Below are 61375 nucleotides of genomic sequence, written 5' to 3'. Positions count from 1 at the left end.
CTGTGCCCAAAAGACAGCTCTGACTAATCTATAGTCAGCTCATTATCTGTGCCTCCACCTTCATCTGTTCCTTTCTTGTCTCCCTCTTTTCACTTAAGGTTTTTCTAGAGGATCCATTTTACTTTAGTGGCACAATGGGTAGAATGCTGGACTCAAAGTCAAGAAGTTTTGTTGTTCAGTCATGTCCAACTCTGCATGATTCTATTTGGAGGTTTTCTTGGCAAAGATACTAGAGTGGCTGGCCATTTCCTTCTCCAGCTCATTTTATAGATGAGGAAACTGAGGCAAACAGGACAAAGTGACTTGCCCAGGGTCATACATAGCTAAGATATTGGAGTAGTCTGCCATTTCCCTCTCCAGCTCATTTTACAGATGAGGAAACTGAGGCAAACAGGGTTAAGTGATTATCCATAGTCACACAAATCTGAACTCAGGAAGATGAGGGGTTGTTGTTGTTGTTGTTGTTGTTGTTGTTGAACCCTTACCTTCCATCTCGGAATCAAGATTATGTATAGAAGAGCAATAAGAGGTAGGCAAATAGGGGTTAAGTGACTTTCCCAGGATCACTCAGCTAAGAAGTCTCTGAGACCAAATTTGAACCTAAAACCTCTCCTCTCTAAGCCTGGCTCTTGATCCACTGAGCTACCCAGCTGCCCCCAGGAAGAAGAGTTTTTTACTTCAGCCCTAGCATTCCATCCATTGCTCCATCTAGCTGCCTGGAGTCCAAGTAACCCGAGTTCAATTCCTGCCCAAGATACTTACCGGGCTGTGTGACCTTGGGCAAATCATTTAACCTCTCAGCCTCAGTCCCCTCAACTATAGAATGAGGGAAATGGACTCCTTGTCCTCTAAGGCTCCTTCCATCTCTAAATCTATGATCCTAGTAATATATAGCCTTCCCTTTCCTTGGTGTTGCCACTTTAGTATCCTAGAGTCTTTTCTACTTCTCTGAGGTTGATTGACTGACTGACTGACTGAACCCTGCTGTCCCATTAAATAAGTGCCTCACTCTCCAAGAACTTCACAGCCCATAAGGTCTGACCCAGAGGTCCCTCTCCAGGACCAACCTTTCCACAGTGTTGCCACCATATAGGCTTCTCCTTGATCCATTTGTACATGAGCAGGTTACACACATCCCAAACAATCCTAGCATTATCTCCCCCTGACTTAAGCCCTTCCCCCTGCTTCCTCTACGGAGTCCCCATCCAAACTCAAATTCTGACTCCCAATCATTTCATAATGGTGATTTTTACTGCAGGAAGTGGCTCTGGGGCAAGAGTTAGCTGTGGTACAAACACTCGCCAGGAACTTGAGAGCTTCACCAAGGTTTCCAAGACTCTCTACGTAAGCCTCATGCTAAGCACTGCCCACTCCCAGGGTCCACAAGCTCCCCTACTCACCCTGCCCACAGAGGGAAGGGCTGAGACCCTGCACCCTGAGCCGTCCCGTCAGCCCCAAGGTGAACAAAGCCCCCTGGTTCTGGATTGATTCATCCCCCTTCGGTTCCCCAGCTCCACCCTTGGCATGCCAAATGACACCCTGTGAGTCAAGGCATCTCTCTTGGTCTCAGTGTCTTAATCCATACAATGGGGAGACTCTTCCCAATTATTTCTCTGGTCCTTCAGGATTGTTGGGAGAATACATGAGATCACCCTTTGGGTTACTGGGAAGGGTTGAGCAATGAAAACTTAAGACTGGTTCTTTAGATTGGGAAATTTGCCTCCCACCCCCAGCTGACAAAGGAGAATGCTTTAGAATCAGCTGCAAAGATCCTCTCCTACCAGAGAACATTCTCTCCCTCTTCCTCCCTTGTTTCTGCCCCCAGGGAAGTCATCATAGTCTGAAAAACGACCTACTACCAAAAAAAAAAAACATCACATACATACACACACACACATATATATATTTGTCCCTTTTCCCACTCCCTCATTCTGTCCTAAATCCTCTTCCCCTTTCAGGTCAGTAATCTGAGCCTTCAAGGGTCCTCTCTTCTACCTCCTCTTTGGAGGGGAAAACTTTTTATATAGAGTCACTGCCCCAGTTATTCTCAGCCATCCCAGGAACCTCTAGGGCTTATAAGGGTTAGATACTTTGTCCATGGAGCTTCCAAAATTTAAAAGGCACAGAAATGTAACATTAATTCATTTAACTGAGTTTGTTCTAATTACAGCTTAGGCTATTTATATACCGTATTAGCCTGAATATAATACTACACCAGAGCCCAAGTATTTTGAAGGGTAACTCAGAAAGAGGGAACATCCATTTTATTTTCTCCTTTTAAATTATAACTTTCTCTTAACTCCTGAATAATTCAGGATCTTTATATTTGAAGTTTTTTCAAGGTCCTGAAAACAAGTTAAAGAAGTTTTAATGCCAACACTTTTATTAAATATGTGTTACTTTCATAGATACTTGTGAGAAACTACCTTCCAATATTCAATCATGTTCTCCTTCCTCTTCTATTTCCTCATCTCCCGAAGTGGAAACATTAGAGTCATTGCCGTCATCATCTTCTTTCCACAAAATACCATCTTCACTACCATCCATACTGTTTGATATACAACATTTTTTAAATCCAAGCACAATGGACTAGGTGGAGAGTTTGTCCCAAGCAGTTTTGATCCAGTTCCCTAGTTCAGTAATTGATGGTTTCTTTATTTTTCCCGATGCAGTAAATTCATGTTTTCTGGCCAACATCCACTCATTATATTCTTTCCTCAAATGATCACACTGAGATATTTCCATTCCCACTTCCCTTATTCAAAATGGTGGGTTGAGAGACTGAAGGAGGTCCAGATGGGACCAACCCATTCTTCCAAATACTCTATTTCTTCTGTGACCACTGACCTCAGTGCCCCCATCTTGTATTCTACTATTCTTTTCTTTGACTAATTTTTAAAGCTGTCTTGTTTCTTGTAAATAAAAGGGGAAGTGAAAGGAAAGGTAAAGGGGGAACAAATTGTTCTTCTCCAACAGGAAGGGAGAGGAAAGATTCTTGGCTCCAACAGAGTCAGGGAGAAGCTGGCAGCAGCAGATATCAGGAGTTAACTGAGTCTGGAGAAAGATGTGTGGAGAAAGTCTGGAAAGTTAAAGTTAGAGAAAATGGCTGGGATTGAGTCCAGGGATTTGGTGGTTTATGGTCTTTTTGCTACCCTGAGAGGCTTTCTTGATGTTCACAGTGAACCTGATCCCAGTTGTTTGGGCATCAGAGATGCTCTCTCTAGAGTCACCATGTCTCCATCTTTCAACATTCCTCCTCATTTTAACTGGTTATCATTTCCCTCTTGGTGAATTAGAGTGAACACTGATCCTGGAGCTGGAGGACCTGGCTTCTTATCCCACCTCTGATATTTATTTACCCCCTGGGTGTCCTTGGACAAGAACTGGGAATATGGTAGGGAGAGGAGGTTTGAACTAGATTCAACTATCACTGAGGTCCCTTCTAATTCTAGATCTATGATTAGAAGGCGCTAAGATTTCTTCTAGCTCTCTATCCTGTGATCCTCAGATTTCACTGGAAGCAAGTAGAGGCCACATGGCACCTTTCTCCCTCTCCCACCAGCCCCATCACCTTATCTGTGAGTCTGGTTTGAGGGAAAGGTTCCTGCCAACAATCACAGTCACCACCCAAGAGAAGTATTTTCCTAAAAAGAAAATAGATCTGTCTGTGTCTGCTCCCAGCCTCTCCTCCCTAAGCGGTGGGGCAAACCACTTCCGTCTCCACCCTCCTTCTCTTCCCTGGGGCAGGAGAGGGAGGAGATTAAGACTTCCAGTCAAAGGAGTCTCCTGGAATCTCCCCACATACCATTCCCCCTAGGAGACAGTGCTCCCAACACCCTACCCCAAAGCTCAGGACCCTTCCTGCTCTGGGTCTATTATGCCAAGATGACAGTGCTTATTTCAAAAGTTAAATTGATCCTTTTCACAAAGCCAACCTGTGTGTTCCCCCAGAATGCCAGGTGTCCAGGCACATACCACCATTGTTCCCTACCTACAAATAAATAATATTGTCTCCATCCCCACCCTGGGCTATTGTGGAGTTCTTGCTCTCGGCCTTTGCTAACAAGGGGGGGGGGGGGGGAGCAAAGGGAGCTTAACTTAAATTCATGCCTTGGGCTCTGAGGCTGGGAGACTAGAAATTTGCAGAATATGGGGGGGGGGGGCCTTCCTCCCCACTGCCAACAGTCTGTGAAGATGATGCCAGGGCACTTGGCAGAGGTAATGTGGCAAAGATGGTCATCTGTAACCTTCACTGCTTTGAAGTCCCAAACTCTGGTCAGAGTTCCTTCCTTGTTTTAGAATTTTCTCTAGAGCCTGAGTCAACCTCCCCACCCCCTTCCTTAGCACTTTTCCTAGTGTCTGGAAACTTCTCTCAGAGTCCAAGCCTAGGATTGAGAGCTAAGATTTGTCCAGAGCTTTCATTTTTACAAATGAATAAAGTGAGACCCTGAAGGTTCAACTGAATCGCCCAAAGTCAGCTGATACATAAGGGACAGAAGAAAAAGAGAAGGAATAACAAAGAAACCTAAATAATATCACTCTAGGTCCCTAGCCAATGGATAATGGCTTGTAGGAGCATAGACATAGAACTGAGGGAGGGAGGAACACCTCAGAAGTCATCTGACCCAACCTCTTCATTTTACAAATGAGGAAACTGAGGCTTAGAGAGTTCATCCTATGTGAAAAGCCTGAAGACACTCTGATAGAATTTATCTTTGTGTAGAATTGCAGTCTTGGGGTGTCCCTCTCTCCTAAGGCTGGGCTCCATGTTTCTAAGATGAAAGTACATCAGACAGAAAGCTGGGTCTCAGGGTCCCTCTGTTCCTTCCCCCATGGTCCCAGGCAAACAAGAGAGGTTCTTCTCTCCTGGACCCACTCTTGGCAGAGTCCACCTTCTGGGTCAACCAAGAACTAAGACAAGTAATTGTTCTAAGTCAACAAGCTTTATTAGTTGGAAAGGTAGGAATCTGAAAATCAGAGGCATGAGCTGGGGGAGGGAGAAAGGCTACATCAGGAAGCTGAAGGAGGGTCCCAAGCGAGGTCACTGAAAAGTGACTTTCCTGTTGTTTCTCCCTTGGGCCAATGAGGTTCCCTCAGGTTACTAGGTCTTAGCGGGTGGATTGGTGGACCTGCTCCCGGGAAGAGATGACCTTGCCATCCTGCACCTCCTCCACAATGGTGCGCACCTGGCGAGTGGTCACAGCTGCAGAAGAAGCCAAGAGATTAGACATTTGGTGGCATTGCCAAAACTGGGTCAGAATCCACCTTCTAGCTAGAGCAGAGGTCAGCCAGCCCAAGCTCCCATTTAGACTAGGAGCTCTTGGATGTGGCTCGTGTGTTGTTCTACTGTATGTACGTATATCATCGTCTGTACATCGTCTCCCCCATTAAAATGAGAGCTTTTCTTTGCCTTTGTTTGTTTTCCAGCTAGCTTTGTTCCTGGCACATAGCAAGCACTTAATGGGTGTTTGTTAGACTGTTAACTGTCTGACCCTTCCCACTCTGTTCCCAAGCCTATGACATCAGCTCCTCAGCTTGACATTCAAGATTCTTGTACCAACTGGCCCCAGGCTCATCGCTGCCTTCCACTCACATATGGGAGTGAGAAGTCCGGAAGGGCCAGACTGAGATCTCCCTGCTGCCTTTCCTTTAATCCCTGCACCGCATCTCTTGCAGGACTCTGACTAAGGCCTGGATGAGTGGCAGGAACTAATGAGTGACTAATGATTCCCCTGCCTTCTTGCCACACCACTGTGGTTTTGTCATGGTTTCTCGTGCCACCTGGACATAACTGAACAAGCCCTTGAACCTCTACAGAAGTGCCCAGTGCCCAAAGAGTTTCCCTGCCCTCATTTCCGCCTGTTACTCTACTTACGTTCTTTGGGCTTGTACTGAGACAGGCTGTGGGAGAAGAAAAAAGAAAGTATTAGATGTCAGGTACCTGGGATTGAGACTCCTCAGAAACAAAGGAGCCCACCTCCCTTCATACATACATATTCCACTATTCCCATAGGGGTCCCAGGCAGAGTGCCTAAAAGGGCAGCTATTACAGAGACCAGTGGATGGAGAGGACCTGCTTTTCAATATTATTTTTGACAAATGCATGATTTTTTTAATGCTTACATTCTATTTTAGTACAAGTTCTAAGATAGAAGAGTGGCAGGGGCTAAGTGATCAAGGTAAAGTGACTTGCCCAGGGTCACACAGTTAGGAAGTATCTGAGGTTAGATTTTAACCCAAGACCTTCCAACTCCAGATCTGGTGTTCTTTCTGTTGTGTCACCTAGGTGTCCCTAAATGTACATGTTTTTAACACCAGAAAATTCTGCTCTCCCTGCTACAGAGGGCATTTTTTTAACCCACACCTTCCCTCTTAGAAATAATACTAAGTATTGATTCCAAGGCAGAAGAGCAATATGGTCTAAATTATGCATGGTTAAATGACTTGCCCAGGGTCACACAGCTAAGAAACATCTGAGATCAGACTTGGACCCAGGACCTCTTATCTCAGGATCTGGTTTTCAATACCCCCACCATGCACAGAAGAGTTTATTTTTCTCCATGTCAAGTCTCAAAATCTCTGATGGATGCTGATGCCCAGGGGGTTGCTCTCATCCCTAGTCATGGATCTCACCATCAGACTCTTAGCCACCACCCTACCCCCTCTCAGGCCACCTCACTGCTGGGCCACTCACTGGGCATCCTCCCCCTCCAGCAGGCGGCGGTAGGTGGCGATCTCCTGCTCCAGGCGGGTCTTCACATCCAGGAGGATCTTGTACTCTTGGTTCTGCTGTTCCATCTCACAGCGGAGCTGAGCCAGCTGCTCCTCAACGCTGCCGATGAGCCCCTGGATCTGGGACAGCTGGACACAGTAGCGGCTTTCTGTCTCAGCCAGGCTACCCTCCAGGGAGGCTTTCTGTGAGAGGAGAGAGGAACAGGGAGTCACTGATTTGTTCTCCATCCAACTCAGAAGATCATAGGCTTAGAACTGGAGTAGGCATCAAATCCAATCTCCTCATTTAATAGGTGAGGAAACTGAGTCCTGGAGCAATCACACAGCTACTATCTAGGATGGAACTGGAACCCAGATCTATATTTAAATGCCTCTTTTTTTCACTGGAAACCACATCTAGTAAATATCTAAGGTAGGATTTGCATTCATATCTTCCTGACTCCAAGTCAATCCTTCTATCCACTACACCACCTAGGTCTAGCCTCCAATGAGGGGCTGGGGGCACCTACCATGAGGCAACAAGCATGGGATACTTACCATGCTGAGTTGGGACTGCAGCTCAATCTCCAGGGCCTGGACACTGCGACGGAGCTCAGAGATCTCACTCTTGCCACTCTGTAGGAGCTCACTGTTGGTAGCGACTTCTCGGTTCAGCTCTTCAGTCTAGAAAGGAGTAGGAGAGTTAGTTTTGGCCCACCCCCTACAATATGACTTCAGAGCCCCTGATCCATTTATCTATACCCATTCAAGGTTGGCACCCCTCCATCAAATGACCAGATTAAATCCCACAATGCCAGGCCACCACCAAGCCACCAACAAGACACCAGATGTCAGAGCTCTGATAAGAAAAACAAACAAGAGAGATCCCCCCCCTTCCTTAACTCACAAAGACCCCTGGCACCAGCTCCATTCTGGTACCCACCTTGCTGAAGAACCAGTCCTCAGCATCCTTGCGGTTCTTCTCTGCTATCTTCTCATACTGGTCTCGCATCTCAGACAGGGTTCGGCTCAGGTCCACACCAGGTGCTGCATCCATCTCCACGTTAATCTCACCACCCACCTGGCCTCTTAGGGCATTCATCTCCTGTGGACAATCATAGGGGATATCTCGAGAGAACTCTTCAAAGACCATATTGCCCAACCCCTCATTTTACAGATTAGGAAACTAAGGCCTAAAAGAAGCTATGTTATTTGCCCAGTGTCACACAAGTCATATTTAGAAGATTGGAGATTTGAACTTAAGTTCTTGGATTCTAATTCCATCATCATCATCATCATAGCATTGGGCCATCTAAGTAGCTCAGTAGACAGAGAGCCAGGCCTGGAGACAAGAGGTCCTGGTTCAAATCTGGCCAAAGATATTTCTTAACTATGTGATCTTGGGCAAAACTAATCCCAGTTATTTAGCCCTTAACAGTCTTCTGCCTTGGAACCAATACTGAGTATCAATTCTAAGACATAAGGGAGGAGTTTTTAATAATAATAATAACAATATTTATATTGCACTCAAAGGTTTGCAAATCACTTTACATATTTTCTCTCCACTGATTTTTACAATAACTCTATATGGTAAATACTATTATTATCCTCATTTAATAGCTGAGGAAATTAAGGTCAGAGGTTTAGTAATTTATACAGCTATTAAGTTTCTGAAGTTGGATTTGAACTTGGGTCTTCCTGGATCCAAGTTCAGCATTTAGCATCTAGCTGTCTTAGATTGGAAGTTGGAAAGGTCATTTTATAAATAGGATACTGAGGAAAATAGGATTAAGTGACTTGGCTAGGGTCACATAGCTAGTAAGTGTTTAAGGTCAGATTTGAAGTCAGGTCTTGCCTCTAAGTCCATCACTTTATAGTATTTCAAGTGGCCTCTTTTATCATTGTATCCTGCTGGGACTTTCAGCTCTGGGGCATGTCTGATTAATGACTCCCCAAGTCGGCCACCTCCTAGATGACCTTTATTTCTCAGGTTAGCTTTCATCCAAAGGCCTCCTGAGGTTAAATATTTTCTAGTTTCCTTAGAAAATTCAGACTCTCTGAGGCTTCATTCAACCTTCTTCTGGCCATCCATCCTTCAGTTTTTTGAAGCTCAGTTTGTACTTTATTTTCCTTACTCCTCTCTCTCTCTCCCCTGTGGCATGTCCAATCTCCCCCATCAAATTGGGATGGGGGAGGCTCTCTAGGGTCAAGCACTTTATCTCCATCCCTCAGAATGGAAGCTCTCCAAGGACTCAATTTCTCTCCCTAACCTTTATGGGGGATAGCACCACTTGGCCATCAATCTTTGCCATCAACTGGCAATCCTTAACCCTGACTTTCCCAGCTTTCTAGTCAGTCTCCTCTTGTATCCCTAAACCTGAAGAATGTGTAATTCACATTGTCTCTATTTTAACCTGTCTTGGGTTCACACTGCTCCTTCTTTGGACTCACTTCATCATGGTTCTTCTTCAGGTATGCCAGCTCCTCCTTCAGATTTTCAATCTGCATTTCTAGGTCAGCCCTGGCCAAGGTCAACTCATCCAGCACCCTTCGCAGGCCATTGATATCAGCCTCCACACTGGTACGCAGGGCCAGCTCTGTCTCATACCTACAACAGGAACCAGACTGGTCAGGAAGAAAGGCATAGCAATTCTAGAAACTGACCCTTAGACCTTCCCAGGAAACAAGGGTCCCAGTAGAAATGATTAGTCCTGGAAGATGACTAGAAGAACTGAGACTGGAGAGATGTCACCAATGGACTCAAAGTAACTGAAGCAAAGCCTTACCCCTTTACCCACTCTTTTCTCTCTCTGTCTCTCTCATACTCTCTTTCTGGATAATAGGATTTAGAGGTAGAAGGACCATTAAAGATTATTGAGTCAAGACCCAGAGTGGTTAAACAATTTGCCCAAGGTTACATAATTAATAAATAACAAAGTAAGGATTCAAACCCAGATCTTCTGATTCCAAAACCAATCATCTTTCCCCTCTGCAACCTCTCTCTCTCTCTCTCTGTCTCTCTCTCTCTCTCTCTCTGTCTCTCTCTCTCTCTCTGTCTCTCTCTCTCTCTCTCTTCTCCTCTTTCCCCTCTCTGAGATCTTCCAGAAAGTTCCAGGGACCCCACTGGCATAAAAGATGCTGTTCTAGTGACTAAGAGATGGAAAAACATTAAATCTTCCACCCTTTAGGGTCCCCTTCCTTGGCCCAACAATCCTGCCAGGAACTCAGGAAAAGGACTAACTTGAGAATAGCTCAGCTGCCCCAACCCCTCTGAATAAATATGCTTAATTGTGAGATATGAGGGAGATCCCAAACCACCCAATCCAACATGCACATAGTGGAGAGAGAGAGATAAGATGGCAACCCACAAATGGCAGGATGCTCCCAAATCCAGCCCACAACTCACTTGGTCCTGAAGTCATCAGCAGCCAGACGGGCATTGTCAATCTGCAGAAGGATGTTGGCATTGTCCACAGTAGCTGTGAGGATCTGAGGGAGGCAGACAGAGGGGATAGGTGAGGATCTGAGGGAGGCAGACAGAGGGGATGAGTGGAGGAAAGAGATGGTAGGGATAGTCTGGATCCCAGATGACTAGATTCCTCACTCTGCACTGTCCCTCTCAGCATCAGAAAAAACAGGACCCCCCCTATGCCCACCCTCTCTAGCCTTAACTGTCATATTCATAGTTTTCAGAGGCACAGGATATTGGCATCTCTTCCACTCACACCCTCCCTCCCTAACTGCTCCTCTTTCTAACCCACCAAGATAATTGCTCTGAGGCTGCTTCAGGGGAGCTGACAGGAGCTGAGGAGTTGAATGAGCTGAAACTTGCCCCCCTTCTCCCAACACTGGCCCCTGTCTCCACCCACCCACCTATGCCCTGACTTCTGTAAAGATGAAGCTTCAGGCTAAGTGGAAGGAAACCTAAGGATCTGAACCAGGGATGGCAGACCCCAAACTTGGTTTGAGGCATAGAATGAATTAGGAATTTTGGAGTAGAAGGAGAACTTAGAGCTCAGGTCTCTTAGAAATCACAAGAGTGGGGACAGCTAGGTAGCATTGTGGAAAAAGTATCAGATTTGAAGTCAGGAACACTAAGGTTCAAATCTGGCCTCCCATACTTTCTAGTTGTGTGACCCTGGGCAAGTCATTTAAATCCACTTGCCTAGCTCTTGCCCTTCTGTCTTAGGGCTATTAATAAGATAGAAAATAAAGAAAGAGAGAAAAAAGAGAAAGAAAGAAAGAAAGAAAGAAAGAAAGAAAGAAAGAAAGAAAGAAAGAAAGAAAGAAAGAAAGAAAGAAAGAAAGAAAGAAAGAAAGAAAGAAAGAAAGAAAGAAAGAAAGAAAGAAAGAAAGAAAGAAAGAAAGAGAGAAAGAGAGAAAAAAGAGAAAGAAAAAAGAGAAAGAGAGAGAGAGAAAAAAGAAAGAAAGAAAGAAAGAAAGAAAAGAGAAAGAAAGAAAGAGAGAAAAGAGAAGGAAAGAAAGAAGGAAAGAGAGGAAGGACAGAAGGAAGAGACATCACAAGAACATAGATCATCTAATCTCATTTTACAGAAAAGGAAACTGAGTCTCAGTTGAATTGGTACCCAGATAGTAAACTGTTGAAGCTACAATTTGAACCCAAGTCCTCAGACTCCAAATCCAGGGTGCTTTCCATGACTTCATTCTGCCACTCTGGCCCAACCCCATCAGGGAAAGCCCTGGGAAGAAGTCACTGAGGCAGACATCAAATTCAGACCCAGAGGAGCTTACTGAATAAGAAGTCAGCATCCCAGGGATGCTTCAACCTGCAGATGCTCTCACTGGGACTTCCTCTTTTTCAGGAGTGCTCTGAAAACCAGCTTTGGGAGGAGGAAAGAATAGAGGGAATCCCTGAATTCTCCATACAAGGTATTGAAGATACCTACAGGGCACTCACTAAAGTCTTTCCCATCTTTGGAGTCCTTCCCTAATCTGAACACTTCCTTAGATGGCAACATCCACCACCTGGTATAACAGATACCTTTATACTCTTGGCCCTCTACCAAGCCACATTAGCCACCAACTTCCCCATCTTTCTTCCCTAGTATCAAGAGATTTGGGATGAGAACAGGCCCAGAGTATGGGGAGAGCCTGAGTGTTGACTTTACCCTTGACAAGGAGAGGAAGTCATTTGTCTCTCACTGCAGAGAGAGAGATGGGAGTGGAAGACACTGTAGGACACAGTTGTTCCAGCCCTCCCAAAGGGCCAATCATGACTCGTCAAGAGAATCAGGTGTGCTGAGGATTATAGATTTAGACACTGAAGAAAGACTTTAGATATCATCTCTCCAACCCCCTTATTTAACAGATGAAGAGATGAAGACATGGCGATGTTAAACCCAAGGCCGCAGAGATGGTTAAATGGCCCACATTGGAATCCAAACCCAGGAGTTCCATCTCCAAATCTAGCTCTCTTTCCCTGGACACTGCCTCTTTTTCCCTCTCCTCTAGGAAGCCCTGAATGTCTCACTTGAACCATTCTCTGAGCTCTGGCAGTGTGTAATAGAAAGAACCTCAAATTCAGAGACAGGGTCTTTGCCATTTACTAAACTGTAGGACTTTGGACTAGGAGCCTTGGATTTTCACTCTATAAAAGACGGGGGTCAGAGTAGGTGTTCCTTCTAGCTCCTAGGTTTTTATAAAGCAAATCTGAGTGTGTGTGTGTGTGTGTGTGTGTGTGTGTGTGTGTGTGTGTGTGTGGTCTGGGGGTGGCAGAATGGTACCTTATTCTTCAAGTCCTCGATGGTCTGATGGTAGGCGCTGTAGTCCCGGGCTGGCCCAGGTGCCTGCTTCTGGTACCAGTCCCGGATCTTCAGTTCCAGGTCGGTGTTGGCCTCCTCCAGGGCACGCACCTTGTTCAGGTAGCTAGCCAAACGGTCATTGAGATTCTGCATGGTGGCCTTCTCCCCACCAGCCAGGAGGCCGTCCACACTCCCGAAGCTGCCTCCATAGCTGCCCCCCATCCCGCTGCTGAAGCTGTACCCACTAGAGTAGCTGCTGCCTCCATAGCCTCCCCCCAGGCTCCCTCCGGACACCAGCCTAGAGGAGGAGGCAGAACCAAAGCTGCCTGGGGCCCGGCAGGAGGCTCGGGAGGAGCTGCCGCCCAGGCCGGAAGAGCCCTTGATGGAGCTGGAGGTGGTGTACTGGCGGATGGTGGTGGTGGCCATGATGAGGCAGAGAGAGGAGGTCTACTGTGTTTTCAGGCACGCGAGGAGGAGCTGGCCCTGGGAGGTGTGTGTGAGCGTGGCTCTTCTCCCCCAGCCTTTATAGCCCGGCTAGTGGGCGTAGCGATTACAAAAGCCCTCGTTTTTTTGTTTCCATTCTCTGGGGCTTTCATCACCGCTTGGCCTCCTGCCAGCTCCCAGGTGGCTCTCTTTCCCCCCATTCGCATCCGGGGGGTTTGCCTCCGTCTTCGGATCCTCACACTGGGCGTTTGTGCGTGTGTGTAAGCGTGAGCGCTGTGCGTGAGTATGTGTGCTTCTCGGTACTCAGGCACCGTCACCTGTGATTCAGGCTGGACCGGGCCCCGGGGCTATGCTTTCCCATGACCTAATGAGGAAAAAAGAGGAGCAGCAGAGAAGGCATGAGCAGTAAGTGGCCTCCCAGGCTGCGGCAGCGGCAGCGGCAGCAGGAGGGGGAGGAGGAAGGGAAGGAGGGAGCAAGGCCTGACTGTATCACTCCACGAATTGGATCTCAGGTGACCTAGATTCGCCGGGGAGCTCCCCTAGGCTGGATTTGCCTTATAGGGAAGGAAGAATAAACATGCAGCTACAAAAAGCAGCAAAGGGCAGGGAGGCTCATCCCTGAGCTAATGCAATTGCTCCCCAGCTATCTCCCAACTCCAACTGTGGCTGGGGATCCCAGAGCCTCCCAATGGTGGAATGGCTCTCATCTGAAGCCTTTCCCTCACCACCACCACCCCCCCCATTCAATCAGTCAACATTGAAGAGCCTCACCGGGTGATGGCTCAAAGAAGGATCTACCTTTCAAAATCCACCTGGGGGAAGCTCAGTGGCCCAGTAGATGGAAAGCCAACCCTAGAGGAGGGAAGTCCTGAGTTCAAATTTCACTTCAGACACTTCCTAGCTGTGTGACCCTGGGCAAGTCACTTTACCCCCATAACCTAGCCCTTATCGTTCTTTTGCTTTGGGACCAATACACAGTATTGATTCTAAGATGGAAAGTAAGGATTAAAAAAAAAGAATATGGCAGGGGCACAGAACATGACACAATCACCCAAAGAGGGGGGTGGACCAACCCTCATCATGAAGGAGGAAGGAAAGGCAGGGCCCAGCCTGAACTAGAGAAAGACCACAAGGAAAGTTCCTGGACAGGGAGGAAGCAGCCCCTTCAATCAGCCCTCTGGAACAACATTCTATTCAGCCCACCAAGTGAGAATTCTGATGCCACCTCTTCTGGGGCAAATATCTGGGGACCGTATCCCCAGTTTTTCCTGCCAGTTTTTCATCCCCAGGTCCCAAGTCCCTCCATCACTAGTATGACTTTTAATTCTTGAATTTTCAGAGAAGGCACCAAATCAATCAACATTAATCCATCGACCAACACCAATTAAGCACCTATTCTGTACCACTGTATGCTCTATGCTATAGGCACTGGGGACCCAAAGGCAGAAACAAAATAGCGCTTGTCCTGTCCCAGTCCTTAGCCATGAGTCTTCTAAGTCCTCCTCCTACCCTCTCCCAACATCTTGGCTGCTAAATTATATGTAGGAGGGAGAAGAGATGGAGAGAAGGCAAGGAGCCAGGACCAAAGGAAAGGGATGGACAGAGAGAAGGTGACAGAAGGGATAAAAGGAAAAGGATGGTAGGGAAAAAGTTATTCTTTCATCTGCCCTGGCCTGACAAGGACCAGGTAAATTCTAGAAGGCCTGGTATGAGTCGGGAAGTCCCCGGCACTTAACCGTGAACTTGGGAATGCTTCAAAGGACTGGGGAGGTGGGGCCTGGCCTTGACCCTGAAGACACTGAAGCAACTATAAACCAAAGGAACATTTCAGGGAGGCCCCACCCTCTGTGAGATGAGAAGGTTCTGAGCTCATCTCCCCCAAAGTTTCGCCATCAGCCATCCTACCAGTGCCAAGAGATCAGTCGACGCTTCCTATAAATCTGTTAGTCTTAATCTGAAGTCTGTGAACTTGCCGTTTTTTAATAGTTTGATACCTGTGTTTCAATAGAATGGATTTCCTTTGTGAGCTTTTATATTCTGTTTTTGTTCATTTGAAAACTTTATTCTGAAAAGGGGTCCATAGAATTCCCCAACCTGCCAAAGGGGTCCATAGCCCAAAGAACATTAAAAAAAAAGAACCCCTGCTCCAACCCTCAAAAGGGAGGTGAGAAACATCAATTTTAGTAGAAAACTATAAATGGAGCATGTTTATTCTACAGTGGTATAACATTTTCAATTGTTTACTTGCTAAAATTAGAAGAATCTTTGTAGTTAAAACTATTTCTGTGGTTAATTCAGGGAAAAAAAGTCACCTAGGGTACTAGTAATAATGGCTACATTTCTTTTCCCTCTTTGAAAAAATAAAATAAATAAAAGTCACTATAGAATTTTTTTTTAAAAGGGAGGTGAGTAGGGCCCCGGGGTCTCCCTCTGTCCCCACCCCCTTCAGTAGATTCCCAGGCTCAGCCCTGGGTCCCAGGGTCCAGGGCAGGCAGGCTAGACGACGGAATGTGGTCCTGTCTGGGGCTGCCAGCTGCTCTCCCATCTCTCCAGGCAGGTCCAGACAGTCCCTTATTCTCCGTCAGCAGAGATTCCACAGTGGCCCAGGGACTGCCAGAGAGGAAGAACAAACAGGCTGCCCCCACGCAGGTACCTGCACTCACACCCAGTCAGGGAGGAGGGGAAGCCAGGCAGGCCTTGATGTCAGGGCTCTCCTCTGAAATGCCCCCCAGCGCCTTCCTCCAGCAGAATCGGGCACGCTTGGGAAAGAGGAGTTGAGAATGCGGCTCTCATGGTGGGGGTGGTACCTGCGAGAAGCACCCCTCATCCGCAGCGAGAGCCTCGGCCTCCACCTTTTCGTGGGTGCCATGGGGTTAAAGGGTCAGTGCTCCGGGGGTGCCTGGGCACCCCAGAGAGGGCACAGTTTGCAGGGAGGGAGGCAGGGCTCCTCCCACCGCAGGCTCTGGTGGGGACTCATGCTGGCAGGTAAACAAGAGGCAGAGTCTCAGTGGGGTGTGTGGGTGACAAGCCGATACCCGAGGCAGGCACCTATGACAAGAGATACCAACGTCCCCACCTTCCACCCACCCACCCCCCACCTTTGCCTCTGATCTCATCTCCCTCCGCCTTGCAATGGGGTCCTGAGAGAATAACCAAATCAGACAATAACCAGGATGGAGCTGCAGAAAAGCTTTAATGGAGTATGAACCCAGGGGGGTGCCAGGGGAACAGGGCAGTGGGAAGCCAACATAGGAAAACGCTAGCTCAGAGACCAAGATCCAGGCAGGGATGGAGGGATACCCCCTTCCTCCCTCCACGGTGCCCATCAAAGCTGCAGGCTTAGTGAGTGGAGCGGTGGAGCTGCTCCCTGGAAGAGACGACTTTCCCATCCTGGACCTCCTCCACGATGGTGCGCACTTGGCGGCTGGTCACCATGGCTGTAGGCAAGGTAGGGGAGCAAGGGTGGGGGAAGGAGGGGAGGAGGGAAGGAAGGAAAGAAAATGAGGAAAGCCCTGGCAGGGAAACCCTGTCTCTGCCCAAGCCTGCCCCAGGAGCCAGCCTCACCCCCTCTTCCCTTGGAATCACTGTCTCCCCACCAACTCCCCCCAAAACCCCAAGACCACCCCAGCAGAGGGGGCTCCAGGCTTCATACCACCCCAACTCTAACCACCTCTCCAACCAGAGCCATTCCCAGTCTTCACAGAGTCACTCCTTCTCCTCTAACTGCAACCAGCCATCCAGAGATGCCAGGGGTCATGCTTACCCTCTCGGCCGGACCCAGAGCTCAGAGTAGAGGAATACTGAGATGCCAGGCTGCAAGGAGGAGAGGAGGGGACCAGTGAAGGCCATGATTCCAGGTGGGAGCCCAGAAAAGTCTTCCTGGGTACCACACTCAGATACAAAGCCCCCATCCTTGCCTGCTGTCCCTCCCAGCTCCCTGTTCTGTAGCACATGGAAGGTGAAGAGAAGAATCAGAAAAATCCATTCCCAAGTTGAGGAAATGAAGACGACCTAGTGCCAAGCACTACAAGATAGTTATCTGGATGGCACAGTGGGTAGAGCTCTGAACCTGGAGTCAGAAACACCTGAGTTCAAATCCAACTTCAGACACTTACCAGCTATGTGACCCTGGGCAGGTCACTTAACCTGAGAGCCTCAGTTTCCTCATCTTTTAAATTGGGAAAATAAAAGCATCTACTTCACAGGTGAGGACCAAATGAGATCATCTTTGCAAAGCATTTTACAAACCTTAAAATTCTACATAAGTATTAGTTATTGCTTTTTTTTTAAACCCTTACCTTCCATCTTGGAGTCAATACTGTGTATTGGTTCCAAGGTAGTAGAGTGGTAAGGGGTAGGCAATGGGGGTTAAGTGACTTGCCTAGGGTCACACAGCAAGACAGAGAAAGAGAAAGAAACCAGAAAGGACAAACCAGGATGAGGGAAGGCAAGCCCCAAGTCCATGAAAGTTTTTATGAGGAAAGAATTAAGCAAATTGTTCTCCATGTCCTTGGAGAGACCAAACACAACAAAATGGGCTGCTTTAAAGCAGGAGAGATTACGATTGGATAGCAGAAAGCACTTCTTCTCTAACATGAGGGAAAGAAAGTACAGGGACAGGTGCTGAAAGTATTTCCTGGAGCCCCCATTCCTGGAAACAGTAAGAACCAAAAAATGGGCCATCAGACTTGGATATTTCAAATGATACCTCCTGGGAATCTGGAGCCTGAGCCAAAAGACTCTCAAGACTTCTCCAATACAAAAGATTTTTACAATCATAGATTTAGAGGCGAAAAGTCTTTTAGACCTCAAAGATCACTGAATCCAACCTTCTAACATTCATATCTAGCCTGTGACCTTATAATAGAGTAGACACAAGACATAACTCCCGGGCCTCATTTTCCTCATCTGTAAAATGATTCATTAATGGTCCTTGACATTTTGATATTTTGTGGTCCTATTGGCTAATGGGAAACATGTCATTATAGGTAGAGGACCATCCTTGGGGTCAGATCTGGGTTCAAGTCATTCCCTTGAAACTTACTAGCCATGAAATCCTAGACAAATAACTTCCTAGTGCTCTTGGGAATCTCCTGAAGACTATTCATCAGAGACATGTTGTCAGTTTGCATTGGTGGAGAGAGTTTCCACACCAGGAATTCCTCACAGGCTGAAACCTACCAATGACCTTTTAACTTGCAGATGGCCCAACCAGACAAGGATCAAGCTGTGGGAAAGCTTTCCTAGAGAATGAACCCAGTAGGGTCTCAAAAGAATTGGGGAATAGGAAGCCAATGTAGGAAAGTGTTAGTGGAGAGCCCAAGCCCTGGCAGGGACCCTTCCTATGGTGATGGAGAAAAAATGTCTCCTTCGGAAAGCCTTCCCAGGTTCCCCTCCCTCTCAGACTTCACATAATACTTTGTTCTGTACATTTCTAGTGGATTTATATAGTTTTCTTTTTCTTTAAATCCTTACCTTCTGTCTAATGCAGAAGGGTAGCAAGGGCTAGCAAATTGGATTAAGTGACTTGCCCAGGGTCACACAGCTAGGAAGTGACTGAGGCCAAATTGGAACCCAGGTCCTCCTGATTCCAGGGTTGATGCTCTATCCACTGAGCAACCCAGCTGCCCCTGTATTTTCCTTACAATTCATTTTTGTTCAGTTGTTCAGTCATGTCCAACTTTTAGTGACTCCTTGGACCAAAAGTTTTCTTGGAAAGGATACTAGAGTGATTTGTCATTTCCTTCTCCAGTTCACTTTACAGCTAAGGACACTGAGGCAAACAGTTAAGTGGCTTGCCGGGAATCACACAGCTAGGAAGCATCTAAGGCTGGATTTGAGCCTTCCTGACTCCAGGCCCAGCACTCTATCCACGGCACCACCTAGCTGCCCCTTTGTTTACAGACGGACAAATAAAGGAGGAACAACTAAATTATAGCCCAATAATATGCATTTTAATCACACACAAGCACACAAGAACTCACATACCCAATTCTACCATGCCTAACAGTAGGGACCACTGTTCCTGAACTAAGAATTTTCTGGGTCACTTGAACAACAACCAAGGAGCCAATGTCAGCCAGAGGTCTCCTTCCACTTGGAGCCACTTCTCCAGTTCTTCAGTCACACCAAGCCAGGACACATACGGCCACCCATCCGCCTCTCCACCATCAATGACTGGACTGCCTTCCCTCTGGTCTGGCCCAGACAGCCAGCCCAACTCTCCCACTCTCTTACAGGGACCCCCGTCCTCCCCACTGCGAGCAGAGCGACCACTCACTGGGCATCCTCTCCCTCGAGCAGGCGGCGGTAGGTAGCGATCTCCTGCTCCAGGCGGGTCTTGACGTCCAACAGGATCTTATACTCCTGGTTCTGACGCTCCATGTCACAGCGGAGCTCACACAGCTGCTGTTCAATGCTGCTTATCAAGCCTTGGAGCTGGGCCAGTTGGGCCCCATAGCGAGCCTCTGTCTCTGCCAGGGTGCCCTCCAGGGAAGCTTTCTATAAAAAGGAGAGTGGAAACTGGGTGGATGATGAACCCTAGGACATTCCACCCTAGGCCCAGCACCTGGCCCGTTCTCAAACAAGAACAAAAGCCTGAGAGTTGGAAGGAGCCTTGAAGGCCAACCTAGTCCAACTATCTAATTTACAGATGAGGAAACTGAGTCCCAAAAAGAGAAGTGATTGCCCGAGATTATGAAGTTAGCAAACAGCAGAGCCTGCATTTCCATCCCAGGCCCCTGACTCTAGGATGACACTCACCATGCTGAGCTGGGACTGCAGCTCAATCTCCAGGTTCTGGACAGTGCGTCTCAGTTCGGTGATCTCAGTCTTGCTGCTCTGCAGGGCTTCCGTGTTGGTGGCCACTTCTCGGTTCAGCTCCTCTGTCTAAAATGCATGTCCCCTTGGCTTGAGAGGCTATCCCCAGGGGGACAGCCTGCAGGGAGAGGAGCGTGGGGCAAGCCTTTGACCTCCCCCCCAACCCCCGCCACTGACCACCCTAGAAAACTCCCCACCTCCGGGTTCTCCTGCCCCCTCACTGTACATCCACATACAATAACTAGCCTTCTATTACTGTACTATTTTCTGGGGGGACACAAAGTTTAGCTAAATCTCTACTTTAATGGAACGTAAAGGAGAGAGTAGACCAGTAGACACCATCATCGCCATGGCTAACTCTTATACCAGGCACTATGGTACGTGATTTACAATTATAATTATCTCATTTGATCCAAGAGATAGGGGCTTATGTTATCCTCATTTCACAGATGAGGAGACTGAGGCAAACAAATTAAGTGACTTATCCAGGGTCACACAACAAGTGTCTAAGGTAGACTTGAACCCAGGGCTGATTCCAGGGCTGACACTATCAACTGAGCCACCTAAACATAACCACAATATACAAACAAAAATACATAAGCATGCCAGAAATGTATGGAATAAAGAACTAGGTGAGGTCCGAGAGGAAGATCTCTACCAATTGAAGGGATCAGGGAAGACTTCCTGAAGGAGGCCTTTGAATTGAGTTTTTGAAGACGAGTGGATAGTCAGCATTCATGATACTTTGCTCACCATTACCTTTTCCTCCTGACTATTCTGGCTTGTATTGTTATTTGTGGGTACAACATCCCATTTATTCGAAGGTAAACTATTTTAGGGCTGGGATGGGGACTTGCTCATCTTTGTGTCTCTCTCAGCCTTTTGCACGTGGTAGGTATTCAACAACTATTTCTCAACTAAAAGAACGAGTAAGTGAATAACACACCTTGGTGAAAAACCAGTCCTCTGCATCCTTGCGGTTCTTCTCAGCCATCTTCTCATACTGGTCTCTCATCTCAGATAAGATACGGCTCAGGTCCACCCCAGGGGCTGCATCCATCTCCACGCTGACATCTCCACCAACCTGGCCACGAAGGGCATTCATTTCCTGGCAGAGACAGGAATAAGAGTTGACCAGAGCCAAACAAGGACTTCAATCCCTCCACTAGAGACAGATCAGAGGGATATTGCTTCTGGAACAGCTGGGTACTGATTCTAAAATGGAAGATGGGGGGCAGCTGGGTGCCTCAGTGGAATACCCAATATTGGCTCCAAGGCAGAAGATAAGGGTTTAAAAAAAAATAAAATGGAAGATGAGGATTTGTTTTTGTTTTGTTTTTGTTTTTTTAAGTGGAGTGCATGAGGGAGCAGCTGGGTAGCTCAGTGAATTGAGAACCAGACTAGAGACGGGAGGTTCACATGTGACCTCAGACACTTCCCAGCTGGGTGACCCTGAGCAAGTCACTTAACCCCCTTTGCCTAGTCCTTGCCATTCTTCTGCCTTGGAACGAATACACAGTATTAATTCTGAGACAGAAGGTAAGGGTTTAAAAAAAAGTGGGGCACATGGGAGGATATTTCTTCCTCAGCACTATCCAGGGACGGTCACATCTACTGGCAATACCCTCGTAGCCCATCCCCAGGCCTTAGTTTCAAGACTGACTCCTTCCTCATCCTATTTCAGTGCTATTCTCCAGGAAAACAAACACCATCAAGCACATTAAGCTGCCCAAGGGGCGGGGGTGCTGGGGAAGGCACATCATGAACTTCCAAGCCAAAGTGGAAATGCTTTGGGGATTAGCTGCTATTAATGCTTAACCATTACCAAATGGCTAAATGTGTCCGTTTAGTTTTTCACCTGGCAGAGGGCAAGGTCTTAAGAGAAGTGAACACCCGACATCAGGTATAGTCTCACCTAGAGGGGAGGTGGTGACCTTGGACAGAGATGATAGAAGATTAGGAAAGGTTAGAGGTTGGCCTGCTGCCCAATGAAAAAAAAGCCTGCCTTGGGGTTCTTGGCACAGGGAGGACACCAATCACAGCCGCAGTGATTTTTCCAAGGTCAAGTCTTACCCATTTTTCATGTGAACCTTCCTAGCTAGGCCAAAGAAATCCATGCCCTGGGGCTCTAAGGGACAGACTTAGGGGAGGAACAGAAGCATCTATCTCCCTTTTGGAGAGTGGGGATGGAAAGGTGTTGAGGAGGATCTTTTGCTATCACCAATGGTTAGGTAGTTGTAGATGAGGCTGGCATCCAAACTAGAATACCTAGGGAGGCAAGGGTATAGGATGAAGAATCCAGATCCAGAGTTCCTTCTCTGGTTGAATTATGCATAAGGAACAAAGAATGGCAAGACTGAAAAGGCCCTGGAGGATTATTTCCCCTTCTCTCACTTCAAGGAGCCATCCCATCCCATCCCTTCAGCTCTTCCAAGATCCTCCTCCCTTCCACAGGCCATAATTTGGGCATCCCCCATGTAGTTTCTCCACAGCCCTCTCCATATCACCTCCTCATGGTTCTTCTTGAGGTAGGCCAGCTCTTCCTTCAGGTTCTCAATCTGCATCTCCAGGTCAGCCCTGGCCAGGGTCAACTCATCCAGCACTCTACGAAGGCCATTGATGTCGGCCTCCACACTCAGACGCAGGTTCAGTTCAGTCTCGTACCTGAGAGAGTTGGAGGAGGTAAGCCATCCAACAATATAGACTCAAAACATCACAGAATCCAGAGCAGGGAGACTTGGAGATAATCTACCCTATTCCCTTCATTTTACAGATGACAGCAAGGTCCATAGATTTCTGTGAATTCTCCCCTAGGAAAGAGATTTCCCTCTCCTTTTACTACCTGTCAAGAGGATCCTAACTCACTTGGTACGGAAGTCATCCGCAGCCAGACGGGCATTGTCAATCTGCAGGACCAAGCTGGCATTGTCAATGGTGGCAGCCAGGATCTGGGGAGGAGAAAGGCATGGAAATGGGTGATTGGCAGGCAGATTTGGTCAACTCTTTTGCAATTCTTCAGTCCATTTTGTTGATCAGTCATTTTTCAGTCCTGTGCTATTCTCTGTGATCCCATATGGGATTTTCTTGGCAAGAATACTGGAATAGCTTGCCATTTCATTCTCCAGCTCATTTTGCAGATGGTGAAACTGAGGCAAACATGGTTAAAGGACTTGCCCAGGGTCACATAGCTATTGAGTCTGAGGCCAGATTTGAACTCTTTGTGATTTCTTTTGGGGTTTCCTTGACAAAGACACTGGAGTAGTTGGCCATTTCCTTCTCCAGATCATTTTACAGGTGAGTAAACTGAGGCAAACAGAGTTAAGTGACTTGTTCAGGATCACAGAACTAGGAAGTAAAGGAGGCCAGATCTGAATTCATGAAGAATTCCTGACTCCAGGCTTGGTACCCTATCCTCTATACCACCTAGCTGTCCACTGGGACAGTTTACCAGGACAGGTCAAATGACCCCTCCTACTCCTCACCATCTTCCAAATCTTCTGATGGAAAGAAGTCTTGATTGACAGTATTCCATCTATGACTTTCTGCCCTTTGAGTTTTTGTTAGAAATACAAGAAGAAAGGGGAAAGGTGTTCTAGATTTTCTTCTGGGCTTTTCTAGAACCCAATCACTTTACTTTACCTTTCACAGGCTCATCTATCAAATGAGCACACTGGGTTCCTTCCAGTTCTAGCATTGTATAATAGAAGGAATACTGGCTCTAGAGTCAAACCACCTGAGTCACTTAATCTTCCCTCAGCTTCAATTTCCTCATCTGTAAAATGAGGGGTTGACAGCTAGGTGACATAGAGAATAGAGTGCCAGACCTGCAGTCAGGAAGACCTCAGACATTCATTAGCTGTGTGAGACCCAGAGCAAGTCACTTAAATCTCAGCCTCAGTTTACTCATCTGTAAAGCGGGAAAAAAATCATAGCATCACTATATAAAAGAATTATAATAACAGCACCAGGGCTGTTGAGAAAGTTAAATTGAGAACATGCTGTACATTGCAAACCCTAAACTGCTACATATGTGCTAACTATTATTACAATGATTCAATTTTAATTATTGGTTTAGATGGCACCAGAGGTCCCTTTCTGCTCTAGAGCTATGGCAACCCTATGAGAATAAACTTCTCCTTTTTTCAATTTCCCCATCTGCAATCTAAGGGATTTCACCCTTGCCAACGATGCTAAGTAGGATGAGTTAACAGATACAAGAGCCCCTGGAAGAATCCAAGAGAATTTTTTTAAATCGTTGTTGTTGTTACATGCCTGTTATTTGGTGGAATGAGGCCAAGGGTCTGGAAACTTCCCCACATACACACACCTTAAACAGGGGCCCCCTTTACTCAGACTTAGGCTCCAGACACCAGGGGTTCCCCTTGAGGGTTTCCCCCTTGAATAGACTCATTAACTTATCTGATCTGGCATCTTGGGCCCTCTCTACTTCCAGAAAGGAGATTCTCAGCCCTGCTAGTGAGTGGGAAGCAAAAACAGAGCCAAGACCCTCAACAGGGTGAATAGGAGAGCCAGGATGAGGCTTTCTGGGCCCAAGAAAGAAGGTAAATGGGGCAGCTAGATGATTAAGTGGTTTGAGAGCCAGACCAAGAGATGGGAGTCCTGAGTTCAAATGTGACCTCAGACACTCTCTGGTTGTATGACCCTGGGCAAGTCACCTAACCCCCATTGCCTAGCTCTTATCATTCTTCTGTCTTGGAAGGTTTAAAAAAAAAGTAAGAAAGAAAAAAAAAAGCAAGGTAATCCCAGCCAAAGATTTCAATTCTGCCCTCTCCTTCAAGTCAAAGTCTAGCTCCACATTGACTTTCAGGAAGCCTTCCCCTTTGCTACCATAGATCCATTTGCATTCACTTCCTAAACTGCTGGTCTGTGCTCTGGGGAGATAAGAGAGGGAACCCGAAGCCCCAAATCCTGTCTGCCCTTCAGATGGAGAGCAGAGTAACTGAGGCAGCCCTGAGGGCAGGGATGGTGCCTGACCCATCTGGCAGGCAGGCAGGCAGGCAGAGGGGTCTCCTTCTCTGGGAGGTCTCCCACTGTGGGGTCAGGCAGCACATACACACCCCAGACAAAGACAGAGAAACACTTAAAAAAAAAAAACCAAGCAGGTATAAACAAGTGGAGTAATGCATGGGCATGAAAGTGCTAAAAGGACCCAGAATAAAGGAGAGATAGTGAAGGGTTTAGTTAAGCCAAAAAGACTCCCTGGAGGCGGGAGAAGGGAGGATTTTTAAAATGGGGTAGGAATGAGGGGCAGCTGAGTGGTTCAGTGGATTGAGAGCCAGGCCTGGAGACAGGAGCTCCTGGGTTCAAATCTGGCCTCAGACACTTCCTAGCTGGGTGACCCTGGGCAAGTCACTTCACCCCCATTACCTAGCCTTACTGCTCTTGTGCCTTGGAGCCAATACCCAGTATTGACTCCAAGACAAAAGGTAAGGGTTTAATAAATAAACAAAAATAAAAGGTAGGAATGAGAAGGATATATTAGAGGAAGGACAGAGAATGGGGAACCTCGTTGAGGGCCCCCCAAAGTCACCCTTTGGTCCTCCGGCTCCTACCTTGTTCCTCAGGTCCTCAATGGTCTTGAAGTAGGCGCTGTAGTCACGGGCAGGCCCCGGGCCCTGCTTCTTGTACCAGTCTCGGATCTTCAGCTCCAGGTCAGTGTTGGCCTCCTCCAGGGCACGCACCTTGTCCAGGTAGTTGGCCAGACGGTCATTGAGGTTCTGCATGGTCTCCTTCTCACTCCCTCCCAGCAGGGCATCCCCTACACCGTAGCTGGCGCCAAACCCTCCTCCCAGGCTGCAGCTGTAGCCACCGCCATAGCCTCCCCCCAAGCTGGAGGTGAAGCGGGATGAGGTGACCGACATATTCCCACAGCCGCCGGCCCCCAGGAGGCTTGGGGCAAGGCAGGCCCCTCCGACCCGGACTGAAGAAACTCGGGAAGAAGCCGGGCCCAGGCCACAAAGGCCTTTCATGGACCCAGAAGTCGAGTACTGCCGGACTGTGGTAGTGGTAGCCATATTGACAATTCAAGGTCCAGCTCGGCTGACTCTGGGCAGCGGGACCCCAGGGCAACCCCCTTTATACTCAGGCCAGGGGTGGGGCCCAGGCTCTCCCTCACTCTTGAAGTCTGAGCCAAAATCCCAGCAGTATAATTTGCCTCCTCACTCCTTCCTGCATGAGCCCCAGGCCTCCCAGAAGGACAGGCAATTGCTGTCCCCCCTGGAAGGGCAGTCTTCGCTCCCTCTCCAGCTGCCCCAGGGCCATAGCGGGGATTTTTTTTTCTGATGTCTCCTCCAGAAACAAAGGAGGTTGTCATAATCCTGGCTGCCTAGCCCTGAGCAGCAGGAAAACAAAGGGGACAAGTAGTTTCCTGGAACTCACAACCTTCAATTAAGTCAGGGATGAGCTCAGGCAGATGGTGTGATCTGGGGAAGAAAACAGCCCTGGTGATGATGGCAGCAGCCTGGGAGGAGGCATCGCCGGGTCCCCCAGCCCAACCATGACGGAGGCACCTCCCACCCAGAGCCGCCCGGGCACTCGGCCCCATTTGGGGAGCCATTCTCTCCAGTGTCGGGCAAAGCCCCACAGGCTCCTTCTAGGGCCAACTGGATGGGAACACAGGACACACAGATAGGAAACAGATCTAAGAACATTCAGACAGCCGCGTAAAGTAAACCAAGATGTAATGAATGGAACGCTGGACTTGGAGTCAGAAAGCCTGGAATTCAACTTTGCACTAGTCCCACCTTATCCATGGCTTCACTTTCCATGGTTTCCTTTACTCCGGGTCATTCCAAGGATGAAGGGGGGGGCTCATCTCTGGGCTGGAGGGCCACCTCAAGGCAATGGTCTGTTCACACCAGTTCTGCTTTCACCTGGAGGGTCTTTTTTTTAAGGTTTTATTTTTGTAGGGAGGTGGGAGGCCAAAGAATGCCAAGCCAAGGGACAGGAGCAGGGAGAGAAGTCACACTACCAGCTAACATAGGTGTTCAAAGCTAAACATTAAAGAGAGAATTGTCCCTGGTTTCAAGCATCCACTGGAGGTTTTGGAACATATTTCCAACAGATAAGGGGGACTACTATACAGTATCGTATAATAATGTACAATATAGCTGGTGGAGCTGTGAATTGATTCACCATTGTGGAGGGCAATTTGGAATGATGTCCAAAGGGTTAGGGTTAGGGTTAGAGAGAAAAGAATGCATATCTTTGGATCTGGCAAGACCACTACTAGATCTATACTCCCAAAGAGATTTTTCTAAAAATAGGAAAGGACAGGTTTGCACAAAAATATTTATAGCTGCCCTTTTTGTGGTGGCAAAGAACTGGAAACTAAAGGGATGTCCATCAATTGGGGAATCGCTGAACAGATTGTGGTATATGATGGTGATGGAACACTATTGTGCTATGTATGGTAAGGAAGAGAGATGCCAGCCTGATTGACAGATCTCTTCCTTACCTTACAGCTATAAGGAATGATGAACAGGATGATTTCAGAAAGAGGTAGAAAGACCTTGATGAACTAATGCAAAGTGAAACAAGCAGAACCAGGAGAACTGAAACATTGTAGAACAATCAAATGTGATAGATTTTGCTACTAACAGCAATACAATGATCCAAGACAATTCTGCGGGACTTGGGGAAAAAAATTATCTACCTCCAGAGAAAAAACTGTTCGAGTCGGAATGCAAATAAAAATATGATTTATCACTTGTTTATTTGGGTATATAATTTGAGATTTGGGTTTTTAAAGATTATTTACTTACAAAAATGAATAATATAGAAATATATTTTGTGTGATAATACATGTACAACCCAGATCAAATTGCTTGTCAACTCCAGGAGCAGGAAGGGGAAAGGGGAGAGAGACAATATGGATCATATAACTTTGGAAAATTTGTGTGGAAATTTGTTATTAAAATAAAATAGACATTTTAAAAATGTACAATGTACATCTATTACTATATTTAGTCTTGGTAATGTCTTATTGTGTTTTTAATTCTGTCAATTAAACTATTTTATATGAATGTGGTTTCAATCATCCATGTCAGATTTTGGAATGTATCCCCCAAAGATCTATAGATCTGCCTTTGACAAATGTGTGACCTTGGGCAATTAGTTGCTCAGAACCTCACTTTCTTTCTCTATCAAAAGAAGGAAGTTGCCAAAATATTTATGACATATCTTTTCATGATAGCTAAGAATTGGGAACAAAGTAAATATCCATCAAATAGAGGATGGATAAGCAAAATGTGATAAGGGCATGTAATGGAAATGCTGTTGCATTTCTGTTTGCAAATGTCTACTGAATGTAGTCTTTTCACCATGAAACCTGGAAATCCTCTCTTCCATTCAATGTTTCTCTTGAAGAAGAAAAAAGGGAGTTGGACTCAGTTTCCCTTTCAGCTCTAAATCTATAATCCCATAAATATGACAGAAATGGAGTCCCTAGGTCCTGGGGAAACACAAATCAAAGAATCAACAGAACAGATTCCCAAGGACAAGGTCCATGGGCAGGGTCCAGGTTCTTCCCCCAACTCTTTGTAAATGAAAGACAAAAGTCTGAATTGGAGTTTATCAGGGAAGGCTTCCAGGCAGAGAGTTTGGGGCCAATTTGGAAAAGTGCCAAAGACTATCTGGATTCTTAAGTCAGATTTCTCATCCTTAACCAAAATCCCCACAGCTCCCTGCACCAATCTGAGCCACAAGAAGGATAATGCAGACTAAAGGGTGAAACAAATGATTGCTGCTCTAGGAGGGAACATAGGATACAGGTAGGGATTTAAAGCTTAATCTCCCTGATGCTAATGATTTATCAGGTGCCAGGAGAAGCAAGCAGGGCTGGGTGGCTCCTCTGGCTTGTTTGGAACTGAAACTTCCCAGGCAGGGCAGAAGCAGGGTGGCCCGTCCGCCCCCTCGAGGGTGGGGTACAGCTTGCCCACAGCTGTCCCTGTCTGGCACAGCCCTGGGTGGCAAAGCTCAGAGGCACTGGTAGCTGCCAGAAGCATCAAGGTGGGGTGCTAGGGTGGCACAGGGCATCCTACTCTTGGGCCCTAGGGTTGTTTCCACTGGCCAGCTCTTTGCTTGGTCGTAAAGGGAGACCAGGTGTCATGGGCCAGGTTTTCCATGCTCGCCTTGGGCTCTCTCCAGCAAGCCTTTTGCACCTCACTCAAGCAGAGCTCTACTTGTTCTTTCCTTGCTCCCCAAAACACCTGCCACCTCCCTCCAGACTCCTCTGGTTCCCATAGCCAATCCCTCGCCAATAATGCAGCTGGGAAAATGGTGCTTAGATAAAAGGAAGAGGGCTAAATAAGGGAGAGGATAAGGGTGTCTCAGTCTCGTGGGAACCTCTGAGAAAAAAGGAAAGATTCTGTGTCTGTCTGTCTGTCTGCTCAGAGGCTAGAGGCTGGATGGAATGACCCCTGGCTCTCTCCTTCCATTAAATGTGGAGTTCAAAGAAGCTGAAACTCTGGATGAAGGCAGAACTAGGGCTTGGTGTCTTACCCCTCACAAAGCCCAAACCATCTTCTCTCCCTTTTCTCTAGCCTCTTGAGACCACAAATGAAGTAGGAGCAGTTGGACATGAACAAAACACCCAGAGGTTCAAAATGTCTTGTTCCCTCCCCCCACCAACTTGAACAAAAATTAAAAAAGGACCGCTGGTCCCCTATCACCATGTACACATACACCCCAGGAGGTGGGCACAGGCCCCTATCCCTTCCCACGAGTTCTTCCCTTCTTTCTCCTTTGGCATCTGAAACCTCCCCATAGGCCCTCCACTGAGCAGGAGATGGGCTTCCCCACAGGACAGAGGAAAGAGAAAAGCTCTTCTCCTTCCATCAGCAGGCAGGCCCCAACACAGCTGCTGTGGGCAGCAAAATGCAATCTCCCCAGGCTCTTTCCTCACCATTTAGGGAAGGTTAGGGAGCTGAGTGAAAACAGAGACCTCTACCCCTCTGCTTTCTTCATCCTATTCCTTTAATTTGCAAACTGCTCCCACCATGCTCCTTCTATACCCCAGGTCAAGGGGATTATTGTCCCAGAGGGCTTTGAGCTGAAAGGAACCCTTAAGGGCATATAATCCAATTCTTTCATTTGTCAGCTAAAAAAAACTGAAGGCTGATAAGGTAGAATGAATGAATGAATGAGCATTTACTAAGTGCTTACTACATGCAACAGAAATATAAAGCAAAGGTAGTCCCTGCTCTCAAGAGGCTCACATTCTATTTGTTGTTCTTGTTTAATTCTTCGTGACCCCATTTGGGGTTTTCTTGGCAAAGATATTGGTGTGATTTGCATTTTCATTCTCTAGGTCATTTCACAGATGAGCAAACTGAGGCAAACAAGGTGAAATGACTTGCTCAGGGTCACACAGCCAGATTTGAATTCAGGAAGGTGAGTCTTCTTGTCTTTAGGCCTGGCACTCTTTCCATTACATCACCTAGCTGCCCCACTTTATATTAGGGGTATATAGGTGAGAATATTTCACAAAAGCCACAGAGCTGGAATTCCAACACAACTTTAAGTTTCCAAATTTAGCATTCGTTTCCCTGTACTATAGGCCTCAATTGCCTTCCTCCTTGGGACTATGTCATCCCAAGTTCCCCAGATACAAGATCATATCCTCCAAGGACCCAAGGGTCCCAGGTGGACAACAAATGGAAACCTCCAAGGTGGAGTAGGACAGGGCAGGAGGGATGGTGGAATGGGGCTCTTGCCTTGGGGAGCTGGTTTGAAAGACTGAGTACCACTTCCCTCAAGAAACAACAATGGGGAACAGCTGGGTGGTTTCTTGGATTGAGAATCAGACTTAGAAATGGAAGGTCTTGGGTTCAAATATGACCTCAAACACTTCTTGGCTATGTGTTGTTGTCACTTAATCCCCCTTGCTAGTCCTCACCATTCTCCTGCCTTAGAACCAATACACAGTATAGATTCTAAGATAGAAGATAAGAGTTTAAAAAAAAACCAGCAATGGTTCCTCTTTCTTCTTATCTACTGGGTGACCCCTAGCCCAACCTGAGTTGGCTACAATTGCTGGCATGAGGATCTTTAAGCCTATTTCTTCATCTGCACAATGTGTGTCTCACCCCAGAAAGTCTCTCAAGTCATTACTGCATTTGGTCTTCACATTCACCTTGAGAGGTAAGTGCTACCATTACACTTTGTGCTATTATGATCCCCTCTCCTTAGATACTTAGTAGCTGTGTGATCCTGAGCAAATCACTTAGCTGATTTGCCTCAGTTTCCTCATCTGTAAAATGATCTGGAGAAGGAAATAGAAAACCACTCTGTTATCCTTGCCAAGAAAATTCCAAATAGGTCATAGAGGTGGACTCTATCAAAAAGTACTAAACTATTATCATCACCATTCTAGCAGTTGAAGAAACAAAAGCAGATAGTAGCTAAGTGAGATGCCCAGAGTCACACAGCCAGTAAGTATCTGAGATCAGATTTTAACTCAAGTCTTCCTGACTCCTGGCCCAGTGCTCTTATCCCATGGACAACGTAGCTACTTTATATCCTTTGGATGAGGAATTGAAATTGAACAACTGGTTGAGCTTTTAGGGATTTCTGAAAAGGAGAGAACTTGGAAATTGCCTTCTCTTTGCCAGAATAAAGAAGGTTGTCCCAAAACTTCATAGGATGGGGAGGAAGTGAGGAATAGATGTACAGAAGACTTATCTAGGGTAGGTTGAATACCTAAAGACAAATGGACACATTACATGGCCATACATAGGTCTTCTCAGCCCTGGGATTCAGATTCCTGTCCTGGCCTGTCCACCACCCCCAGGAAGGAGAGGCTGCTGGCAATAGCAGTTGGAGCAGCTCCCCGGGCATTATGCCCTGACCATCTATCAGCACCTCTACCCAAGACAGAGAGGAGAAAGGCAAGTGAGTTCTCTCTACTCCAGGTCTTAGTGCCTCCACAGGATAGGGGCATAAAGAGAGGACAGGAGGAACTCCTGCCCTGGAGAGATAAGAGAGACAAACATAGTGTTCTCTACCTATAACATTCTCCATTCTGCATCTCTCCTACCTGAGGACCCCACCTCAGGGATGGCTCAAGGAAGAGGAAATCAGAATCATAGGCATGTTGATTTAAAGCTGGAAAAAATCCAGGTAGTCCAAACCCTTTATTTTACAGATGAAGAGGGACAAAGGGGTTAAGTGACTTATCCAAGGGCATACAAATGCCCAAGTGGCACAACTGGGATTTGAGCCCACGTATTCTAACTCCAAATCCATCCATCATTCTTTCCACCACACCTTTCTACACAAGAACACTGCTGGTTCTTGTCTCATTTGTGGATAAGACATCTTCCCAGGGTTGCCCAGTGGATATGGAAAGCTATGTGGACAGGGATGGAGTTGGAAGAAACAGTTGTGATAGTCACCCTGAGAATCTCCACAATAGTCAATGTGGAACACTGATGAGCCAAGGGCTGTAAGGAGATGAAATAGATGACATCAATTAAGCATGTTCTATGTTCAAGGAACCCTGCTCACAGAACATGGTTAAATGATGTTGATTGGTCATTCCCTGTGTATAAAGTTCAGCAACCATTTACTAAGCATCTTCTACATGAAAGCCCCTAGGCTAGGCTAGGGAGTACCAAAACAAATTGAAATAGCATCTGCCCTCAAGGAGCTGACATTCTACCAGGTCATGGAGTGGTGAGAGAGAGACAGAGAGATAGACAAAGAGGCAGACAGAGGAAGAGATAAGAGGGAGCGAGATAGAGACAGAGATAAAGAAATAGAAGTGGGGGAGGTAGAAAGAAAGAGACAGGGAGGAGAGAGGCAAACAAACAGAGAGAGAGACAGGTAGAGTGTAAGAAAAAAAGAGGAAAAGAGAAAGAGATGGAGAGAAAGAAAAAGAGGCAGAGGTAAAAATAGAGGGAGGAGAGAGAGGGGGAAGGAGAGAAACTAGAGAGAAAGGGGAGAGGGAAAGGAAGAGGAGGAGGAAGAAAAAGAGGGGAAAGAGAAAGAGGAGAGAAGGAGGGAGACAGAGACAGAGAGAGAGAAATATGACTTCCTTTACCCATAGTCCTGGGGATTTCAAAAGATATGAAGAATACCACTGAAATCACAAGATCCTAAGACATGAGTAGAGAGATCAAATGATCCCAGGTAAAGAGAAGACCAATGCTCATTGTCATTTATCACAGGCAAGCCTACTTCAGCTTCATCCTTCCTATCCCCCTAAATCCTGCTACTATTGCTAGGTACCACTGGCCCTCCTCTGACCTCCAATCCCACACCTGAAATCCTGTTGCTCTTCCACCATCAGCCTCACATGAGGCCTCAGCCCCTAAATCCTTCAGGAATCACCTTCTCCTTCCTCATCACCTCCTTCACAAGGCTACATCACTTTCCTGCTGGGATTCGGTCTCCAATCAGTCACAGTATCCTGCCCTGGGCCCCACCCTGTCCCACCCTCATTACCTCACCCCCAAAGCATCCCTGGGTGGCCTTGTCCTGTCCTCAAAGCCCATCATCTTCTGATCCCCACTGTCCTGCCCAATTCCAGCATCCCCAGCATTCAAGGAGGGCCTCAGCGCCTTCCCCCTACACCCTGAGCTCCCCTATTTCCCCACTTCCACTGCCCACTTGGAAGATTCCTTTGTCTCCTTGCTCAGCTATTGAGTGGCTGCCTCAGGAGGCCCCAGGGCTCAGGGCTCACCCACTAAGGGTTTGTTTCTCATTTCAGACAGAGGAGGTGGGGTGCCTCCTCCCCTCAACTCCACCTCTTTGTTTTCCCCTCAGGTGATGCTAGACAGAGCTAGGGAACATTCCTAGTCTTCTAGAGGAATCTGGGACTAAGGCTTGCCTCTTCCCAGACAGTAGAGTCACAGGTCCAGTCCCATCCCCTACACACCCCTCTCCTTATAGACCCCTCCCAGTCACGGCCTCTGAAGACAGAACTCTAAGAGGATCTAGGGGAAATCACTTCAATTCAATGCAATTTCAATCCAACAAGCTTAAAAAAAAAAAAAAACCTCTTATCTTCATACGTGTATAACCCAAATAGAATTACTTGTCAACACCGGGAGAGGGGAGGGAAGAAAGGAGGGAGTCAACATGAATCATATAACTTTCAAAAAAGTATGTGGAGATTTGTTATTAAAATAAAACAAAGATAAAATATTTTTAAAATAATAAAATAAAAAGAGAAATTGTATTAAAAAAACTCTTATCTTCTATCTTAAAATCTATACTTAGAATTGATATTGATATTCTAAGTATGGATTTCAAAGCAGAAGAATAGTAAGGGCTAGGCCACTGGCATTGTGACTTGTGCAGGGATACAGAACTAGGAAGTGTCTGAAGTCAAATTTGAACCCAAGACCTCTTATTTCTAGGCTTGGTGCTCTAGCCACTGAGCCACCTTGTAAGACCCTACGGCTTACAAGACTCATCCACAGGGTCGGCCAGACCAGTGACATCCTGTTTGGGGTAACGAAAAATGAAGAGTAACAAAAGAAAAGATGGACACTATATGAAAAGAGAGAAATAGTGCCAATTTTATTTGCTTCACACAGAACTTTTATAGGCAAAGACTACTTAGTCAAAACCCACAGGAATTTATGATTCTTCATTCCAAAAACCCTAACCTTGGTCCAGGGATAGGCAGGTGTTCAAAGGTTAACCCACATCCTTCGTTTATTACAAATACAAACAAGGGGAAGAGGGGCAAAGAAGGGGATAAGTGCCCACCTTATCACAATTTGCTTTTCATAAATGTTATCCTGCTTCCTTCATGTTTACTGTTCCATCCTTGGTCCCAGGATGGGTAAAGGTTAATCCACATCTTTGTCTGAAGCAAAGACAAACAAATCCACAAATTTATCTAAAGCAAAGACAAATAAAGAAAAGAGGAGGTAATCCTCTACTACAATTCCCCCTATTTGTTTTGCGAAAGAATTCTGTGGAGGGCCAAAGTCCCGCCAATTTGGCCCAAGCTGGACAAAAGGAGTTGGAATAGACAGGGAAGAAGGACCGCTAATATAACTATGAATAGTATGAAAGTTAATATGGTTATACTCACTTGAGCTAAAGGAGATAGCCAATGTTGGCCTGACTTAATCCAATTGTATAAGGAATCAGCAATATGTTCGGGGTGAAGGTCTTCAGCTAAAGAGTTATCCAACTCATCAATGATATGGTTCAATTTTTGGATGTCCTCTGAGATGTTACTTTTTAACCAAAGACCTTGTAAATCATTTCTAATTTCTTCAAAAGCATCAGACGTGTTAGCTTTAACAGGAAGGAGACAAAAAGCTGAATAGCGATAATCAAACCTTAATTTACCCTTGATAGCTAAAATTTCTACTTGATTGGTAAATAACAATACATCTTTAGATATTTGTTGTAAAGCATAAAAACCCTTGTATTAATATCCTGCTGTAAGTGCAAAACCTGGGTTACATTCTGTGCTAGCCCATGTAAGTATTCTGCATCATGTTCCAGGGTCTGTACATTAGCTACATTTTGAGCTAGAGAAACACTACTGACAGTTGTAGCTGTTATGGCAGCTATAAGGGCTACAATTCCTAAAACTAAGCAAGAGATACATCTTCTTTTCCTAGGGCTGATTAGTTGAGACAATTATTCCATTGCTCTATCTGCCGGTGTGTGATACCATCCCCCTGAGTGTTTACCTTGAATGTCTAATGTAACACTTCTAGTTACTGGTTTTTGGACTTTTCCATTATAAGTAACATTATCCTAATGAGACATATTTACTTTATCCAATGCCAGGGCTATCTTTCCATAATCAGTCAAAATCTGAGTGAAATTAGCAAAATGTAACGAATTAGCTCTGGGGGCGTCACCCACAAAGGCGAGCTTATCCTATAAAACAATCATGAAATTTATAAGAATCCAATTTCTTTCCAGTACACCTAGTGTTGTTATGCCAATACACCCAAATCATATTTTTCCAATGAATACACGATGCCCTTTTAGATCTACATGACAGCAAGGGCAGAAACATATTAACAGAGTCTCTTTGTTCATATCCCATCACATATGGACAAATAGGTCTTTCTTGTCCCCAAATACTATCACAAGATTCCCCTAGCCAACCTAGATATTGCAGTTGGCCATAATCTTCATATTTTTCCCTTTTATCTACATGATAAGTTCCTATCCAGAAAGAGTCTGACAGGTCAGGATGACCATAATAATGCACCTGTAGAGATGTGAGGGGCAGGCATGCAGGATGGTCTCTTGCGGGGCACACTGGGGGTGCCTCAACTAGTCCAGTCCAATTGAAAAGCACAAACAAATTGTTGGCCTGATTGTTGTCCTTAGCTTGTCTCTCAAAATGGTAAATGCCAGGAATATCAGTTCGTTTTTGTATATTAGATGACTTCCGGTAAAGCGTGTCCCATGCTGACATGCTCTACCCAAGGTGGTTATTCCCAAAAAACCCATCTCTTTACTCCAGTAGCTTCACTTAAATTCTGGAATAGAAGCAGAAGAGTCAGTATCTTATGGAGATGTTGTCAAGTCTCCTTGCGAGGCTTCCTGCATCCTCTCCTTGTCCTTCTCTTTATGGTCAATTTCTCGAACTTGGTGGGAAGGGAGCCGTACTCTTTACCTGTGGAGACACAAACAGAACCTCAGCCTTGCAGGACCACTGGGTGGTCCTTGCCTCTTGCCAAGTTTGATTATCATCTATCCACATGCCAAATTTTTGTTCTAGGGCAGGGAGCACAGGAGTGGTGCCTGAATTTCATTCATAAGAAAATGCAGAGAAAAAATTTTCATCTCTGGATATATTATTGGAAGTAAAGATCAAATTATTTATAGTATATACAGCTATTGCCAATCATCAATGTGGGATGCTGTCTCCCCCTTTTTTGTTTTAAAAGAAATGTTTTTTAAGATCTGATTACTGTGCTCCACAATAGTTTGTCCTTGTGGATTGTGTGGGATACCTGTGAGGTGAATAGCCCAAGTGTGGCAAAAAAGAAAAAATTGTTTGGAAGTATAAGCAGGTCCATTATCTGTTTTAAATGTTCTGGGGGGACCAGTCATTTCAAAAGTCATTAAGCAGTGATTAATAACATGAGAAGTTCTTTCTCCCGTCAAGCAGGAAGCCCATAAAAATCCTAAATAAGTATCCACAGTGACATGGATATATTTAAGTTGTCCAAAGGACCATTCATGGGTCACATCCATTTGTACTATTTAAGCCTCTGGGATTCACACTAATATGCATTGGGGGATGGTTTGGAACACAATTAGGACACTTTTTAACAATACTTCTGGCTTGATCTTTAGTGAGTTGGAACATTTGGCATAAAGCAGTACTATTTTGGTGAAATCTATGATGTGATTCCTCAGCTAATTGCATATTAGTTAATATTGAGCAATCAAAGCTTGATCTATGATATCATTTCCTTTAAAAATAGGTTCAGGCAGAGTGGTGTGACTGTGTACGTGCATGACATATACTGGATGTGTCCCTTGTCGTATGACAGTTTGTAATTTACATTTGTACATTGCTTTGAGTAGATCTGATGATAACTTGTTCTATACCCTGCAAAGACTGAAAAACATATTTAGAGTCCATTATAAGGTTGAAAGGCTCCTGAAATAACCAAAAAGCTAGTCAAACAGCTGTTCATTCATTTTGTTGGGTAGAAGAATAAGGAGTGGTAAAAATGACAGGTGAGCTATCTTCCTTGTATACTCCTGCCTTGTAATTAGCATTTGCATCAACATAAACATTAGGTCCTGATACCGGACGATCTCTTAGAATATGAGGAAAAGCAATAGTATGTTGTGACAAAAAAGAAAATAAGCCTTGTGGAGTGTAGGTGGTAATAGCAATGGGGTATGCTAACAGTAAAGACTAAATATTTCTGTAGTATATCTTTAGCAATGGGTACCTGGACTTCATGAGGATACTGTCCTAAACCTGAGACCACATGTTCTATACCTTTCCATATTAATTGAGCCATAAGACAGTCATAACTCTGTAAAGTCTTTCCCAGTTTGCTTTTTAGATGTAACCATTCAATGACTCTTTGTTTCTCAGTTAAGGCACCTGTTGATAACATGAAAGTTGCAAAAATAGTCACTTTCACAGCTAATTGAGGCTGATAATGGTTGAGTGGAGCCTGATTCAATTTGTCTTCTACTATCTCTAAAGCAAGAGAGGCCTCAGGTGTCAAAGTTCCAGGGGAATTCAAGTCAGAACTCCCTTCCAGTATTTTGAATAAAGGTTGTAATTCAGTTGTAGTAAGAAATGAATATTGCCTAACACAATTGATATCACCTAACAATTTCTGATCATCATTAAAGCAGTCCTTTCTTAATTGTATTTTTGAGGCATAACAGATGTTGCCTATAACTGAGCCCCTAGATAGAGTGCGGGACTTGTTTTGTGAATCTTTTCTTGAGCAAGAACTAAATGGTATTTTTGCAAGGTAATTTCCAATTGACTATAGATAGCACTTGCTTATTTGAGATTCATCTTCAGCCACGATAAGAATATCATCCATATAATGGATGATGTACAGAGCAGGAAAGTGTAGTCTTACAGAATGAAGGGCTGAAGCTACATATTGTTGGCTGAATAATCTTATCATTCTGGACATGGAATGTTTGCACTAAAATTCACAGCTTCAAACAAGCTACTTGGTCAGACCAGGCCTGGCAAAGTTTGTTTGAGTGTCTTAAAACCTCTGAATCTACAATTAAAATACACTTATCTTAAGTTCTATCACACAGAGGTTGTTAACTCTTTGAGATCCCTATTGCAGTTCATAAGTATTAGTGTGGAACTTCTTTCTCCTTCCTGTGTGCAAGGAAGGGGTTAATAGCTTCTGAGCAATTTATCTGAAGGCTCCTTGGCTCAATTTAGATTTATTACTTAACAGCCTTGTCCCATCCTTCTCTAACAAGTGAGCTTACTATAATATTGAATTTATCAAACCTCTTTCATAATAATTTACTCTCAGTGGATTTTAGTTTGAACTCCACAACTCCCAAATAACTTTGATTAAGACCTTTAGCAATGTTTCAGTGTTTAACCAAACTGAAGTACAAAGCATTTACATGCACTCCTCAAAACCTGTCTAAAGTAAAATAAAACCTACAGTTTAGTTTTCGTTTAGCCTAAAATATTGCTATATTCCTGATTAAATTCCATCAACGTTATTACAGTTATATCTAATTCATACTAGAATTTAAGAATAGCAGTTAGTATCTCTATTCATTACTCTTATTGCAGTGGAGCACTTCATAAAACGAATCCAGACACCTCCAAATTCAATTATAAACTTATATAGATAGGTTATAAGATATAAAGTTATTTCCCTTCACATAAAGATTCTTATTTGACAATCAAACAAACCTTATCACAAACATAGTTATGTGAGGTCAGAGATCCTTAGGTTTGTCCTCAGAGGCTGGTTACTTTCACAGTTACTTAATCACATCCCTAGTTAGCTATATGTTACCTGGCATTCCAGGCGGATCTCTTTGATATTCCTGAAGTTCCTTTTGTTACCTGACCTTCCTAATTCTTATCCTTCAGCTAATTAGAGTCTTTTTTTTTTTCAGCCTGCAAAAACTGTTTGACCTCCTGAGGGGGAGGGGGCTGGGTCTGTTTCCTAAAAAAAAAAACTTAGGAAGGGATAAATCTCCTTTATCTACTTCAATTAATTATTTTCTCTTATTGGGACTACTTCATTATTTCTTCTGGCTTCCCCTCTTTACCATTATTGTAAGTAGAGGAAAGGCACTATATGGAATTGTATTCAATCTTCATGACAAGCCCTCTTGATTTCAGGGCTGGTTAAATTTGTCTTGTTAAGGACATACAGTTTGTATATCATATACCCTTAACCTATTTAGGTGGAAAACTTAATTCTCTTCATACTACAAATGCATACATATTCTGTATTCACTCAGCATCACTAATTTCCAGCATTTGGTATCTGAATACATACATGTTCATCTCTAGATTACAAATTCCTTCCTATGCATTTTTCACATTTAAAAACAATTCATATAACCTTGATCAAAAACATCATTTAGAAATTCTCTCTTGCAAAATACCAAATTCTTAATACTAGTATTATAAAATTCCATGAACAGATTAATTACTTAAACTTCTTGTGTGTCATATGATTTCTTGTTACTATTCCTGACAGCACATGCATTAAAATAAATCTGATTTGAAAAAATCCCAAATTTAATTTCTAGAATAAGTTCTTCTCAACAACAGGATGACTTTTACATATATAAAGTAGCCAGTGCAATTTTTTGTCCTTATAGAATAAAATATTCCCTCTCTGTGTCAGTCTGGCTATCAGCCACATTTAGACAATTCTCAAATTCACTGAAACCATTATGCATAGCAATATTTAATAAAACAAACTTCTAACTAGGAGTTTTGTTGTGCTCAATAAAATCTGATTAATATTTCACATTTAACTGACAAATAGTTACAGGAAATTAAATTTAGATCATATCAAAATCATTAACAATCCTCCCAAATTGCATACATCAAACCATAGGATTAATCTTAAGTGAAAAATAGCCTCTAATTGTGGAGTAAAAATCTCCCTTTTTCTGCTCTGAATTTTTCTCTTTTTCGCTCCTTTGGGGGTCCATCCAAAGGAAGAAAGAGGAAAAAATCATTGAACAGGTATTTGCTTTTGTCCTCTGCTGAGGATTTTTGACAGACAAGTTCAATCTTGCAACTATCCCATTTTATATTCTTTCTTTTTGTGAGTGTCCAATTTAAGAATACATAGAGACAAGACTGTGACAAAGACAACCAAAAACAGAAACACACAACATTGTGACAAGCATGCTTTGAAAGGAAAAAATCTGTGTTTTAGGATCCATTCTAAAGAAGAAATATAATTTCCCTCTCACCCTTAGAGTATCTCGTATACTCACCACCGAGGGGATCTCCGTAGCATCGAAACTCTGCATGACCAGCACACAGTGTCGGGGGTTCTCCAAAGAGAACTGAAGGGAGGGTTTCAAGAAAAGAAAAGAATGGGGGAAGGGGGTCCCTAATAGGGGACAGTTTAAACTAAAAAGCGAAAGAGAGAGAAAAAGTTGGGGAACAGAGGAGGCCCACAAATACTGCACTCTCTCTGTTCGATTCTTCTGCCCATCCGAGCTGCAGTCTCGGGGCAAAAGCTGCTAACTCTTCGTCATCCTATGACCGGCAAAGGAATCGGGGTTACGAATGAAAGTCCCTGTCCGGGCAGCCATTTGTAAGACTCTATGGCTTACAAGACTCATCCACAGGGTCGGCCAGTCCTGTGACATCCTGTTTGGGGTAACGAAAAATGAAGAGTAACAAAAGAAAAGATGGACACTATATGAAAAGAGAGAAATAGTGCCAATTTTATTTGCTTCACACAGAACTTTCATAGGCAAAGACTACTTAGACAAAACCCACAGGAATTTATGATTCTTCAGTCCAGAAACCCTAACCTTGGTCCAGGGATAGGCAGGTGTTCAAAGGTTAACCCACATCCTTCGTTTATTACAAATACAAACAAGGGGAAGAGGGGCAAAGAAGGGGATAAGTGCCCACCTTATCACAATTTGCTTTTCATAAGTGTTATCCTGCTTCCTTCATGTTTACTGTTCCATCCTTGGTCCCAGGATGGGTAAAGGTTAATCCACAACTTTGTCTGAAGCAAAGACAAATAAAGAAAAGAGGAGGTAATCCTCTACTACACCACCTAGCTGCCTTTCAACAAGCCAAGCACTATGCTAGGTGCTGGAGATACGAATATAAATGACATAGAGCCTACTCTCAAGGAGCTTACATTCAATTGAATATAGACTACATAGGAAAAATAAGTACATATATACAGAGTAAGTAGAAAGTGGGAGCAGTTAAATAGTTCAGTGGAAAGAGCACGGGGCATACAGTCAGGAAAACCTTAGTTCAAACCTGGTCTCAAACATTTATTAGCTGTGTGACCCTGGGCAAGTCTCTTGACCTTGTTTGCCTCAGTTTGCTCATCTATAAAATGAGCTGGAGAAGGAAATGACAAACTACTCCAATATCTTTGCCAAGAAAACCCTGCATGTGACATGACTGAAAAAAAAAAAACTAACAATAAAAGTAGAAAGCGATAGGAATGGAGAAGAGATAGAGAATAACTGTACAGAACAGGGAATGCCTCCCTTAGGAGAGCCCCTGAGCATGGCTCCTCTAGGAGGTATCTTCTGAGCTATGCTTTAAAGAAAGCTAGAGACTTGAAGGAATCTAAGTGACTCCATAGATGGAGACAGGAGGTCCTGGGTTCATATTTGGCTTCAGACATTTCCTAGCTGTGTGACCCTGGGCAAGTCACTTAATCCCCATTTCCTAGCCCTTACTACTCTTAGATCTCTTAGATCCAATATTTAGTATCAATTCTAAGACAGAATATAAAGGTTTACAATAAAAGAAAAAAGAAAAGAAATCTAGACACTCTATGAGGGTTTTATTAGATGGGAAAGCATTCAGGCATGGGGCACAGGCTGCGCAGAAGGAGATGGAATGCCATGAACTGCTCAAGTAAGCCAATTTGGCTGGAATTCTGCGTGTGTGTGTGTGTGTGTGTGTGTGTGTGTGTGTGTGTGTGTGTGTGTGTGTGTTGGGAGGGGAAAGTAACTTGGTAGCCTAAAAAGACAGATTAAAGTCAGATTGTAAAGGCATTAAAAAATCAGAGTTTGGTTTTTTTTTCTAAATCCTAAAGGCAAAATGGAGCCACTAAGGAGAATGACATGGTCAGAGCTGTGCCCTATGAATAGCCATTTGATAGCTGGGTGGAAAATGGACTCAAAAGAAAAGAAAATGGAACCAGTGAGGAAATTATTACAAAGTCCAGGTAAGAGGTGATAAAGGCTAGAAATAGTGCTGGAGAGTGAATTTTTTTGTTTGTTTGTTTGTTCACTCATTCCAGTCATGTCCAACTCTTCGTGACCCCATCTGGGATTTTCTTGCCAAAGATGTGGTTTACTATTTCCTTGTCCAGTTCATTTCCAAATGAGGAAACTGAGATAAACAAGGTTAAGTGACTTTCCCAAGGTCACCCAGAAAGTATCAGAGGTTGGATTTGAACTCAAGATTTGTGACTTCAAGCCCGGCACTCTAACCCTGTGCCACCTAACTGCCCAGAGAAAGAAATAGACTTGTGAAAATAAGGAAACAGATGAGTGGCCAGAAAATCCAAAGGACTTGGCAACCCCTATATAAGGAGTGAGGGAAGAGTGAGGGGTTGATTATGACTGATTGTGAATTCCCTTTTGTGGATTTCAATTTCCTCTTCTGAGTGTGTTAGACAAGAACAACAGTTCTCAAAGTATATGCACCAAGAGGTCCCCAAGAACCTTTCAGGGGGTCCCTGAAGTCAAAATTATTTTCATAATAATACCCAGATATTATTTATCTCTTAAAATATTCCTCCCCTTTCTCCCTACACATCTGTGTGAGGCCAGATTTTCTACATATGCTCCAGTTCCTTGGAAACCAGATATTAGGAGACAGCTAGTTGGTTCATTGATTTGAGAGCCAGGCCTAGAGATAGGAGGTCTTGGGTTCAAATCTAGCCTCAGATACTTCTTAACTGTGTGACTCTGGGCAAGTCACATAACCCCCATTGCCTAGCCCTTACTGCTCTTCTGACTTGGAACCAATATTCAGTATGGATTCTAAGACAGAAGGTAAGGGTTAAAAAAAGATATTAAAGAGATCTTTGTGTGTGTGTGTGTGTGTGTGTGTGTGTGTGTGTGTGTGTGTGTGTGTGTGTGTGTGTGTAAAAAATAAAATGACTCCTCACTGGGTTTTTTTTGTTTTGGAAAATATATTTTTCAGAAAAATATGTTATTTAGGTTAACATTTAATGGACTTGTCATTTATATTTTTAAGTGAACTAGTGAATGTTTCAAACTGTTATATTTTAATTTATAATATGATAAATATCAATAGATATAACCCACATAAACAAAAGCACTTGGAGGGACCTCAATAATTTTTGAGGGCCAAAGGATTGAGAGAACAAAAAGGCTTAGAATTATTATGTTTTTGCTGTTGTTCAATTATGCGTGGCGCTTCTTGACCCAATTTGAGTTTTTCTTGGCAAAAATATTAGAGTGGTTTGCCATTTCTTTCTTAAGTTCATTTTACAGGTGAGAAAACTGAGGCAAACAGGGTGAAGTGACTTGCCATGGGCAACATGGCTAGGAAGTATCTGAGGGCCGACTTGAACTCAGGAAGATGAGTCTTCTTGACTAGAAGCTCAGCATTCTATCCACTGCACCACCTAGTTGTCCCTTCCCTAATATTCTTTCCAAATTCATTGGATACCACTACTACTCTGACGTGAGAAATATTCTCCCTCAGAGCCAGATGGCATACTATGATGGAAGTCAGGGTGTCAGAGCCTTGAGCTGTTGCTGCTCCCTTCCTCTGGGAAAAATACTTATAAGACAAGTCTCCCCAATTCAGACCCCCAGACAGATTTCCCACTGACCTTCTTAGGGAAGTGGTGCCCCTCAGATTGATGGAGGATAATGACCATCAACCCTTGGGAGGAAACTCGAAAATGTTCCCCCCTCCTCTCTTCCCTATTACTTACTGTAGAGAACACCACCACACTCCCACTAGGAGTCACCCTGTATTCCTCACTATCTCTTACCCTTCATATCCAAGATGTTGCAAAGGTGTATCTGTTTCACCCCCACAACATCTCTCTATAAGCCTCCTTATCTCTTCTGAAGCTGCCACCACTCCAGGGCAGACCCTCATTACCTCACACTAAGACTACTGCAAAAGCCTGCCAGTGGGTCTGCCTGCCTCAATTCTCTGCCTACTCCAACCCACGCTCCATTCAGTCACCAAAGAGATATTCCTAAAGCCCAGTCCAACCATGCCACATCCCTACTCAATAAACTCCTATGGCTCCCTCTTGCCTCCAGGATCAAATACAAAACGCTCTATTTGGCATTCAAAGTCCTTCATAACCTAGCTGCTTGATGCAGTGACCCCTGGCCTCCTGGATGTTCCACAAACAAGACACTCAGCTCCAGGCAACTTTTTCTGGCTGTCCCCTGTGCCTAGAATTCTCTTCATCTCGGCCTGCTGGCTTCCTTGACTTCCTTTAAGTCCCAGCTAAAATCTCATCCACTACAGAAAGGCTTCCCCAGCTGCTCCAAATTCTATTGCCTTCCCTCTGATAATTGTATCCTATTTATGCCCTATATAGCTTGCTTGGGATACATTTGTACCTATGTCATCTCCCTCATGTGCTCTTTGAAGGTAGGAACTATCTTTTGCTTCTTTGTATCCCCAACAATTAGTACAGAGCCTAAAGAATAATAGGTACTTAATAAATATTGATTAATTGATTGGTTAGGAAGCAGTAGGTTTCTCTTAGAGGTCCCAGTCCAGGCATTTGACAGATTCCTCCTATTTCCCAGACCTTAGAAACATCAACCCTATGTGTCGCCTTACTCCATCACTATGTAAGCTCCTTGAGGGCAGGTACCATTTTGCTCACTTGTATTTGTATCCCTGGCCAGCTAGGTGGTGAAGTGGGCACAGTGCCCAGCCTGGTGTCAGGAAGACTTATCTGTCTGAGTTCAAATCTGGCCTCAGACCATCTGTGTAACTCTGGGCAAATCACTTAATCTTCTTTGCCTCTGTTTCCTCATCTGTCAAGTGAGCTGGAGACGGAAAAGATAAACCACTCCAGTATCTTTGCCAAGAAAACCCCAGATGGGGTCACAAAGAGTTGGACACAACTGAAAAAAATTTGCATCTCCAACATTTAACATTGTGGCAGAGATTAAATGCTTAATAAGTGATTTTCCATTACTTTTAAGTCTTTTGGCTAAGATCATATAGAATAAGTGATTTTCCATTTATTCATTCATTCATTTGTTCATTCATGTAGGAGAAGAAGAAAAGGAAGTCAGCACTCTTTTTCCATTTCCAACACCATTTTTCCATTCAGATAATGAGAGAGAGAGAGAGAGAGAGAGGAAAGGAGGGAGGGAGGGAGAGCAAGATTAGAAAAAGACCAGGATTGCCTAGCACAGTGATGATGAACCTTTTAGAGACCACATGCCCAAAATGCACCCTCAAGCCTCCTGTGAGTCCCCTGCATTACCCTACTCAGAGGAGGGAGGTAGTGCTCAAATTGGGCTGCTGGGCAAAGGGGTAGGGCAAGTGAAAAATGTCCTCAGGCAAGGCAAAGAGGGGGAGAAGAGCATCCCCCTTTGGTATGCAGAGGCACATGTGCTGTGGGCTCACCAACACAGGCCTAATACTGGGTTCGCTTTCAAAAATATTCTTTAATTTCTTTCATCACTCCTCTCCTTTCATGGGTCAATGTCTCCAAATACGAATTCTCCCTTTTTAGCTCCCACCTTAGTCCACAATCTCCCAAGCCTGGGTTCCTCCTAAGAACAAAGACCTGGTGGCCAAACTGGCCTTACCCTGAACCTATCAGGGAGCATTTTGTAACCACTGCATTTACCAGCACCACCACCATCACTAACCTGTCTCAGATGATAGCTCTTTAACCGTAGAGGTCATCAAGTCCAACCCCTTCATTTTAAAGATAAGGAAACTGAGATCTAGAAAAGTTATTTGCCCAAAGTAGTCAATGGCAATTGGGAAATAGTTCTGAATATTCCCAGGGCTACCCCTCCCAGAGATCTGATTCCCCTTTGCCTTAGTATGACTTAATCCCTATGACTCTGTGTCAGGGAACCCTTTCCCTCAGGGTGTGGCCAGGTATCAGTCATTTTACTTAGTTTCTTTCCCTTACCTACAGCTGTCAGCTTCCCCAGTCCAGAATATAACTAAGACTCAAACTAGAAGGTCTTAGGGGAATCCTATTCCTCCTACCCAAAAATTGTGATATGGTAGGAAGAGTATTGGATTGAGAGTCTAAAGACCTAGGTTCAAGGACCAGTTCTTCTACCTATCATCTGTATGATCTTGGGCAAATTAATCAATCTCTCTAGACCTTGGTTTCTTGATGTATAAAGTGTAGGGATTGGCCTATAAGGTTCTAAAGTAACTTCCAGTTCTAAATCTCCTGATTGATTGAGACCAAAGTTCATTCCAAGGAGAGGAGACAAGGAGATGCTACTGAGAAAGAAGGGGAAAGAATGAAAGGAAGGAAACTGGAATCAAGAGGAAGAAGAGAATTGGAAATTGTAAAGAGAAGGAAGGAACTAGTCCTGGGAAACTTGAGGAGAGAGCTAAGCCCAGGGACATAGAGAGACAGACCTGGGAAGGGAAGTAGGAAAGGACAGAGGGAAGGGATAGGAGGACATTCTTGAAACAGAACCCAAGGTCCAAGGGCAAGACTAGTATGGGAAATGAGGCTTCCAAGAAGTCTTCCCATTCTGGATTGGCATGACTGAGTCCCTTGACACAGCACTCCTCACTAGGGTGGGGTGCCTATGGGAATGGTCAGGAAAGTGTCTAGGGAGCCTCCTTTCTCTTCTCCTTACATGGGAAAGATCATAAGATTGCAGATATAGCCTAGAAAAGGTCAACTAGTCCACCATTTTGTAGGAAACTGAGGCTAAATGTTCACACAGGTGTCAAGGGTCATCTTGATTTTAACCCAAGTCCTTTGACTCCAAAGTCAGTTCTCTCTCTGTCTCTCTGTCTCTGTCTCTCTGTCTCTCTCTGTCTCTGTCTCTGTCTCTCTATCTCTCTCTCCCTCTTGAACCACCAAATTAAAAGCTTCTTTTAAGGGTCCTATGGGAGAAAATCAGTTCATTCTCTGGGTTTCAAGGATCACCTTCAAAACTCAACTCTTCCAGCAGGCCTTCCCTGATTAGTTCCACCCTACTCTAATGACTCTTCCAGTTCCTATCCCCTGGGGACTGGGCTTTCATCCATTAATTTGCACTCATTTGTATGCTGCCTGTTAAATGCTCTTAAGTGGTTTCCTCTCTATAGAGGCCTTGCCTAACCTCTACCTTCTTCTGAATCATTTGTACATCTCAAACTTCCAAGAAGGAAGTGCTACCCATGGTGCTGAGACTGTTAAGCTCTCCCCTGCCTCACAGAACTGCCATGTGACCAAACAAGACAATATCTGTGCTGGATTATCATAAACTATCAAGTCTTATAAATGCAAAAGGGAAGACCCAAGACATGTGTTTAGAATTAGAGTCATCATCTTACTATGGAAAGAGTGCTGGGTTTGGAGTCAAGTGAATGTGGGTTTGACAATTGTAAAGCAAGAGAATTGGATTCGAGCTTCCTTCCAGCTCTAGCCTTTACAATCTCACAATCTTATGAAGATCTAGACAGCCCTCCTTATAGTATTTAGGCAATGGAAGCATAAAAGATCAGTAGTCCCTGACAATCCACTTACCTCTATAAGGACCTCCCTAGTTTCTAGGTATGAAGAGATGATAATCCCTCTGTATGCTGCCCTGGCCCCAGCCCAGCTGTAGTCCTATTGTTGTTTGTTATCCAATGGCATTACAGGGGATAGTTTGACTCCAGTACCTGAGCTCTTTCTATATGAAGATTAATTGAAGCATGTAGGGGAACTTAACTTGAAGAAGAGAAGACTCATAGGGAATGTGATAATTCTCTTCGAGCATTTGAAAGTCTGTCACGTGGAAGGAGTCAACTTGTTCTATGTAACTTTAGACAGTAAAATTCAAAAAATATAAGTTATCCAAGGGCAGGCATCATTCTCATTTTTATCTTTGTATCTCCAAACTAACATAATGCTTGATACATAATAGAAGCTTAAAAAATACTCATTAAATTGAAATGAACCAGGAGTGATGGGTAGATTGGACAGCAAGGTGGCACAGTGGATAAAGTGCCAGACTTGGAGTGAGGAAGAATCATCTTCCTCAGTTCAAATCTGCCCTCAGACATTTACTAGTTATGTGACCTTGGGCAAGTCACTTAACCCTCTTTTCCTCAATTTCCTCATTTGTAAAATGACCTAAAGAAAGGAAGTGGCAAAACAATCTATTGTCTTCGCCTAGAAAAGCCCAAAAGGGATCACAAAGAGTCAGACATAACTAAAAAAGACTGAACAACAACAAATGGATGAACCCTGAGAAAAACTGATGTGAGATCTATAAAAGAAAAACTATCCTAACAATAAGGTCTATTTCTTGGTAAGACGTATTGCTATAGGAGATCATGGATTCCTCCTTCTTAGAAGAAATGTTAGATGATCAGTTGTTAAAAATAAATTTCATCAGGACTCAATGGCCACTGATGGTCCTGTCAACTCTTTCATTGTATCATACTTCTTTTTCTGATAGGTTCTACAAGTGTTATCAAGGTCTTTTGGAAGCTAGATGGCATAGTAAAGAGAGAGCTTGACTCAGAATCCATAAGACTTGTATTGAAATCTGCTCTCAGACACATAGTTCACTGGTTGATCCTAGGCAAGTCACTTAACTTATATTTTCCTTAGTTTCTTTCTCTGTGAAACGTGGATAATAATAACACCTACCTCCCAGGATTGCTGTGTGAAGACAATGTTTATAAAGTGTTTTGCAAACCTTAAAGCATTGTATATAATGCTGGGCATTATTTATTATTGCTATTATGATTTTTACCACTTTATACCCACGTCATCATTGCATACTCATCAGTCTACTTCTTCCATGCTCTTTGAGTCATCCACAGTTGTGAATATTCTGAAATGAATGATTAAGTGGAAAAGCATTTATTTATTGAGTGCCAATTATGTGCCAAGAATTGTGCATTGTGATCCTTGGAGGATCCTTGGTACTTCATGATCCGCAGTCATAAAGCAACCCTGGGAGAATATTAGTGTATAAAAAAGGTGAGTTTTTTGGTCACACTTCATAGAATCCTAGATCTAGAGCTGAAAGGGGCTTCAAAGCCATCTATCTCCCTCTCATTTTACATATGAGGAAACAGGGACCCAGAGAAATGAAGTGACTAGTCCAAGACCACACAACATGTGACCATTGTCAGAGGTGAAATTCAAACCTGAGCCACAGTTCTTTGTTGTTTGCCCTTTGTTTTCCAAGTGCACCCGTGACATCATAGGGTGATATATCTTAACTTCTACATAAACTAGATCTAAGTGACATAGAATTGCACAAAGCAATACTCTTGCTCTCTTTTTCAGAGTCATTGAAGCCCAATAGCAAGACGAAAGTCAGGATGACTGCTGATGGATTGAGATGCAGTGGATGACCTTGACTTCTTCATTAACTAAACAAGCTCTAAGCGTTCCACAGCACCTGCTTTGGCCACCTCCGTGGCCATTGGAACTGATTATTCTCATCCATCCATTCCACCAAAGGAAGCCTTCACTTGTTCAGGAGTAGACACCTCTCTAAATCCAGATGGTTTGAGACTTGTCAGTTACCCTCAACCTGGTTGAGGCCATCTGCTTGGATGGGTTTTACCTGTGTGTGGCCACTGAACATGCAACAGCTTCTTGGAGCCACAGGTGAGAGTTGAGTGAAAAGTGGACACAAAAGGTAGATGAGAAGCCCTGGAAAGGCCTCACAGCAAAGACACTAGTCCTCTCTGAATACCCCATGTACCCCCAATACCTCTAGTTCCCTAACATCTCTAGTATAAAAAACAATTCCTTAGCCTGGCAATTACATCCACCTATAAGAGTTCCAATCTATCTTCTAGCCTTATTTTGCATTACTTCCTTTGATGAACTCATCATACAAGCCAAATTAGACCACTGACCATTCCCCAAACTCATGATGCAATTCTTACTTCCAAGTATCTGTTCAACTTCCCAGAATTGAAATGGATATTCTCGTCTACTTTTCAGAATCCTTTCCTTCCTCCAAGATTCAGTTGAGATGTTAATGAAATCTTCCCAAAGCTGAAAGTGTTCTCTTCCTTAATTGTTCCTGGTATCTATATCACTTTTCCTCCCTATTACAGCTATTATTCTTATTTATATACATGATCCTTTTTTTGTTTGTTTGTTTTCATCCTTACCTTCCGTCTTAGAATCAGTACTAAGTATCTGTTCCAAGGCAGAAGAGTGGTAAGAACTAGACTTGCCCAGGGTCACAGAGCTGTGAAGTGCCTGAGGCCAGATTTCAACCCAGGACCTCCTTTCTCTAGGCTTCATGCTCTATTCATTGAAGCACCTTCACTGTGCAACTTACAACCTTCCTAAACATCTTGGGGGTCACCGAGGCCACAACTTCCCAGATGCAATCCAGTGTTCTTTTTCCCCTCTGATTTAGTCACTGGCTCAACTCATTGTCCATCTGTTGCAGCTGGACAAAAGAGAAACAACTGACTGACCAACTCACTAGAATGTGCAAACTGATGAGAGATAATTGGAACAATAGACATCCTTGTAGAAAGGAACCCCCATCTCTGACAGCACTAGTACCAAATGCTGCCCAAACAGCACCTACAGACAGGCAACTGCAAGAGGTTCAAAAATAGCAGTGGCTCCCAGACCTCCAGCTTACTGCCCTGAGCCACCCTTCAGGGGAACAACCCTTGTGGAGATGCAGCCTGACAACTACCTCTGCTGTTGCTAAAATTCCCACCTTATCAATAGGCATAGTTAGTGAAAACCTAGAAAAGAGAGTTCTTACCACCAAAATCCTAGCACTGCCAAATGGCTCATTTTACAGATGAGGAAATCAAGGTTTATGTGATGTCCAAGATTACACAGCTAGTAATCACTAGATTTGAACTCGGGTCCTCTGACTCCCAAGCCAGCAATGTGCCACTGCTGCCTTTAGACCATCTGATTTAACATTATCTCCCCCAAAATGTTGCAAGGGACCAAAAGCATTTGACACCGATATTGTTTTATCTGTGAAAATTACTTTCAAAATGACACCCATATCCAAGGACCCCAGGACCTTTCCATCTATCTCGAAGTCCAAAATCATCTATAAGAGTTGTCTCCCCCTATTAGAATGTGCCCTTGAGGACAGGCACTGTGTTTGTTCTCTATTTGTTCTCTGTTTAATAAATAGTAAGTACTTAACATGGTAAGAACTTAATAAATGCTTTTTCTTTCATTCATTCATTCATTCATCTCTACTCTCTCTCCAGGTGAGAATAGTTTTCTGGCCTGGAGCTTCAAGAAACCACTTTCAGCCTCTTCTGACTCAGTCCAGGTCTCCACTGCACTGAAGGTCATTTTCAGGCATGTTGTCTGCCCTCTCATTACTCCTTTTGTGCCATGGTCTCCTCTCCCTCCTTCCCTGAGAATGAGATCCCCTGAGCTATCCTGGGCTTTGATAGACCAGCTTGGGTTTTCTCTTGCTCAGAATCTGAAGCTTACAAAGATTAATGACCCACCCATGGCCAACTCTAAGTAAATGCCAGAGGTAAGATTTCCACCCCATTCTCTCTTGACACCAAGTTAGGGGGGCTTTTGTCAGGGGATTGAGAGCAATGGCCATTGCCAGGTTGTATGGTTTTGCAGGATGCTGATGCAGGAACAAGAGAACCTTGCCTGGAAGATGAGGGGTTGGGAAATCCTGGGAGGATATCTGGGATATTGCCCCAAATTTACAGTTCTAGAGCTATCTCCAGTCCCACTAGAGTGCCTCACTTTGCTTTCTCCCCACTCTGGTTCAATAGGTCACATTCAGTGTGCATTCAGTGCAGGCAAGTCTATGGTATTCAGGTTCTCTGAACCATGCCTGAAGCTGTTGCCATGGTTACTTTGCATCTTTTTACTCCCAGCATCCAAAATTCTTGTCAGGTGCAGCCCCACCAGACTTGGCCTAGGTCCTGAGTCACCTCCCCTCAGTCACCTCCCCACCAAGAGTAGCCCTTCAGGAAGCAAAGGCTAGCCACCCAGAGGAGAGCAGATGAACAACCTGGGCATCCTTAAATGCTGAAGCAGCCAACCACTATCCCCAAATCTTTAACAGGCACTCCCTCTACCGGATTTTGGGGGGTACTGCAGCTCTGCGGTACTGCAATTAAGGAAGAAGAAAGCCTGTTCCAGACTACATAGTCTCTTAGCTGAAACCAGTTAGAAAGGTTATAGATCCAGAACAAGAGCCGACTCATTTTACAGATAAGGAAACTGAGGCTTAAGTGATGCCCAAGATTACACAGCTAGTAATATTCGGCAAGGTTTGAACCCAGGTCCTCTGACTCTAAAGTCAGTAATGACTGGTCTTTCCACAGTCCCACTGCTGACTCTACCTGATTTAACACCACCACCTCCCAATTTTAGGGAAGAAAACCATGGCCCAGAGAGAAATGACTTATCCAAGTTCACACAGTGAGCAGTCAGGATTTATACCAAGATGCTCTGATTTTTCATTTGGTGCTCCTTCTACTTACATCTCAATCTAGCAGAACTTTGGGGAATTCCAGGCAGCTGTATGGTAGAGAAAGGCAGATATATGTAAATGCTAGCTATTATTGTTGTTATTGTCATTATATCACTAAGGGAGTTTTGACATTTACCCAAAAGACAGGAAAAGGAGAGATACCTAAACAAAGTGCCCTAGGAAAATTAGAAGACAAATAAAACACTTTCATCTGGGAATGAGACAGGGAAGGTCATCTGAGACAGCTTCATGGGAGAGGTGGTACCTGAACTGAGACTTAAAGGCAATCTATGATAACAATATCACATTCCTATAGTACTTTAAGGCTTATAAAATATTGTCTCATAACTAAATGAGTTGGGGAACAGCTAGACACAGAGAGACAGAGACAAAAAGAGAAACAGACAGACAGAAAGAGAAACAGAGACAGATAGAGACAAAGACAGACAGAAATGGATACAGAGTGAAAAAAGAGACATATAGAGAGACAGACAGATAGATAGACAGAGACATACAGACAGACAGACAGACAGGCAGGCAGACAGACAGACAGAAAGAGAAACAGACAGAGAGACAGACAGATAGAGACAGAGACAGTCAGAAAGACAGACAGACAGAAATATATACAGAGGGGGAAAGAGAGACAGGCAGATAGACAGACAAACAGAGACAGACAGAAAGAGAGACAGACAGAGAGACAGGGCTTGGGGAAGCAGCAAGGAGAGCTCAGACATCTAAGTACAGTTATTAGATTAGACTGGATGTCAGGAGGAAAAGCTTGTGTATTCACTGAGATGTACCTGTTTATCTGCCTGCATCTGTCTATAGGTAAAAATGTACACTTGTGTCTATACAACTGTATGTGAGCCTAACCCAACAGTGTGGAATTCATATCAAGTCACAAAGATCACCCCTTTGACCATCCGGGCACCTTCCTCTCCACCCTAGCAGCACTCTGTCCCCACCCCTCTGCTCTCTATATCCCCTTTATCCTCCAAAATCATTGCGAATTTAGCTTTCATCTGTGCCCAGTCCACCATCCCCAAGTGGAGCAATATCTAAAAGGAAGCAGAAAGAACAGCCGATTGAAGGAATATGGGGGACATTTACTTTCCCAAGCTGAGCAGGGGAAATGTTCTGCTCCCCATCACCCCCAGAGGGCAGCACTGAGCTACCTGCAAGAATATGAAACAGCCCTGGGAAATAGTCAATGGAGATTCCTATCCATCTCCTCTGACTCCATTATCAGATACGCTACTTCCTACCTGTATGACCAGAGACATTCAGTCTCAGTCTTTCTGTGTCTCGGTTTCCTGATCTGTAAAATGGAGAGGTTGAGCTACATGGCTCTGAAGTCTTCCAAATCTCCCTCTTGGATTCTATAAAGTTAGGGAATCCAGAGTTCAGCGCCCCAAGCCTTTAGAGGAAGAGAAAAGAAGGGGTGCTGTTGGGATTAGGGGAGAGGTTAAGATACTTTCAGAATTATTCCTTCCACCCACTCAACCCCTCATCCACGGAATCATCAGTATCTAACTCATACCTGGAACCTTCTGGCTTATTGTTGTTCAGTCACGACCAACTCTTCATGACCCCAGTGAAGTTTTCTTGGCAAAGATACTGGAGTGGTTTGCCATGTCCTTCTGCAGTTTCCTTCCATACCACCTACCAGACCATGGACATTGTGTCCTGTTAACATCTTCTTCCCTTATCCTCTCCCATGGAACCCCTCTCCTTTTAGAAGAAAGCAAGAGACATCCTTGAAGCCCTTTTCCCTACAGTATGAGTTGGGGGCAGGTGGAAGCTCATCCCTACCATTCTAATATTTATTAAGAATATAAGCAGGGGGTGCAGCTAGGTGCCTCAGTGGATAGAGACTCAGGCTTGGAGATGGGAGGTCCTGGGTTCAAATGTGACCTCAGACACTTCCCAGCTGTGTGTCCCTGGGCAAGTCATTTAACCCCCATTGTCTAGCCCTTACCACTCTTCTGCCTTAGAATGTAAACACAATATTAATTCTAAGATGGAAGAGAAGGGTTTATTTAAAAAAAAGAAGAAGAACATAAGCAGAATGTAGGCTACAAAGATGAAAATTAAAATAAAATGATAATAGCTCACATGAACTTTAAGGTCTACAAAGCACTTTAAATACATTGACTCAGCTCAAGAAGATTGCCTTCCTCTATGAGCAAGCTACTTGATGCAGTAACTAGAATGCTGGACTCGGACTTTGCAAGAGCAGAGTTCAAATCCTGCTTTAGATACTTACTTAGTAGCTGTGTCACCCTGGAGCAAATCACTTAACCTCTGTGTCTCGCTTTCCTCATCTGTAAAATAGGCATAATAATAGTACCTACCTCAAAGGGTGATTGTGAGATTCAAATGAAATGACAAAATGTTTTCTAAACCTTAAAGTGCCATATAAATGCTAGCTTTTGTTGTTATTATCATCATTATATCACTAGGGGAGTTTTGACATTTACCCAAAAGACAGGAAAAGGGGAGATACATAAACAAAGTGCCCTAGGAAAATTAGAAGACAAAAAAAAACACTTTCTTTTTTTTAAACCTTCACCTTTCGTCTTGGAATCAATACTGTGTATTGGCTCCAAGACAGAAGAGTGGTAAGGGCTAGGCAATAGGGGTCAAGTGACTTGCCCAGGGTCACACAGCTGGGAAGTATCTGAGGCCAGATTTGAACCCAGGACCTCCCATCTCTAGGCCTGGCTCTCAATCCACTGAGCTATCCAGCTGCCCCAAAAAACACTTTGATTTGGGAATGAGACAGGGAAGGTCATCTGAGAAAGCTTCATAGATGAGGTAGTACCTGAACTGGGGCTTAAAGACAATCTACAATAACAATATCACATTTCTTTAGTACTTTAAGGTTTATAAAATATTGTTGCATAACTAAATGAGTTGGGGTACAGCTAGATAGCACAGTGAATAGAACATCAGGCCTGAAATACAGAAAACCTATGTTCAAACTGGCCTCAGACACTTCCAAGCTGTGTGATCCTGGGCAAGTCACTTAACCCTGATTAACTAGGCTTACTACTCTTATGTCTTAGAGTTGATACTAAGACAGAAGGGAAGAGTTTTTGAAAGAAAGAGAGAAAGAAAGAAAGAGAGAAAGAAAGAAAGAAAGAGAGAAAGAAAGAAAGAAAGAAAGAAAGAAAGAAAGAAAGAAAGAAAGAAAGAAAGAAAGAAAGAAAGAAAGAAAGAAAGAAAGAAAGAAAGAAAGAAAGAAAGAAAGAAAGAAAGAAAGAAAGAAAGAAAGAAAGAAAGAAAGAAAGAAAGAAAGAAAGAAAGAAAGAAAGAAAGAAGGAAAGAAGGAAAGAAGGAAAGAAAGAAAGAAGGAAAGAAAGAAAGAAAGAAAGAAGGAAAGAAAGAAAGAAAGAAAGAAAGAAGGAAAGAAGGAAAGAAGGAAAGAAAGAAAGAAGGAAAGAAGGAAAGAAGGAAAGAAAGAAAGAAAGAAAGAAAGAAAGAAAGAAAGAAAGAAAGAAAGAAAGAAAGAAAGAAAGAAAGAAAGAAAGAAAGAAAGAAAGAAAGAAAGAAAGAAAGAAAGAAAGAAAGAAAGAAAGAAAGGAAGGAAGGAAGGAAGGAAGGAAGGAAGGAAGGAAGGAAGGAAGGAAGGAAGGAAGGAAGGAAGGAAGGAAGGAAGGAAGGAAGGAAGAAAGAAAGAAAGAAAGTAAGAAAGAAAGAAAGAAAGAAAGAAAGAAAGAAAGAAAGAAAGAAAGAAAGAAAGAAAGAAAGAAAGAAAGAAAGAAAGAAAGAAAGAAAGAAAGAAATTGTCCACCTGAGCCCTGAGATCCTAGCTGGTTGTGTGTTCTTAGACAAATCACTTCCTGAATCAACATTTCCTTCTCCCACCTCAATTTCTCAGTCTATAAAATGAAAATGACTGATCTATAAGATTTCCTCTTGGGGGCAGCTGGATAGCTCAGTGGATTGAGATTCAGGCCAGAGATGGGAGGTCCTGGGTTCAAATCTGGCCTCAGATACTTCCCAGCTGTGTGACCCTGGGCAAGTCACTTGACCCCCATTGCCTAGCCCTTACCATTCTTCTGCCTTGGAATCAACAGTATTGACTCCAAGATGGAAGGTAAGGGTTTTAATTTAAAAAAAAAAAAAAGATTTCCTCTCAGTCTAACATAAAGAAGCTGCTAGGTGGTGCTATGCTTGAAGTTGGGACTACCTAAGTTCAAACCTGACCTTAGATACTTATTAAATGTATGACCCTGGACAAGTCACTTAATTTTTGTCTGCCTCAGTTTTTTATCTGTAAAATAGGGATAATAAAAGTACTTAACTCCCACAGTTGTAGTAAGAATCAAATGAGATAATAATTTAAAGTAGTATAATATATACTACATAAATATTGTTCAGTCATGTCCCACTCTTTGTGATGCCATGGACCTAGCACATCAATGCTGTCCCTGGGGTTTTTAGGGCAAAGATACTGGAATAGTCTACTATTTCCTTCCTTCTCCAGTGGATTAAGGGAAGGAAAAAAAAAAGTAAGTGACTTACCCAGGGTCACATAGCTAATAAGACACTTGTCTGAGGTCAGATTTGAACTCAGATCTTCCTGAATCTAGGCCCAGCACTCTATTCACTCTATTCAGTATCTAGCTGCCTCTTTATAAATATTAGCTATTGTTATTACTTCATCTTCATCTCAAGCTTCAGGCCCCCTAGATTGGCCTCAGGGACTCAGAATTTCTTTGCACCAAAGGAGGAGAAGTATTGGCTTCAAAAATGTGTGGGATAAAAGGGGTTTCCCACTGCCAGCCTCTCCCTCTGAGGCTGCTGGCTACCAAGGAGAAGTAAACATCTTCCCTGACCTCAGTGCCAACCCCCAACCTTGATATAACTTTTAGTCCTTTGGACGCTTCGTGGTGAAAGTTCCTGGAGGGGACTTTAGAATATTCCTGGCTTTGTCAAAGGTCAAATACTACTACCCAGGAGTCTCTGGGACCTGGACAGTCTGAAAAGCCAGTGCAGGGAGCTGAAGAGAAGTTAAGTCTCCTCCCAGGGAGGCTCTGTCTATCAGTCCCGGGACCAAAGTGAAGAAGAGCTTGTGGTCATCCTTACCTAGTTTCACTCCTCAGAACTTAGAGGGGAAAACAGAACCAACAGAGAGAGAGAGACAGAAAGAGACAGAGAGAGAGAGAGGGAGAGAAGAAGGGAGGGAGAGAGAGAATGACTGAAGCAGAGGGGGTATAGGAAAGAAGGAAGAAGGCTGGGGGAAACTATGGAAGAGTAGAAGGAACTGAAAGCCCTGGATGAGAAGAGATCATGGAGGATAGGAGAGAGGACTGATAGGACCCTGGAAAATAGAAGAAAGGATTGGGGAACAGAAAGAGAAGGGAAGGAGCTGGGGAAACCCTGGAAGGCAGGGGAGAAGGCTGGAGGAACACTAGAGAAAGAGAAGGGACTGGAAGGATTAGGAGATGGGTCTGAGAGGGGGGCCAGGGAAGGGGGAGAAGTTGGGAAATGTTGGTAGAGAGACAGAAATTTGGACATTGAGGAGAAGGATGCCAGATAGGGAAACAGAGAAAGGAGTTGAGGAAGCATTTGGGAAGACATTTAGGGGAGGTTGCCAAGCAGCTAAGGAAGGGATCTGAGGGATGTTGGTGGAGAAGCAGGGGCTGGGGACACTAGGGGGAGAGTAAGATGGGGGTACTGCAGGAGAAGAGAGGAGTCTTGGAGGACACTATGAGAAAGAGAAGATAGCTGAAAGACACTGGGGGGCTGGGGGACAGGGACTAGGAGATAGTGGGAGAGATGGGAAAGGAACTGGGGGGAAAGAATCACTAGAGAAGAGAGGCAAGACCCAAGGAGGCACTTAGGGAAGAGGGGCTGGAGCCGAGGCCCTCTCTCTCCCCATGTTTTACAAGTATATTCTTGGGCTGGGCAGGAGTCTGGGCAAAGATCCAAAATAGGACCTTGCTGAGCCTACAAACCTCCTACATTCCAGGAGCCACACCCTACCAGGTACTGAGTCCTTCCTGTTCTCACTAGCTCCCTCCCTCCCTCCCTAGAATGGCCTGATTCTCAGGCCTCCACCTCTCAGCCTGGGCTTTGGGGACCTATCCCTGTGTCCATTCCCCAGAGGGCAAGACTCCCTCTTTCAAGGCCTCAGTTTCCTTATCTGTAAAATGTAAGAGGAATAGAATGACCTGGAAAAGGAGGATATTGGATTAGATTGCCTCTAAGATCCCTTCTAGCTCCTAATCCTACGAAATGAAGTCCATATTTTGGACACATATAGGAATTTCTTTTGCTTGCCTATACAAATTTGTTGCTTTGATTTTCTTTTCTTTTTTTCTTTTCTTTTTTAAAGGGGGAAAAGGTAGGAGCAAAAGAAATAAATGCTTGTTGCCTGTAAAAAAAAAAAAAGTGGTTTGTTTTTTTTCTAAAAGGACAAATTAAGGAGGTCCCTCTAGGCCAGAAGCTTAAGTTTCTCCTAGAGAAGCCCCTAGACTCCTGACCAAGTCTAAACCTCAGGATGGGGCCCTGGAAACAACAGATATTCTTTTCAATACAATCCACGGACCCTATCCCAATCACTCCCACCCTAAAACTTCCTTGAAAGTTGAGCCTGCCTGTAACAGAGGGAACTAGGCTCCTTCACAGTTTTCTTCCAGAAAATATGGGGTAATGCATCATGGGGCCACACAAGGATTCCCATCCCCAACCCCCAGACTTCTAGTCCTTCTAGTCCTTCTAGTCCCAGACCACATTTTCCTATGGGCTCCATGGCACCATGGCAAATGGCATTGCCTCAGTGCCTTTGACAAAGCTAGAAAATCAAAAAGGGGAAAGATCCAGGCTGGGAAAGATGAGCATGCTCAGTGACTTAAGGTCTATATCATGGGGAAGGGGGAATGTTATTCTACCCTCCTTGTATCCCAATCCAGGTAACCCTGGCAGAAGGCCATTATGAGGCTGTAAAGAAGAGAGATGGAAGAAAGGTGCCAGGGGAAGGTTGGAAAGCTGCCCTGCAGGGAAACTATACAAATCAATCAATCAATCCATATTTATTGAGTGTCTTCTAGAGCTATAACTCCAGCCCTAATGTGGGCAAGAGAACCCAGCCTCTGTCTTTGGCCCCTTATCCCCTTCCAAACCTCAGGCGCCATATTGGATCAGGCCCAAAGAATCCAGAACCCTGTTCTTCCTCTCCCAGAATCTTCTCCCAACATCCCTGGGGCTTGGCAGAGGGAAAGGTGGAAGCAGGTGACCACTGGCACACACCAGAAATGTACTTCCTGGCCAGAACAACTTTTTTTTTCTTAATTCCAAACTTAAACACCAAATAAAATTAGTATTTCTACCTATGAATTAGGATCTAAAAAATGAAGATTGTACATAAAACTATAAATCTCTTTCATGCAACTTGCTGGCCCTTTGAGGCACATAATAAGTTCAGCAAGTAACTTTGCTTGTTTGTGTTCTTCTCTCCTGGCAGAACTTAAAGGGTTGAAGCTAGGTGGTGAGTACAAGTCAAAAAAGACATGAGTTCATATTCTACCTCCAATACTAACTGAAATATCCTGGGCAAGTCACATAACTTCACTCTTCCATAGCTTCTTTCATTTTTAAAATGAAGATAGCAATCGTGTCTCTCAGAGTGGTCCTGAGAACCAAGTGAAATAATATAAGTAAAGTGTATAGTTTAAAGAGCTATATCAGGCGAGCAAGGTGGCTCAGTGGATTGAGAGATGAGAAGCTCTTGGTTCAAATCTGGTCTCAGATACTTCCTAGATGTGTGGCCTTGAGCATGTCACTTGATCACCATTGTCTATCTCTTATTGCTCTTCTGCCTTGGAAGCAATACTCAGTACTGCTTCTGAGAGGGAAGGTAGTAAAAAAAGTGCTATATAAATTTTAACTATTACTTCTTCCCCAAGACTACCCCACCCAGATCAAGAGCCAAAGGTGCCTCTGGGAACTGCCCACTCACCCCACACCCAGTTTAAACCAACTCTATACCCGCCTCCCCTCTGCCCCATGAAAGGGGAAAATGGATCAGTCATTCATAAAGTAATAAGTGATAATAAAAAATTTTTTAAAACTTTACTAGAACTTCTTACCTGGGTTTTTAATCTGCAGTCTGTGAACTTTTAAGCAAATGTATATTTTGATAAAAGTATTTCAATGCAATTTGTTTCCTTTGTAGTCCTATGTATTTTATTTTATGCATTTAAAAATGTGATTTTGAAGAGTCCATGGACTTCACCAGGTTGCCAAAGGGTCCCATGGCTTCATAAATCCCTCCCAGATAGTATCCAAGA

The 61375-nt window shown here is 44.3% G+C and overlaps 2 protein-coding genes across 4 annotated transcripts; both read right to left on the bottom strand.

Annotated features, from left to right (window-relative positions):
• Nucleotides 1-4924: 4924 nt before the first annotated feature.
• On the bottom strand, nt 4925-13387 carry KRT17 (keratin 17). Its single transcript, XM_003340243.4, has 8 exons — nt 12456-13387; nt 10118-10200; nt 9163-9319; nt 7655-7816; nt 7270-7395; nt 6695-6915; nt 5876-5901; nt 4925-5203 (listed from the first exon to the last, which is right to left on the bottom strand). Exons 1-8 carry the CDS (start codon nt 12897-12899, stop codon nt 5109-5111), a joined length of 1314 nt encoding a protein of 437 aa, XP_003340291.2. The 5' UTR covers nt 12900-13387; the 3' UTR covers nt 4925-5108.
• Nucleotides 13388-16095: 2708 nt separating this feature from the next.
• LOC100618392 (keratin, type I cytoskeletal 42) lies at nt 16096-35150 on the bottom strand. Of its 3 annotated transcripts, XM_056816761.1 has the most exons (9): nt 34807-35150; nt 25310-25438; nt 22602-22684; nt 22244-22400; nt 20683-20844; nt 19680-19805; nt 19198-19418; nt 16681-16730; nt 16096-16354 (listed from the first exon to the last, which is right to left on the bottom strand). In XM_056816761.1, exons 4-9 carry the CDS (start codon nt 22298-22300, stop codon nt 16257-16259), a joined length of 714 nt encoding a protein of 237 aa, XP_056672739.1. In that variant the 5' UTR covers nt 22301-22400; nt 22602-22684; nt 25310-25438; nt 34807-35150; the 3' UTR covers nt 16096-16256. The 3 variants fall into 3 exon arrangements, with proteins under 3 accessions (XP_056672739.1, XP_003340290.1, XP_007482274.1); XM_003340242.4 differs by lacking the exon at nt 34807-35150 and having other exon boundaries at nt 25310-26803; XM_007482212.3 differs by lacking the exons at nt 16681-16730; nt 34807-35150 and having other exon boundaries at nt 25310-26809.
• Between the last annotated feature and the right edge of the window lie 26225 nt (nt 35151-61375).

Source organism: Monodelphis domestica, chromosome 2, assembly GCF_027887165.1.
Source record: "Monodelphis domestica isolate mMonDom1 chromosome 2, mMonDom1.pri, whole genome shotgun sequence".
Classification (NCBI taxonomy): Eukaryota; Metazoa; Chordata; class Mammalia; order Didelphimorphia; family Didelphidae; genus Monodelphis; species Monodelphis domestica.
This window is presented reverse-complemented; position numbering and strand designations above follow the sequence as displayed.

Coding starts and splice junctions, on each gene's coding strand:
- KRT17 (XM_003340243.4), bottom strand. CDS start 12,899: ATGGCCACCACCACCATCCGCCAGTACACCACCTCCAGCTCCATCAAG. Junction 6,916..7,269: donor TGCAGTCCCAACTCAGCATG/GTAAGTATCCCA, acceptor CTCCTCTCACAG/AAAGCCTCCCTGGAGGGTAG. Junction 5,204..5,875: donor TCAGTACAAGCCCAAAGAAC/GTAAGTAGAGTA, acceptor CTTCTTCTGCAG/CTGTGACCACTCGCCAGGTG.
- LOC100618392 (XM_003340242.4), bottom strand. CDS start 25,771: ATGGCTACCACTACCACAGTCCGGCAGTACTCGACTTCTGGGTCCATG. Junction 19,806..20,682: donor AGGACTGGTTTTTCACCAAG/GTGTGTTATTCA, acceptor CATGCATTTTAG/ACAGAGGAGCTGAACCGAGA. Junction 16,355..16,680: donor CTCTGGGTCCGGCCGAGAGG/GTAAGCATGACC, acceptor CCTTGCCTACAG/CCATGGTGACCAGCCGCCAA.